Source organism: Podarcis filfolensis (assembly GCF_964270895.1).
Source record: "Podarcis filfolensis genome assembly, chromosome: 6".
NCBI lineage: Eukaryota > Metazoa > Chordata > Lepidosauria > Squamata > Lacertidae > Podarcis > Podarcis filfolensis.
In genome coordinates this window covers 18,288,510-18,360,598 of record NC_139609.1, presented here as the reverse complement: position 1 = coordinate 18,360,598, position 72,089 = coordinate 18,288,510, and the positions used below count along the sequence as shown (strand labels likewise).

Genomic DNA, 72,089 nt, shown 5'->3' with positions numbered 1-72,089 from the left:
AAATCCTGTAAATAGTTATTCTGAGTCTAGCTGACTAGTCATTTCCACCTCAACTAGCTTCTTCGCTGTGCAGGAAAACTCTGCTATGTTTGGGCTAAAGCCATTAGAGCTATGCCTGACACTTCAAAGTTCCATGAGTTTCGACCGCCAAACCTCTCAGGGGATCATTGGCAACCGTTTGGCACTTTTTTTGAGTGAATTGCCGAAAGTCAGATTTTTGATGAAATTGTGACCCAGGGGCTTTGCGATTTTTTCAAAAAAATCTTTTTCTGCCAGTTAAGTTGTTGAGGTCTGATTTCTTGTCCTGTGAAAAAAAGCCTTCTGTTTCAACCGCCAAACCTCTCAGGGGAGCATTTGCAACCGTTTGGCACCATTTTTGAGTGAATAGCCGAAAGTCAGATTTTTGATGAAATTTTGACCCCGGGGCTTAGCGATTTTTTCAAAGAAAAAATTCTGCCGGTTGAGTTGTTCAGGGCTGATTTCTTGTCCTGTTATAACCGTTTGGCACCATTTTTGAGTGCATTGCCGAAAGTCAGATTTTTGATGAAATCTTCTTCTGCCGGTGAAGTTGTCGAGGGCTGATTTATTTTCCTGCGATAAAAACCCTCTGTTTCGAACGCCAAACCTCTCAGGGAAGGTTTACAACTAGTTTACACCTAGTTTACTCCTACTTTACACCCTTTTGTTTCCACTGCCAAAACTTTCAGGGGAGCATTTGCAACCGTTTGGCACCATTTTTGAGTGAATTGCCGAAAGTCAGATTTTTGATGAAATTGTGACCCCGGGGCTTAGCGATTTTTTTCAAAAAAATCTTTTTCTGCCGGTTAAGTTGTCGAGGTCTGATTTTTTGTCCTATGATGAAAACCCTTCTGTTTCCACTGCCAAAACTCTCAGGGGAGCATTTGCAACCGTTTGGCACCATTTTTGAGTGAATTGCCGAAAGTCAGACTTTTAATGAAATTGTGACCCCGGGGCTTAGCGATTTTTTCAAAAAAATGATTTTCTGGCGGTTAAGTTGTTGAGGTCTGTTTTCTTGTCCTATGATGAAAACCCTTCTGTTTCGACCGCCAAACCTTTCAGGGGAGCATTTGCAACCGTTTGGCACCATTTTTGAGTGAATTGCCGAAAGTCAGATTTTTGATGAAATCTTTTTCTCCTGGTGAAGTTGTCGAGGGCTGATTTCCTGTCCTACGATAAAAACCCTTCTGTTTCGACCGCCAAACCTTTCAGGGGAGCATTTGCAACCGTTTGGCACCATTTTTGAGTGAATTGCCGAAAGTCAGATTTTTGATGAAATCTTCTTCTGCCGGTGAAGTTGTCGAGGGCTGATTTATTTTCCTGCGATAAAAACACTCTGTTTCAAACGACAAACCTCTCAGGGAAGGTTTACAACTAGTTTACACCTAGTTTACTCCTACTTTACACCCTTTTGTTTCCACTGCCAAAACTTTCAGGGGAGCATTTGCAACCGTTTGGCACCATTTTTGAGTGAATTGCCGAAAGTCAGATTTTTGATGAAATTGTGACCCCGGGGCTTAGGGATTTTTTCAAAAAAATGATTTTCTGGCAGTTAAGTTGTCAAGGGCTGATTTCTTTTCCTCTGATAAAAAGCCTTCTGTTTCGACCGCCAAACCTTTCAGGGGAGCATTTGCAACCGTTTGGCATCTTTTTTGAGTGAATTGCCGAAAGTCAGATTTTTTATGAAATCTTCTTCTGCCGGTGAAGTTGTCGAGGGCTGATTTCCTGTCCTGCGATAAAAAGCCTTCTGTTTCGACCGCCAAACCTCTCAGGGGATCATTTGCAACTAGTTTACTCCTAGTTTACACATACTTTACACCTAGTTTACACCTAGTTTACTCCTAGTTTACACCTACTTCACTCCTAGTTTACTCCTACTCTACACCTACTTTACTCCTAGTTTACACCTAGTTTACTCCTACTTTACTCCTAGTTTACACCTAGTTTACTCCTGGTTTACACCCACTTTACTCCTACTTTGCACATACTTTACATCCACTGTGCTCCTAGTTTACACCTACTGTACTCCTGGTTTGCACCTAGTTTACTCCTACTTTACACCTTGTTTACTCCTACTTTACTCCTAGTTTACACCTAGTTTACTCCTAGTTTAGTCCTAGTTTATGTGTGCTTTTATTTAAAATGCATCTCTGGGTTACTTGTGGGGAATAGGAATTTGTTCATTTTTTTCTTACACCACATGGTCTCAGGGACAGTGAACTAGGAGCATTAGCGATTTTTTCAAAAAGATCTTTTTCTGCCGGTTAAGTTGTTGAGGTCTGATTTCTTGACCTATGATGAAAACCCTTCTGTATCCACTGCCAAACCTTTCGGGGGAGCATTGGCAAGAGTTTGGCACCATTTTTGAGTGAATTGCCGACAGTCAGATTTTTAATAAAATTGTGACCCCGGGGCTTAGCGATTTATTTTAAAAAAATTCTGCCGGTTGAGTTGTTGAGGGCTGATTTCTTGTCCTATGATGAAAACCCTTCTGTTTCCACTGCCAAAACTCTCAGGGGAGCATTTGCAACCGTTTGGCATCATTTTTGAGTGAATTGCCGAAAGTCAGATTTTTGAGGAAATCTTCTTCTGCCGGTGAAGTTGTCGAGGGCTGATTTCTTTTCCTGCGATAAAAAGCCTTCTGTTTTGACAGCCAAACCTCTCAGGGTGGCATTTGCAACCGTTTGGCAATTTTTTTGAGTGAATTGCCGAAAGTCAGATTTTTGATGAAATTGTGACCCCGGGGCTTAGCGATCTTTTTTTTAAAAAAAATTCTCCCGGTTAAGCTGTTGAGGGCTGATTACTTGTCCTGTTGTAAAAATCCTTCTTTTTCGACCGCCAAACCTCTCAGGGGATCATTTGCAACTGTTTGGCACCATTTTTGAGTGAATTGCCGAAAGTCAGATTTTTAATCAAATTGTGACCCCGGGGCTTAGGGATTTTTTCAAAAAAATCTTTTTCTGCCGGTTAAGTTGTCGAGGGCTGATTTCTTTTGCTTTGATAAAAAGCCTTCTGTTTCAACCGCCAAACCTTTCAGGGGAGCATTTGCAACCGTTTGGCACCATTTTTGAGTGAATTGTCGAAAGTCAGATTTTTTATGAAATTGTGACCCCGGGGCTTAGCGATTTTTTTTTAAAATTATCCCGGTTAAGTTGTGGAGGGCTGATTTCTTGTTCTGTGATAAAAACCCTTCTGTTTCCAATGCCAAAACTCTCAGGGGAGCATTTGCAACCGTTTGGCACCATTTGTGAGTGAATTGCAGAACATCAGATTTTTGCTGAAATTGTGACCGCGCCCTAATATAAATTAGTCAACAACATTTTGTATAAAATCATTCGAAATATTGTCGTATTTATCCAAGCAGTCTATGTTTGTAAGCAGTCCATTCACAGGTTGCAAGTGTTACCATATTATCAATCCACCGATTAAAGGAGATCATCTCTTTGCTCTTCCAGTTTATCAATATCAGCCTCTCAGCTACCATTAGAGTGTGTACAATCCATTTCTGTTGTCCAGTTGTTAACTTCCATATAGTAGGCATATAGTTTCATGTTTTATTGTATATTATTTTATCCTGCAAGCTGCTGAGCGTGGCTGGCACGACCCAGTCAGATGGGTGGGGTATAAATAATAAAACTATTATTATTATTTATTTATTATTGAATAGGACATCCCTTTTTTCATCTTCTTCTGCCGGTGAAGTTGTCGAGGGCTGATTTCTTTTCCTGCGATAAAAAGCCTTCTGTTTTGACAGCCAAACCTCTCAGGGGGGCATTTGCAACCGTCTGGCACTTTTTTTGAGTGAATTGCTGAAAGTCAGATTTTTGATGAAATTGTGACCCCGGGGCTTAGTTTACACCTCGTTTACACCGCATTTACACCTAGTTTACACCTAGTTTACTCCTAGTTTACTCCTTTTTTACACCTACTTTACTTCTACTTTACACATACTTTACATCCACTTTACTCCTAGTTTACACCTACTTTACACCTACTTTACTCCTAATTTACACCTACTTTACTCCTAGTTTACACCTAGTTTACTCCTACTTTACTCCTACTTTACACATACTTTACACCCACTTTACTCCTAGTTTACACCTACTTTACTCCTAATTTACACCTACTTTACTCCTAGTTTACACCTAGTTTACTCCTAGTTTACTCCTACTTTACTCCTACTTTACACCTACTTTACTCCTAGTTTACACCTAGTTTACTCCTAGTTTAGTCCTAGTTTACTCCTAATTTACTCCTACTTTATGTGTGCTTTTATTTAAAATGCATCTCTGGGTTACTTGTGGGGCATTGGGATTTGTTCATTTTTTCTTACACCACATGGTCTCAGGGACAGTGAACAGGCGGTGGACAACCTCTCAACGGAGCATTAGCGATTTTTTCAAAAAGATCTTTTTCTGCCGGTTAAGTTGTCGAGGACTGATTTCTTGACCTATGATGAAAACCCTTCTGTTTCCACTGCCAAACCTTTCAGGGGAGCATTGGCAAGAGTTTGGCACCATTTTTGAGTGAATTGCCGACAGTCAGATTTTTAATAAAATTGTGACCCCGGGGCTTAGCGATTTATTTTAAAAAAATTCTGCCGGTTGAGTTGTTGAGGGCTGATTTCTTGTCCTATGATGAAAACCCTTCTGTTTCGACCGCCAAACCTCTCAGGGGATCATTTGCAACTGTTTGGCACCATTTTTGAGTGAATTGCCGAAAGTCAGATTTTTAATCAAATTGTGACCCCAGGGCTTAAGGATTTTTTCAAAAAAATCTTTTTCTGCCGGTTAAGTTGTCGAGGGCTGATTTCTTTTGCTCTGATAAAAAGCCTTCTGTTTCGACCGCCAAACCTTTCAGGGGAGCATTTGCAACCTTTTGGCACCATTTTTGAATGAATTGCCGAAAGTCAGATTTTTGATGAAATCTTCTTCTGCCGGTGAAGTTGTCGAGGGCTGATTTCTTTTCCTGCAATAAAAAACCTTCTGTTTTGACAGCCAAACCTCTCAGGTAGGCATATAGTTAAAAAAAGTTTCAAGTTTTATTGTATATTATTTTATCCTGCAAGCTGCTGAGCGTGGCTGGCACGACCCAGTCAGATGGGTGGGGGTACTCCTAGTTTACACCTCGTTTACACCTTGTTTACACCTCGTTTACACCTAGTTTACTCCTACTTCACACCTAGTTTACACCTACTTTACTCCTAGTTTACACATAATTTACTCCTACTTTACACCCACTTTACTCCTAGTTTACACCTAGTTTACTCCTACTTTACTACTAGTTTACACCTAGTTTACTCCTAGTTTACAACTAGTTTACTCCTAGTTTACAACTAGTTTACTCCTAGTTTACTCCTAGTTTACTCCTACTTTATGTGTGCTTTTATTTAAAATGCATCTCTGGGTTACTTGTGGGGCATAGGAATTTGTTCATTTTTTTCTTACACCACATGTTCTCAGGGAAAGTGAACAGGCGGTGCACAACCTCTCAGGGGAGCATTAGTGATTTTTTCAAAAAAATCTTTTTCTGCCGGTTAAGTTGTCGAGGGCTGATTTCTTGTCCTGTGATAAAAACCCTTCTGTTTCGACTGCCAAACCTCTCAGGGGAGCATTTGCAAGAGTTTGGCACCATTTTTGAGTGAGTTGCAGAACGTCAGATTTTTGCTGAAATTGTGACCGCGCGCCTTAGTGATTTTTTCAAAAAAATCTTTTTCTGCCGGTTAAGTTGTTGAGGGCTGATTTCTTTTCCTCTGATAAAAAGCCTTCTGTTTCGACCGCCAAACCTTTCAGGGGAGCATTTGCAACCGTTTGGCATCTTTTTTGAGTGAATTGCCGAAAGTCAGATTTTTTATGAAATCTTTTTCTGCTGGTGAAGTTGTCGAGGGCTGATTTCCTGTCCTGCGATAAAAAGATTTCTGTTTTGACTGAAAAACCTCTCAGGCGATCATTTGCAAGAGTTTGGCACCATTTGTGAGTGAATTGCAGAACATCAGATTTTGGCTGAAATTGTGACCGCGCTCTAATATAAATTAGTCAACTACATTTTGTATAAATTCATTCGAAATACTGTCGTATTTTTTTATATATATTTAAATTTTTATTGATTTACAAATAAAAGATAAACAAAAAATAAGAAGAAAATAAAAAGAAAAAAAAATACACTTTACATATTTCACATCAGAAATTTCACATTTCCATCTCTTATAAGACTTCCTTCAGCTTGTCCGTAAATCATTCGTGGTAATAATTAAAATTACGCATTTCCTAGCTTATATTGACAATATATATCTCTCTCTCTTCTATTCCCTTTAGTCAATAACTCTACGTCTTTCACAATGCTTCTTTAAATCCCCTTAACGTTGTTTGTCCCTCACTTATATATTCCAGGTAATCTACATATTTTCCCCAATCCTTAATGAACTTTTGGTCTCTTAAATATCTAATCTTTCCTGTCAATTTATCCAACTCCGCGTAGTCTAATAATTTTGCTCTCCACTCATCCACCGTTGGTATTTCCTGCTGTTTCCACTTCTGGGCTAGCGTTACCCTTGCTGCTGTAACCGCGTAGTACACAAATTTACAATCCTTCTTTTGTATCTCGTTCCCTAGTATCCCCAATAGGAAGATTTCTGGTTTCTTTAAAAACGTATATTTTAGGATCTTCTTGAGTTCAATATATATTTTTTCCCAGAATTCTTTCACTTTTCTACACTCCCACCACATGTGGTAAAAGGAGCCTTCCTTGTCTTTGCATTTCCAGCACTTATTACAAACCTTGTACATTTTCGATAATTTTATAGGTGTTATATACCACCTATAAAACATCTTCATGACATTTTCTTTTATTGTCGTACATGCTGTAAAGTTTAATCCATCTTTCCACAGTTTTTCCCAATCTTCAAATTGTATACTATGGCCCACATCTCTAGCCCAGTGAATCATAACGGACTTGACTTCCTCATCTACTAAATTCCAATCTAACAACATCTTATACATTTTAGATAAAATTTTCACATCATTGTCTATAATTTCCGTCTGAAATTTAGAGTCTTTATCCACATATCCTCTTTCTTTGCTGTCTTTTTTAAACATTGCATTTATTTGGAAATACTGTAGCCAATCAAATACTAGTTCTTTAACCTGCCCATAAGGTTTCAATCTCCATTTCCCACCTTCTTTAATTAATAATTGGCTGTATGTTACCCAGTTACTTCTCATATTAATCTTTTTCACACTTAACACTTCAAGAGGTGATAACCAGTGTGGGACTTTAGGCTCCAACAGGTTTTTGTACCTTTCCCATATTTCAATTAGTGGACCTCGAAAGATGTGGTTTTCGAATCCCTTATGTACTTTCCTTTTTCCGTGCCACAAGTAGGTGTGCCAACCGAACCTGTTGTCGAAACCCTCCAGATCTAGCAATTCATTGTTCACTAACTTGACCCAGTCTTTCAGCCAGCAAAGACATGATGCCTCATAGTATAATTTCAAATCTGGCAGGGCAAAACCTCCTCTTTCTCTGATATCTGTTAACAATTTAAATTGAATTCTCGGTTTTTTGCCCTGCCAAATATATCTTGAGAGCACCCTTTGCCACTCCTTAAAGACTCCATTCCCCTTAATTATTGGAATGGTCTGAAATAGAAACAACAACCTTGGTAGCACATTCATCTTAATTGTGTTAATCCTTCCCCAAAATGACAGTTTTAGTCTTCCCCACACTTCTAGGTCCTTTCTGATTTCTTTCCACACTGTTTCATAATTGTTCTTATATAAGTCTATATTTTTAGGGGTTACCCAAATTCCAAGATATTTAACTTTTTTAACCACCTCTATCTGTGACTGTTGTTGAATTGTTTCTATTACCCTCTGATCCATATTTTTGGCTATCATTTTCGTTTTCTTCTTATTTAGTTTGAAGCCTGCCACATCTCCGAACATATCTATTTCCTTTAAGATTTCTTCAATTGTAGTTATGGGATCTTCAGTCATTATTACCAAGTCGTCTGCGAATGCTTTAATTTTGTACTCATTATGACCGATTGTTACTCCTTTTATTTTTTTGTTTTGCCTAATTGAATTCAGAAGGACTTCTAGCACCGTTATAAATAGAAGTGGGGAAAGTGGGCAACCCTGTCTCGTTCCTTTCTGTATCTTTATTTCTTCCGTTACTACATTATTTATGATCAATTTAGCTTTCTGCTCCCTATAAATTGCTTTTATCCCATTAAAAAAATCTTTGCCCACTTCCATATATTCCAAATTTTTCAACATAAAGTCCCATGCCACATTATCGAATGCTTTCTCTGCGTCCACAAACATCATTATAGCTTGTTTGTCGTACCTGGCAGACAGATATTCCAACATATTAATTATGTTCCTTATATTGTCTCTCATCTGCCTGCCAGGAAGAAAACCCGCTTGGTCTTTGTGGATAATTTCTGATAACAAAATCTTCATCCTCCTCGCCAGAACTCCTGCAAAGATTTTGTAATCTATATTCAGCAGTGAAATTGGTCTATAATTTTTGACTTGGGTTGGATCTGCATCTTGTTTTGGAATAAATGTAACATATGCCTCTTTCCATGTTTCCGGAATTTCTTCTTCTCTTAGGATGTTATTCATAACCTCCTTCAATGGGTTCACCAAGATAGATTTAATCTCTTTGTAATAACCCGCAGTGAATCCATCAGGTCCTGGGGCTTTTCCTCTCTTCAATTCTTTGATTACTTCTACTATCTCTTCTGTTTCAATAGGAGCGTTCAATTGTTGTTTTTTATCTGTTGGGATTTTCTGCACCCTTTTGTCCTTCAGAAATCTCTCTATTCTCCTCAAATTGTTTCTCTCCTTGTTTTTGTAAAGGCTTCTATAGTAGTCCAAGAATTCTTTCCTGATTCCTTTTGGATCGCTTATTTCTTCTCCCTCTACTGTAATTTTATTTATTGTGCTCTGTTCTTTCCTTTTTTTAATTTGCCACGCAAGCCACTTGCCTGGTTTGTTTGAGAATTCAAAGTTCCTTTGTCTTAATCTTTTAATATTCCATTCCACCTCTCTATTTATTATTGTGGCAAACTGGGCTTGTAAGATTTTGATCTTTTCTTTTATTTTCCGACAGTTAGGTTTCTTAATTAGTTTTTGTTCATTGTCCATTATCTGCTTTAAAATTTCCTCTTTTCCTCTCTCTCTATTCCTGTTTTTAATTGCATTCTGCTGGATGAAGTAACCTCTTATTACGGCCTTGCTCGCGTCCCAAACCACTTTACTCTTTGTTCCTTTATCACAATTATCAGCAAAATAATCTGTTAGCTTCTTCTGTGCATTTTCTACAATTTTTTGATCGTCTAAAAGATATTCTTTTAATCTCCATCTAAAAGTTCTTTTCTCAAAACTCTCCAGCTCAAATTCAATCGGATTATGGTCTGAAATTACTTTGGGTCTAATTTCTATTTGTTTGGTTCTTGGTGTCAATTCACTTGAAATCCAGACCTGATCTAACCGTGACATCGACTGATTTGGTTCCGAATAGAAAGTGAATTGTTTATCCAACGGGTGTCTAAACCGCCAGATATCTATCAGGTTACAATTTTTTACCATTAAAAAAAAAGATTTTGGTAATTTCCCTTCTTTGCTTGCTCCTTCTCTCCGTCTATCCATTTCTAAGGAAACCACCCCGTTCATATCACCCATTAAAATAATTTTCTGATCCATGTACTCGAGTAATTTCTCTTCTAGGTTTTCGAAGAATTCAGTTTTGTTACCATTTGGTGCATAGACCCCCACTACGACCAGATTTTCTCCTTGCCAATTGATTCGAATCGCAATCATCCTTCCCTCATCATCCTTAAAGATTTGTTTGGCTTCAATCTTATTTTTAACATACAGTACCACCCCTCTTTTCTTTTCTTTATCTGAAGATTCAAATTCATTCCCTAATCTTTTGTTAATTAGAATTTTTTTGTGTCTTCTAGCCACGTGCGTTTCTTGCAAACAAATAATATCCAAATTTTTCTTTTTCAAAAATTGTTCAATTTTATTCCTCTTTTTTTTATTATTCATCCCATTAATATTCCAGTTCCAAATTTTTAACCCCATGGTGCCCACCATTTGCGTGAGTTTCCTTTTCTTTATAAATTCGCCGAATCTCCTTCTTCCTCCTCTTCTTCCTCCTCCGTCTGTCTTCCACTCCTTTCTTCTTCTTCCTCCATTTTTGGTTCTCCTGGTGATCCTCCCTCCGCTCCCTTAGCTCCATTCACCTCTGATCTTAATTCCTTATATTTCCTCAAAAATTTCCCTGTTTCTTCTAAATTTGACAACCTGTGTCTCTTACTTCTATACACAAATTATATTCCTTCCGGGAACTCCCATCTAAATTCAATTTTGTTTTTCTTCAGTGTCTGTACCAGTGATTTATAAGAATCTCTTCGTTTAAGTAATCTAATTGGGATATCTTTAAAAATAATTATGTAGTTCCCATCTATGTTCAGCCTCTTTTCCCTGTTTTTTCCTAATATTCTGTTTCTCATTTCTTTATCCTTAAATGTAATCAGACAATCTCCTGTAAATTTCTTTGCTTTTGTTGTATTCACACGCATTCTAAATGCATTCTGCACATTTTTGGCCATTTCTTCTATTGGTATATCCATCCATTCCGCCAATTCTGCTATCAGCCTCTCTTTGATGTTTTCACCTTGTATCTCTGGCACAGCTCTGAGCCTCAAGTTCACTTCCCTCTGTCGGAGTTCATTCATCGCAATAACATCTTTCATCTCTTCCTGTGCTTTATTTAAGTCCATCATTTCTGCTTTGATCTTTTCTTCCTCCCGTTTAATATATTTTAATTCCATTCTTGTCTTTTTTAACCCTTCCTCTGCATGTTGAGTTCTCCTAAATACTTCTTTTATTTGACCTTTCAACTCACTAACTGTTTCATCCATTTTTTTATCCATTTTTTCAATTTTATTATCTACCTGCTCTAGTTTAGACTCTAAGTTTTTCTCACTCTGTTTAATTTCCGCAAACATCCTTAAGATATCTGCCTTAAAATCCGTCTCTTGTTTAGATCCTTTCCTCTCACCAGGAGTCCCTCCATTCGGTCCTTTCTTCACTGTATGAGACATCTTATACTCTTATAATTCCCCTTTCCCCGTGCAGTACCCTCCTCCTCTTCCCCCCCGCCAGAATTATTTGCTTTAACCCTCTTGAATTATACAGTTTCCGTTTTACAAATCCTCCAATTCTAGTTCTTTTGCATTACCCTTCTTATCTATATGTAATCATCAATAATAATATTTCTCCCCTTATATATATTTCAAACAGTCAGTACAAAGTTCTTATTGTAGAGTCTTCTTGCCTCCACACAAATTGCGCCACTGCAGGGGGTTCTTCTTGCCTCCAATCAGGCTAATCCACACAAATGGGTGGGGGGGGGGGACACAAAAATAGCGAAGATAAAAGGTAACAAAAAAAAGAAGGCGATGAGAAGGAAAGAAGGCTAAAAGCCAAGTTGTACAATCTCAGTCCCACCACTAGGTGTCACCAAGTCCCTTTAATATAGCATTGTTTCCAATAATGTAGCCGTGTCTTATTTCTCTGGCAACTTAGTTTCTCATACAAATCAAAAATTCCAAAAAGAAGAAGAAAGGAGGTAATATCTGCAGGAAATCCAACGTACAGCTAATTTCCACAGCCAGTATTAATGTAGTTAACCTTTTTTAAACTTTCCTCAACACGCCTCTATCCTCAGTTCTTAATGGCGTCGGAGCCTTCTCTTCCGGTTTCACTGTCCTTTACACTTTAAAGACAAGATGGAGAAGTACTCCTTTCTCACATTCAAACCCTCCGTTTCCTCAAGGACTCACAGTTCCAACCATTCGCCCCTGGTCCCCATTCTCTTCCACAATCCTCTTGGTATAAAGTATCTACATAAAAGGTTGCTTTTAAGGAAAATTCAGAAAGGGGAAACAGAGTATCGCTATGGCAACTCACTTTCACTTTCCCCAGCACTGGAGTAACGCTGCGTCAGAATTGATTTCGGATTCGGCTGAACCCCGGTTACTTCTCTTATTGCTCCATGACTTCCTTGTTGTTATAACCATAAAATTCCAAATTCTTTGAGGTCGGAGTCCTTTAATTTGGGAGCGCAGCGCTTTCTCGGCAAGCTCGGGGCTTCGCTACTTGAAGGTGGATAATGGCTTCCCTCGACCTGCTAATCTACTCCGCCGTTCTCTTCACTTCTTCTGAAGCTACCTGACGGCCGGGTTGATCGCTTCTGGTCGTGCCGGGAACCGGACCTTCTGGACACCCTCCAGAAGTGTTTTTTTGGGGGCCTCCACGCCCTGAAGCCCCCCTAATCCTTCAAAATAGCCCGGGATCTCCCTCTCGGTAAGATCCCCACTTGCTGTGAGATCGCGCTACGTCGGAAGTCCCTCGAAATACTGTCGTATTTATCCAAGCAGTCTATGTTTGTAAGCAGTCCGTTCACAGGTTGCAAGTGTTATCATATTATTAATCCACCGATTAAAGGAGATCATCTCTTTGCTCTTCCAGTTTATCAATATCAGCCTCTCAGCTACCATTAGCGTGTGTACAATCCATTTCTGTTGTCCAGTTGTTAACTTCCATATAGTAGGCATATAGTTAAAAAAAGTTTCATGTTTTATTGTATATTATTTTATCCTGCAAGCTGCTGAGCGTGGCTGGCACGACCCAGTCAGATGGGTGGGGTATAAATAATAAAACTATTATTATTATTTATTTAATATTGAATAAGACATCCCTTTTTTCATCAGAGAAGTGTTGGAGGGTTTGAGAATGAAATATACTCTGAGTCGAGAGTGGATTTCATGCTCTTTATTCAGCTCATAGTGGTGAGGAGGAATGGATGTTCCTTCAAAGTATCTGCTTTATATACATTATTTACACAATGGGCTGCATGTGATTGGCTAATTTACTCCTGCCTTACTCCTACTTTACGCCTACTTTACTCCTAGTTTACTCCTTGTTTACACCTAGTTTACTCCTACTTTACTCCTAGTTTACACCTAGTTTACTCCTACTTTACTCCTACTTTATGTGTGCTTTTATTTAAAATGCATCTCTGGGTTACTTGTGGGGCATAGGAATTTGTTCATTTTTTTTTTACACCACATGGTCTCAAGGACGGTGAACAGGCGGTGGACAACCTCTCAGGGGAGTATTAGCGATTTTTTCAAAAAAATCTTTTTCTGTCGGTTAAGTTGTCGAGGTCTGATTTCTTGTCCTATAATGAAAACCCTTCTGTTTCCACTGCCAAACCTTTCAGGGGAGCATTTGCAAGAGTTTGGCACCATTTTTGAGTGAATTGCCAACAGTCAGATTTTTAATGAAATTGTGACCCCGGGGCTTAGCGATTTTTTTTTAAAAAAAATTCTGCCGGTTGGGTTGTTGAGGGCTGATTTCTTGTCCTACGATAAAAAGCCTTCTGTTTCGACCGCCAAACCTCTCAGGGGGGCATTTGCAACCGTTTGGCACCATTTTTGAGTGAATTGCCGAAAGTCAGATTTTTTTATGAAATTGTGACCCCGGGGCTTTGCAATTTTTTTAAAATAAAAATTTCTACCGGTTAACTTGTCGAGGGCTGATTTCTTTTCCTCTGATAAAAAGCCTTCTGTTTCGACTGCCAAACCTCTCAGGGGAGCATTTGCAACCGTTTGGCGCCATTTTTGAGAGAATTGCCGAAAGTCAGATTTTTAATGAAATTGTGACCCCGGGGCTTAGCGATTTTTTCAAAGAAAAAATTCTGCCGGTTGAGATGTTGAGGGCTGATTACTTGTCCTGTTATAAAAAGCCTTCTATTTCGACCGCCAAACCTCTCAGGGGATCATTTGCAACCGTTTGGCACCATTTTTGAGTGAATTGCCGAAAGTCAGATTTTTAATGAAGTTGTGACCCCGGGGTTTAGCGATTTTTTCAAAAAAATTTTTTTCTGCCGGTTAAGTTGTCGAGGTCTGATTTCTTGTCCTATGATGAAAACCCTTCTGTTTCCACTGCCAAAACTCTCAGGGGAGCATTTGCAACCGTTTGGCACAATTTTTGAGTGAATTGCCAAAAGTCAGATTTTTGATGTAATTGTGACCCCGGAGCTTAGCGATTTTTTCAAAAAAATCTTTTTCTGCCGGTTAAGTTGTCGAGGGCTGATTTCTTTTCCTGTGATAGAAAGCCTTCTGTTTTGACCGCAAAACCTTACACGGGAGCATTTGCAACCGTTTGGCACCATTTTAGAGTGAATTGCTGAAAGATTTTTTATGAAATTTTTACCCTGGGGTTTGCGATGTTTTTTTTTAAAAAAAATTCTGCCGGTTCAGTTATTGAGAGCTGATTTCTTGTCCTGTCACAAAAAGCCTTCTGTAAGGACCGCCAAACCTCTCAGGGGAGCATTTGCGACCGTTTGACACCATTTTTGAGTGAACTGCCAAAAGTTAGATTTTTGATGAAATTGTGACCCCGGGGTTAGCGATTTTTTTTTAAAAAAAAATTTCTGCCGGTTCAGTTGTTGAGAGCTTATTTCTTGTCCTGTCACAAAAAGCCTTCTATTTCGACCGCCAAACCTCTCTGGGGAGCATTTGCAAGCGTTTGGCACCATTTTTGAATGAATTGCAGAAAGTAAGATTTTTGATGAAATTGTGACTCCGGGGCTTAGCGATTTTTTTCAAAAAAATTTTTTTCTCCTGGTTAAGCTGTTGAGGGCTGATTTCTCTCCTGTGATAAAAAGCCTTTTGTTTCGACCGCCAAACCTCTCAGGGGACCATTTGCAACCGTTTGACACCGTTTTTATGTGAATTGCCAAAAGTCAGATTTTTGATGAAATTGTGATCCTGGGTGTCAGGGAACTGACATCTGAGCGAGAGGCGAAGGGGAGGCTCTCAGATTCTGCTGGTGAAGGACCCAGCACCAGAAGGAGAAGCAGCCCGGTAGAGGGGGAAGGAAATCAGTGCAACACCAAGGATAAAGGGGGGGAGATGGGGGAAGCGGAGAGAGAGCTCCGGGACTCTTCACTGGAGATCAGTGAGGAGAGCACAGGTCCTCCACTACCCACGCCCTCCCTGCGCAGAAGACTCCCGCGCAGTGACAGGCGGAGGAGATTGGGAGTCAAACAGCTTCTATGCTGGAAGAGGTCTAAGAAACGCCCACAGACAGATTCTGCCAGCGACTGAGACAGCCACGCAGAGAGGGGCTGGGCAGTCAGAATGGTTCAACAAGGCAATTTAGCCTAGAGAGGCGACAGTTTACGCACGAGTAACTCATACCCATCACAGCAATCTGTCTGACCCTGTAAGTTGCTCTTGGGCGGCAGCAGGTGGACAGCATCATGAGCAAGACAGGAGAAGTGAAAGCCACGGAAGGGGCTGCTGGAGGGCAATCTCTGGTGGAGAGGAACCGAGAGTTGGAACAGCATGTGGTCCTTTTGACGGCGCGGCTGGAAGAAAGGCGGTCTCAAGATGCACAGGTCAGGCCAACCCCCATAGCAAGGAAGGTGCACAAGTTTGGAGGGAGGCCTCAGGATTATAGTGCTTTCCAAATGGAAATAGAATATGCGTTGGAACTGCAGCACAATGATTTTGCAGACGACGGGGCGCGGGTGGCTTATATTGTGGGTCACCTGGAGGATGGGGCCAGAGAGTGGGTCAGGGCCCTTATGGCAACGCAGAATGCCACCATGCAAGATCTGGGGAAATTCTTTCAGGCAATGGACGCAATGTTTTCCAGTGATGTACAACAAAGTTTGACAAAACGGGAACTGATGAACTGTAAACAGGGAAACCAGTCAGTTAAAGACTACTGGTCATGCTTTGCAATGATAGTTCACCGTCTCAGGTGGCAACTGGACTCTGCACCCATACAAATGTTATTTGAGGAGGGGTTGTCCCCAACGGTCAAAGATGAGCTTTTGCGCGCACCCTGCCCACAGTCCATGGATCAGCTGACCAAGGCTGTGCTCTCGATTGGAGTAAGGCAGGAAGCGCGGGCCCAGGAGAGGCGGGAAGGGAGAGAGCAGCGTTGCCATGACTACTGCATTCCTGACATACCAAGGCAGCCTTCACCGCCAGTGGAGCCAATGGAAATAGATGGGGCTCGAGCGTGGGAAATTTCAAGTTGCAGCGAAGGTCGCAAAAAGGAGGGAAAGGATTGGAAAACCACCAAGAAGTGTTTCCTTTGCCAGCGGCCAGGACATTTTGCCAGGGCCTGTCTTCAAAGAAAGGCATGGCAAGGAATGGTGGGAGCCGCAGGGGGTGAGGCGGAGGTGGAAAAGGCACAGGAACAGGGAAACGGGAACGCTTGGCTGCCACTCAGTGGGCACAGCAGCCAGGCCAGCAACCAGTAGAAGTGCCCAAACCAGACCCCTCTAAGGCAGCTATAGCCATCGAAGTGGTGCTAGAACTCCCGAATGGGCACCCAGTCAAGGTGAAAGGGATGCTGGATTCAGGCAGCTCCTGTAATTTCTTCAGCAAAGACTGCATTAGAGCATGAGCTCCACTTATTGCCTTTGGATTTCCCTTTGCAAGTAACCACCATTGAAGGCAGGGAGCTTCTAGGAGGGGAAGTGACACACCAGACCCCACCCATGAGAATGAGGGTGTCCAGGCACTCAGAAACCATCGCCTGATTCCTTGTCCTGTTATAAAAAGCCTTCTGTTTCGACTGCCAAACCTCTCAGGGGAGCATTTGCAACCGTTTGGCACCATTTTTGAGAGAATTGCCAAAAGTCAGATTTTTGATGAAATTGTGACCCCGGGGCTTAGGGATTTTTTCAAAAAAATGTTTTTCTGTCAATTAAGTTGTCAAGGGCTGATTTCTTGTCCTGTGATAAAAAGCCTTCTGTTTCAACCACCAAACCTCTCAGGGCAGCATTTGCAACCGTTTGGCACCATTTTTGAGTGAATTGCCGAAAGTCAGATTTTTTCTGAAATTGTGACCCCTAGGCTTAGGGATTTTTTCAAAAAAATGTTTTTCTGCCGGTTACGTTGTCGAGGGCTAATTCTTTTTCTGATGATAAAAATACTTCTGTTTCCACCGAAAAAGCTTTTGGGGAGCATTTGCAACCGTTTGGCACCATTTTTCAGTCAATTTGAGAACGTCAGATTTTTTCTGAAATTGTGACCCCTAGGCTTAGGGATTTTTTTAAAAAAATCTTTTTCTGCCGGTTAAGTTGTCGAGGGCTGATTTCTTTTCCTGTGATAAGAAGCCTTCTGTTTCTACCGAAAAACCTCTCAGGGGATCATTTGCAACAGTTTGGCACCATTTTTGAGTGAATTGCAGAACGTCAGATTTTGCTGAAATTTATTTAAAGGACTATGTTGTTGGACATGTATCACTGTTGGTCTAAGTATGGGAAATGTAACCGATATGCTTTTGTGCCTAATTGAACCATTACGTGTAGTGCTGTATATAAGGAATCCATTACGATTGTAACTAACGCCTTATCTCGGTGGGGAGGGGTGTTATGTACTGAAGTTCTCACCCTGGGCCAGCAGGGGGATACTGTAAATAGTTTTCACTCAGGTCCACGTTAGGCGGGAAACCCTGGGTTGTTGTTGCTACAATGTTGACAGCTGGCTGCCTATAAAAGCAGGCCGGCTGAGCTGTTTGCTGTTCAGTTCTGTCCAGCTTACAAATAAAGAGCTGCTCTGGAGAAATCGCTGTGTCGTTTACTATGTTCGCCCACAACCTAACACTTAGGGCTAACTAACGGCTTAGGGATTTAAATATTTTTTGCAAGTACAGTTGTCGTGGGCTAATTCTTTTCCCCATGATAAAAACCCTTCTGTTTCCACCAAAAAACCTCTCAGGGGAGCATTTGCAAGAGTTTGGCACCATTTTTGATTGAATTGCAGAACGTCAGATTTTTCTGAAATTGTGACCGCGCACTTAAGGGATTTTTTTCAAAAAAATGTTTTCCGCAAGTTCAGTCGTCAAGGGCTAATTCTTTTTCTGATGATAAAAACCCTTCTGTTTCCACCGAAAAACCTTACAGGGGAGTATTTCCAACAGCTGGATCCTATTTTTGAGTGAATTGCAGAACATCAGATTTTTGCTGAAATTGTGACCGCGTGGCTTAGGGATTTTTCCCCCAAAAAGTTTTTGCGCAAGTTCAGTCGTCGAGGGCTCATTCTTTTTCTGATGATAAAAAGCCTTCTGTTTCAACCGAAAAACCTTTCAGGGGAGCATTTCCAACAGCTGGATCCTATTTTTGAGTGAATTGCAGAACGTCAGATTTTTGCTGAAATTGTGACCGCGCGGCTGAGGGATTTTTTTTAAAAAAAGTTTTTCTGCATGTTCAGTCGTCGAGGGCTAATTCTTTTTCTGATGATAAAAACCCTTCTGTTTCCACCGAAAAAGCTTTCAGGGGACCATTTGCAACAACTGGGCACCATTTTTGAGTGAATAGCAGTACGTCAGATTTTTGCTGAAATTGCGACCCCACGGCTTAGGGATTTTATTTTTTAAAAAAATTCCGCAAGTTCAGTCGTTGAGGGCTAATTCTTTTTCTGATGATAAAAACCCTTCAGTTTCCACCAACAGCTGTGCACGATTTTTGAGTGAATTGCAGAACGTCAGATTTTTGCTGAAATTGTGACCGCGCGGCTTAGGGATTTTTTTTCAAAAAATAGCTTTTCCGCAAGTTCAGTTGTTGAGGGCTAATTCTTTTTCCAATGATAAAAACCCATCTTTTCCCACCGAAAACCCTTCACGGGAGCATTTGCAGCAGCTGGGCCCCATTTTTGAGTGAATTGCAGAACGTCAGGTTTTTACTGAAATTGTGAATTAGGGATTTATTCAAAAAAAGTTTTCCGCAAGTTCAGTCGTCGAGGGCTAATTTTTTTCCCAATGATAAAAACCTGTTTCCATTGAAAAACTTTTCAGGGGACCATTTGCAACAGCTGGGCCCCATTTTTTGAGTGAATTGCGGAACGTCAGATTTTTACTAAAATTGTAGGGGTTTTTTCAAAAAAAAGTTTTTCCGAAGCTTTAGTTGTGGAGGGCTCATTTCTTTTCCTGTGTTAAAATGACTTCTGTTTCGACCGCCAAACCTTTCAGGGCAGTATTTGCAACCGTTTGGCACCATTTTTGAGTGAATTGTAGAACGGCAGATTTTTGCTGAAATTGTGACCCCGGGCATCAGAATTTCACAAAAAAATCTGACGTTATGCAATTCACTCAAAAATGGTGCCATACTGTTCCAAACGCTCCCCTGAAAGGTTTGGGGGTGAAAACAGAAGGGTTTTTATCCTAGGCTTAGAAATCAGGACTTGACGCCTTAAGCTGCTGCCAATCTTTTTTTGCAAAAATCCCTAACCTAAATCCCTAAGAAATCAGGCCTCAACTCCGGATGCTGCTGAAAATCTTTTTTTGAAAAAATCCTTAACCCGCAGGGTGAGAATTTTCCCCAAAATACTGACGTCATCCAAATAACTCAAAAATTGTGCCAAACTGTTGAAACTGCTCCCCTGAAAGGTTTGGCAGGGGAAAATGAACGGTTTTTATGCTAGGCTAATTAATCAAGCGTCGATAACCTCACCTGCGGAAAATATTTTTTGGGAAAAATCCCTAATCGGGGGTCAGAATTTCACTAAAATTCTGACATTATCCAATTCACTCAAAAATCCTGCCAGACTGTTGCAATGCTCCCCTGAAAGCTTTGGCTTTGGAAACAGAAGGGTTTTTATGCTAGGCTTAGAAATCAGGACTTGACGCCTTAAGCTGCTGCCAATCTTTTTTTGCAAAAATCCTTAACCCGCGGAGTCAGAATTTCACCAAAATTCTGACATCATCCAATTCACTCAAAAATGGTGCCAAACTGTTGAAAACGCTCCCCTGAAAGGTTTGGCGGGGGAAATAAAAAGTTTTTTATGCTAGGCTTAGAAATCAGGCCTCAATGTCTCACGCTGCGGAAATTTATTTTTTTAAAAAAATCCCAAACAATTTCAGCAAGAACCTGATGTTACCCCATTCAGTCAAAAATGGTGCCAAACCATTTTAAATTCTCCCCTGAGAGGTGTGGCAGTGGAAACAGAACGGTTTTTATCATAGGCCATGAAATATGCCCTCAACGCTTTCACATTCGGAAAAACATTTTTTTGAAAAAACCCTTAACCCGCTGGGGGTCACAATTTCAAAAATCTGACATTATCAAATTCACTCAAATATGGTGCCAAACTGTTGCACATGCTCCCCTGAATGGTTTGGTGATGCAAAAATCACGTTTTATCATATACCAAAAAAATCAGCCCTCAGTACTTTAACCTGTGGAAAAATGTCAGTATTTTGGCGAAGACCGTGACCCCTCGTTCTGGGCGCCGTGGGCTCATTTTTCAGCTTACCTGGAAATGCGGCGTTTGCACCAAAAAGCCTTGCAGGGGGCAATTTGCAGGTTTTTGGCATCATTTTTGAGTGAATTGCACACTTTTGGGATTTTGGCGAAATCCGTGACCTTGTTTCACTGATGGTTTTTAATTGTTTTACTGTTTTACTGATGGTTTGTTAATTATTTTATTTGTTTTATGTTGTAATTTTGATGTTCCATTCTGTTATTGTTATTTATTGTTTGTAAGATGCTTTGTGACTTGTGTGAGTGAAAAGTGGCTTTGGAATGTATGAAATGAGCTGTAGTCATTCTTCTGTCTATGGGTGATCAACATTCCTCTGCCAAACTGATAGGCACGGGGTCACCAAGTTCATTATTAGGAAAAAGGAGACTTGAAATACACTGGCAAATTTTGGATGCAAAATGGTTTGTTTAGCATGAACAGTTTTTTTCATTTTCAAAAAATGTGAAATGGTGTGGACAAGGACTGATATCCTATACTAGCGGTGGCAAACCTATGGCATGAGTCATTGTGCCAGCAGTGCTGTTGTTTGGGGTATTCAAATTGGGCAGCCACTTCCCCCCACATTTCCTCGTGCGTAAACCGATCCCTCAAGTGAGCGGCTCCCACAGCAGCTTAGAGACAGTTTATTGGCCGCCAAGCAGGTGTTTTCCTGCCTCCCCCCCCAGCGATTGGTGGGATTTTTTGCAGTGAGCAGGAGATAGTCAGCGGCTGTAGTTCGTGTGATTGGTTGCTGCCTGTGATTGTTGCGATTATGTGTTGGGTCTGCTCCGTGTGCTACAGGAAGTATTTGTAATGGATGTGAGTGTTCCGCCCCCCCAAAAAAACAACATTGATCCAAGCCCCCACAAAAGCTCTGCAAGTCTTTGCATCCCCCCCAAAATTTCTGGGCAATGACCCCCAAAAGCTCAACAACACAGGACAGCCCCCCCCAAAGGCTCATTTTTAACATTTTATTAAATATTGTTGTTTAGTCATTTAGTCTTGTCCGACTCTTCGTGACCCCCTGGACCAGAACACGCCAGGCACTTCTGTCTTCTACTGCCTCTCGCAGTTTGGTCAGACTCATGTTAGTAGCTTCGAGAACACTGTCCAACCATCTCATCCTCTGTCGTCCCCTTCTCCTTGTGCCCTCCATCTTTCCCAGTATCAGGGTCTTTTCCAGGGAGTCTTCTCTTCTCATGAGATGGCCAAAGTATTGGAGCCTCGGCTTCAGGATCTGTCCTTCCAATGAGCACTCAGGAATGGTTTCCTTCAGAATGGATAGGTTTGATCTTCTTGCAGTCCATGGTACTCTCAAAAGTCTCCTCCAGCACTATAATTGAAAAGCATCAATTCTTCGGCGATCAGCCTTCTTTATGGTCCAGCTCTCACTTCCATACATCACTACTGGGAAAACCATAGCTTTAACTATATGGACCTTTGTCGGCAAGCTGATGTCTCTGCTTTTTAAGATGCTGTCTAGGTTTGTCATGTTAAATTGCTGTGTTGGCACATAAATTAGTCGGTTTTAGGTTGCAGTTTGGGCACTCTGTCTCCGAAAGGTTCGCCACCACTGTCCTGTACCCTTTCAAAATGTGGGGTTTTTTTGGGGGGGGTTATTGGGTTATTTTTTTCATTTTTATTATTATTTATTATTCATTTATAAAACAGCAAAATATATAAAGGGAGCAAGAGAACTTAAGATTGGGAAACAGAGAAGCAAAAGAAACAAAATCTATCCCTAGTTAGGGAACATGCACAAGATAATATTATTGCATTTTGTGTGTACCAGAGGTATATGATTGCTTACTGTGGAAAACAGGACTAGAAAGGCTGATCTGACAAATACTTTCATGGTTTGTTAATATTGGGATTTAAGGACGTAAGAAACAGATCTTTACTTCCAAATTCCAGTAGCCACCAATGCAGCCACATATCTCATCTGTGGGGCTGTTAATATGCCAAAGGGTCAATACGCTTGTCTGAGCATATTCAAAAGCAATGGTAATAGTCAGGGACATAATTTGGTCTTTCAGATTTCAGCAGTGTCCTATGTGGGGCCCAAATTCAGCAACCCCCCTTCTGTTCTGTTCAATTCACCATGTCATAGTTGCGATGCCCTGTGATGCCCCAGGCTCAGTGCCCAGTGCGGCAGAACCAGTCACACTAATCTAAATCCGCCTCTGTAATATTACAATCCTATAAACGTTAACCCAGAAGTAAGTTTCAATTTACTCAATGGGGTTTCCTCCCACAGGTCTGTAAGTTTGCTACTAGTACATTAAAAAACCAATAATTTGTATGCTATGCATTTTTATTATATACTAACAAGGGACACAATTTTTTTAAAACAAGTGCTTTTATTTTTATTTTTTAATGAACATAATAGCCCTACAAGCTTACAAAAATTCACTGCAGTTTTACACAACTAGTGTATTATTTACAGCTGCTAGGCCTCACTGAGAATTCAAAAGTCCAGAGCTGGAAATGTTTATACAAAACTCTTGGGTTATTGTCTCCTGGTGTATTTCTTTCCTTCCTATAACATTTTCCACGATGCTTTAAAGTAGAATTTATTGTAAGTGAACCAGGCCTACATCTATACTCATTGTATCAATCCTTAAAAGTTACAAGTGTGTCTTCAAGGAAGTAGGCTTCCAATTTTAGGCCCATGATCCTTTGTGAGCAGCTGCATATAATCCATGGGGAAATCTATTGGTGTTTGTGAAGAAGTAGCTTGATTTGATAATATTAAAAATAAATCATCAATGAATTTTGAAGATCAGGTGCTGGTTAAAAATGTCTTCTGTATGCTTCTTCCAATTACTTTTGTTGTCTCTGTTAAATAGAAAGTAAGCAATGAAAATGTAAGGTTACATACATACATAATTATCCTTTGTGTAGATACCTACTAAGAGTCTTTGATTAATTTATTATATTAAACTGGTTCCATATGCAAGTAACACTATGTAATAATTATAAGATGGTTTCATATTTTTTTTTGTCTAGAGTCACTCAACAGACACTGATAACCCCATTGCACAATCATTGCTGCCATTATTACTTTCCAAATTATCTGTGTTACAATAAAAGGTCAAACATCATTTTCTGTGAGTGATGGCATTAAAAATCACATTCCACATGTACAAAATATGCCTTGTTAGGCAAACATTTTTGATATTGATAGGTGAACTTTAAGACCAATTTAAAGGATTGGACTCACCCCAAGTTAAAAAAAAAAGGTAAAGGTCCCCTGACAGTTAAGACCAGTCATGGATGACTCTGGGGTTGGAGTGCTCATCTTGTTCTATAGGCCGAGGGAGCTGGCGTTTGTCTGCAGACAGTTTTTCTGGGTCATGTGGCCAGCATGACTAAGCCACTTCTGGCAAACCAGAGCAGCGCATGGAAACGTCATTTACCTTCCTGCTGGAGCGGTACCTATTTATCTACTTGCACTTTGACGTGCTTTCGAACTGCTAGATTGGCAGGAGCAGGGACCGAGCAACGGGAGCTCACCCCGTTGCGGGGACTTGAAAAACCAATCTGAAATCAGGTGCTAATACAGACTCAGTGTTGCACCGCAAAGAAGAAGAAGAAGAAGAGGAGGAGGAGGAGGAGTTGTAGTTTGGATTTGATATCTCACTTTATCACTACCTGATGGAGTCTCAAAGCGGCTAACATTCTCCTTTCCCTTCCTCCTCCACAACAAACACTCTGTGAGGTGATTGAGGCTGAGAGACTTCAGAGAAGTGTGACTGGCCCAAGGTCACCCAGCAGCTGCATGTGGAGGAGCAGAGACACAGACCCGGTTCACCAGATTATTATGAGTCTACTGCTCTTAACCACTACACCACACTGCTGCTGTATATATGAGACCAGCTGAGATTTGGGGGGGGGTGTGAATTATGGAACTATCCTGGGGAATATTATGAATCCTTTCATGAATCCAGAGTGAAAGAGCAACAAGAGATGCTTACTCCACAATGTGACGATTCTGATGCTTAGGAGCACTGAAGTTTAAATGGTCCTGGTGAATTTATTCTAAAGGCTGAGTAAGGAAGCGCTTACACACTTGTGGCATTTCATACCCAAAGTAGATTGTGTCATGGCTTAATTTGGGCTTTACTTGTGGCAGTAGAACTACTTTTTTCTCATTTTAATTCTGTCTAGGACTTTGAGAGAGAAAGGAGCAAACAATGAAAGAAAGGGAAGGTGAGAGGAGAGAATAAAGAAGAAGAAGAGTAACTCTGGGAGGAGATGAGAAAAACGGGTATAGATGGGGGGGGGGGGGAATCGAAAATCTGCTGTAGACCAAGAAAATTTCAAAGGCATTTTTTTTGTAATGCACATTGCTTTCTATAGCTAAACAAAAATCACAGATTTTTCTGTTATTATGCTTTAACTGCAATGTACCTACAGGTATACATCTTGGGTAGTCCAACTTGCCCTCTCTACATGGGACTCTGAAGGGAGGCGAGGATGGATCTGGCTGAAAGCCCCTTTTGCAGGCAAACTCTGTCTTGTCTCCAGATGCAGAATAGATTTTATTAGCGGATTTCCACCTCAGCTGTATATTGTTTTGATTCATATCTTCTTCGGTTGCTGTACAAGGAACTGTAGAAAGGCACAAATCATGTCATCTAAGAGATTAATTTGACAACGAGGAATTCACTTGACCAAAACGAGAAACGAAAACCAACAACCCTGTGGATTGTGTCCAAAGTTAGTCATACTAAGTCAAACCCACTGAAATAAATTGAGATTGATAATGTGGTCCCATCAGTGGGTCTCCTCTGAGGAAAAATAAGTAAAGCTTCTGTCAAGTGAATAAATAAATAAATAAATAAATAAATAAATAAATAAATAAATAGCAATTTGAATATTTTCCCCATTAAAACCAATTGGGAGTCACAAGTTTTAGATTTTCTGAGTTGAGATTCAGCCAATGTGAAGAAACCATCAGTAGCAGTCCACATTTAATTGGGTGCTTTCTGAATTGGGGTCTGATACCAATATTATTATACATTATATAGCAGTATGTGCCTGTTGTCATGATAGAAGAAGAGGAGTTTGGATTTGATATCCCGCTTTATCACTACCCGAAGGAGTCTCAAAGCGGCTAACATTCTCCTTTCCCTTCCTCCCCCACAACAAACACTCTGTGAGGTGAGTGGGGCTGAGAGACTTCAGAGAAGTGTGACCGGCCCAAGGTCACCCAGCAGCTGCATGTGGAGAAGCGGAGATGCGAACCCTGTTCCCTAGACTATGAGACTACCGCTCTTAACCACTACACCACACTCGTAGCTATGAGGTCCTTGAGTCAGCCTACACTATGCAGCCTCAGCATGTAAATGAAGTGTCCAAGCACAAATATCGCAAGGGCTGTCACATGGGAGAGGGAACAAGCTAGTTTTTTCCTGCTCTGGCTCAAACCAATGGCTTCAAGTTACAAGAAAGGAGATTCTGACTAAACACCAGAAAAAACTTTCTGACAGTAAGAGCTGTTCCACCTCCCTCGGGAGATTGTGGACTCTGCTTCCTTGAGGTTTTGAAGCAGAGGTTGGATAGCCATCTGCCATGGATGCTGAGATTCCTGCATTGGAGGGCTTAGACTAGATGACCCTTGGGGTCCCTTTCAACTCTACGATTCTATGAAGTGCTTGGGGATTCTCCAGTACAACTCCCCTGATCATCTCCACTAGCTTAAACAGAGAGGCTGGTGAACATCAGATCGAACAGTACACCAACAGGACCCCTGTTTTGTGTCTCTGGCCCAACAGCAGGAACAACTCAACCCTGGCTCCCAGGTGGATTGGCTTCCTGGAGAGGAAGATAGCAGGTCAGCCCCCTCATCCCCGATCAAGTCATGGAGGAATGTTTTGTTGTGGCCTATCAGGGCATTCAGTAACAGCAGAACAAGATGTGAGGGTTGCCTGTAATGACGGCCCAAATTTTGTCAGAAGATGCAACAACCGTAAGATATCTCCTGTCCCTTCGCCTTATCTGGGGTAAAGAACAATATGGTCTCCACAAGTGGTTATTGTTAATGTTCTTCTTAAACTATTGATTTTTGTCCAAAACATTACAACGTGAAGTTTGAAGGCTCATTATAGATGTGATTAACCTTAAGGCCCATCTAATAGTTTGTTGATGCAGCTGTTTGCAGGAAGAGGCACTGAGGGGAATTTGAATTCACTGCTGCGAGGAAAGTGGAAAGTCAGTGTCTGAGAGGAAAACCTTGCAAAGGGAAAGACCCACATGGCTGCCTATTATCAGTAAAGGCACCCAAAGTTTGGTGGGTGGCTCAATTTGCTTTATGAGAGAACTACCTGTAGTTCGTGGGAGGAGCTGGGATGGAGGGTAACTAAAAGCAAAAACACAGATAGAACAATGCCAACTGCTGACACCACACTGGTGCCACTAGGTCACAGGTTTTTGAATTTTTGAATATCCTTCAATAGAACAGAAAAAGCAAAGATTTAGAGAAATTTCCTGTACCTATGCATGTTGGTGTATCTGTCCAATGCCCGTTGACACATTGTACATATTCATCTCCTTGCATATTGTAGAGAGCTTGGCACTTATACTGTACATATGCCCCTGGCATATATTCCGAAGTTGATCTGCCCAGAAAGTCTCCATTTTCAATAGGAGGTGGAGGACCACATTTTCCTGCAGCATCTGTGGTGATGCATTGAAACAGAAAAAGGAATCTATTACATGGCACTTATTAGGATTACACATATGGCTGTGCACACAAGCATTTCGATAATTCAGCTTCTACATCAGGAAAAAAGAAAAGTATCATGCAAAGATTTAATTAAAAAAGGAAGAAAAGTTTTAATATACGTTTTATTGAGCTATGTATATCTGCTGAGTGAAATAATCAGTGAACAAATTGTCTTTCTAATGTCTCTTCAAGTGTGGCTGACATTCCATCAGCACCTCCTTAGTTGGTCAAATAGACCAATCATTAAAACAACTAGAACCTATTTTGACATGGATGGGATCTCATTGGGGGGGGGGGAGGAGCCGGCTGTCCTCTGAATTTTGCTCAGCTCTTCACTATCAAAATTTATCATATTCTGCTGTTTTTGAAAATCTCTTTCAGTGTCTTGCAAGTGTCTATTTGTAAAAATTGATTCTGCAGAAGCATAAAAGGTAAAGGTAAAGGGACCCCTGACCATTAGGTACAGCCGTGACCGACTCTGGGGTTGCGGCGCTCATCTCGCTTTATTGGCCAAGGGAGCAGGCGTACAGCTTCCGGGTCATGTGGCCAGCATGACTAAGCCGCTTCTGGCGAACAAGAGCAGCGCACGGAAACGCCATTTACCTTCCCGCCAGAGCGGTACCTATTTATCTACTTGCACTTTGACGTGCTTTTGAACTACTAGGTTGGCAGGAGCAGGGACCGAGCAACGGGAGCTCACCCCATTGCGAGGATTCAAACCGTCGACCTTGTGATCAGCAAGTCCTAGGCTCTGTGGTTTAACCCACAGCGCCACCCGTGTCTCCTGCAGAAGCATAGAAGTTTATAAAATGCTGGTGCCTGAATATCTTGTGCTTCCATAAACATCTCTGTTAGTTTTCTCCTTTCTGCCTATGATGTCTGGAATTCCTGCCCCAAACATGGAACTTGGGGGTAGCCAGTGTGATGCTATCTAGATATTGCTGGACTACAACTCCAGTCAGTCCCAGAATGGCAAATGGTCAGGGGAGTTACAGTCCATCAACATCTTGAAGCACTAAGTTTGCTGCAGTTGAATTCGGGTAATTCCACTGGTTCTAAAACCACCTTTGCCATGAAGTGTTTGGCTTTCTGCTTAGCAATGTCTGAAGTGGGATGGGATGAGGCAGGGTGCACCCCATCATTTTGGGCAGACATATTTGAATATGACCTATTCACCTCTCTCTTTCTTGCCTTGTCGCCGTCCAGATTTTGTCCTCCATGTGGGTTTTCCAAAGCTATCCTGTTAGGTACTGTGCAAAGCACAGTAGATGAACCTTTAGTCTCATCCAGTATTGTGTTTATGTTCCTACCTCTCCAGTCTACTAAAGTTCAGTTTGTAAGCTCTTTCAGGAACGGACCTGTTCTTATTTTTCTGCATGGTCCCCCCTCCACCCCCACTCTTATGCTTTAAAGCACCTTATGCATTGATGGTGTAAAAAACCATAATGTTATTCTTACTTATGAGGTTATAAGGGTTAGCCAAATGATGGAACGAATGTCTAAATGATCCACAACACATATAACAACACAACCCTCACCACCTCAAATGGCATACTTCAAGGTACACAGGTAGCTCCCAGTCATCTAGAGCTGAGTAATCCAGCTGAACAATTGACTCAACAATTTCCTAGAGAACAAGAGGGCACGTGTGTGTCTTGAGAATGCATCAAGTACTATAAATTCTACTTGAATTTATTATAGAAAGGTTGAGATATCTCAGTTCTTCTGTACTTATTACAGCTCAAGGGACACTGGCTACTAGTGCTGGAAGAGACAAAAATACTTCTAGTCTATCCTTTGCTATGGATCACAGTCATCTGGGAGGGAGACAGGAAACAGATCGGCATAGACAGTCTAGATCAACATGTGCCACAAACAGATGATTACATCGCAAATAGCTCAAATTGATTTAAATAAGAATCGCAAGCCACCTTGTGCTGTGGAAGACCAATTTGGTCTGCATGGATTTCATCCCAATCACATTCGGGATGATTGGTCAGTGAAGGAAAACTACCACCTCCAAGTACTGAGTGATCCCATAGGAATCTCCATCAGGCCCATTCTAGATGAAGATTGTTGGTTTTCCCATAGTATACAGTTCAGTCTTGACTCCCTCTGGTATATTCCTCATAACCCAGAGATTAGCAGAAGGTAAATAATAAATGGCAGTCCAAGACTATGCAAGAATCCGCACAGTGCAAAATTTAACATACAACTTTATTTTTTTTAAAGGAAGAATGTTATATTCCTCTCTTTTAGACTATTAAAAAAATTGGACATCAAATACCTATGCATCTTGGTGATGCTGTCCATTCTCTGTTCACACACTTTGCTGTAAAAGCTCCAAAAAGGCTGTATCCTGGATGACAGCGATAGCGCACCTTCTCAAGAGGCAAGTACCTTTGCTTGAGATCAGTCGTAATTCGACCATTAGAAACCCGGGGTGGGGGAGGGCATGTTACATCTGAAAAGATAGATAAAACTTCAGTCCTTGAAAATGCATTCTATTCCCACAAAATAGCACCTACCAGTTTGTTCCAACATTCTGAGAGTGGACAAAAGATGTCATAAGAGAGGTTACTGTCCTAACTGTGAGAATTGCTGGTCTCCAACCCCCATCGAGGGTATAGGCTCCTATCTACCCAGCTGTAACCATAAACACATGGACTTAGGAAAGAGCCCTGTTTGACGCAGAGTAAACCTGCACAGGATGAAACTGAGAAAAAAAAGGCACATGCTTGTGGGATTGCAACCTCAAGCCACGAGCCTGCTATTTGCAACCCCAGTGCTGTCATTCTTAGCTATACAAGTTAGAGGTCAAAAGTGTGTGCTTTCTGTTGTGTATTCAGTGGTCTGTGTTTACCTGAGCTTGAGTCTGGACTAAGAATTCTGAGCCCCTATGTTCTGATTCGATACATGATATCCAATCACAGAACATTTCAGGATTTGGGCCTCTGCCATTGGCCCTTAAACTCTGAGTCATAATTCGCAGCTTGGAAGTTTAGGCAGCCAATCACGTTGGGAGTGGGAGTGGCCCAGGCCTTCAGAAATGTACGTAAGCAGTTCCTTTACCCCTGTTGTCCAGTTCCGTTAGTTCAATAAAGGTTCTTGTTGTTATCACTGTGTCTTGCCTCGTGGGAAACCACCTACACTACACTTTTGTAAATGAGTCCAGGAAGAAAAGTCCCTGAAAATGGCAGCTGTATTGGGTCATTTAAGGGTAAGTCAAGGTGCATATGGCAACTCTTCTTCCCTGCTGCCTGGAACACAAAAAGCACTGAGGTCCACCTAGATCAATTTTATCTGTGTCAGGGATCCTGTGGCCCTCCAGATGTTGTTGGACTACATCTCCCATCATCCCCAGCCAGCAAGGTTGATGGTCAGAGATGATGGGAAGTGCAACAACATCGGGGGGGGGGCACAAGTTCCCCATCCCTGGTCCATATGGATTGGTAGAGGCTCTCCAGGAGTTCAGGCAGGGGTTTGTCCTAGCCTCCACCTGGAGATGCCAGTGATTGAACGTGGTGCATTGTGCATACAAAACCCGTCTTCGATCCCTGCTAGTACTTTACAATATTGAAATTCTCCTATACAATTCAAGTCTTCTTTGAGCCCAAAATGCACAGTCTGAGAGGCAGTTTCCATGCTCTATTGCTGCCCTTCCCCATCTGAGGCTGACTGGAAAGAGGCATGTCTTAACACTGGGATACCATTTTTTCATGCAGTATTTCCCAGTGAAGAGGCAGAATTGCCAGCCTTCAGAGGAGGGCACACGGAAAACAGGGACTCTCACAGGGGGATAGTTCTCCTTGTTAGGACTTTAAAAATAAACTTCTTTGGCTGTAACAGTAAAGCACACCTCCAGTTTTAACTCAGAAATAAAATATTCTGAGTTGGCCACCAAACATTTTGGAATCTCTTTCCAGTTTCTTCCACTTCCTTTTTCACATTTATATTTGGCACACAGAAGGAAGATCAGGAACCCAGTATACCTGAAGGAGCGTCTCCACGCCCATCGTTCTGCTCAGACACTGAGGTCCAGCTCCGAGGGCCTTGTGGCAATTCCCTCACTGCGAGATGTGAGGTTACAGGGAACCAAGCAGAGGGCCTTCTCAGTCATGGCACCCACCCTGTGGAATGCCCTCCCATTAGATGTCAAGGAAATAAACAACTATCCAACTTTTAGAAACATCTGAAGACAGCCCTGTTTAGGGAAGTTTTTAAGGATTGATGCTTTTATTTTGTTTTTAGATATCTTGTAAGCCGCCCAGAGTAGCTGGGGAAATCCAGCCAGATAGGTGAGGTATAAATAATAAAAAATATCATCATCATCATCATCACCTGCAATGCCAGGTCTTACCTACACATGTCGGTGGTTCTGACCACTCTTTATTTTGACATGTTACATTAGGAGATCCAGAGATTTCAAAACCTTCATGGCACTGATAATGCACCTCATGGTCAGGCAGGTAGACCTCTGCTGTCCCCGCCACAATTTCAGCACTGGCAACTGCAGGGGGCTCTCCGCATGTTGCATCTAAATGGGGAGAGGAAACCAACAAATAAACTTTTCCTCCACAAATTGTGCTTTCTGCATAATAGATACCCATCATTCTTTTTTAAAAAAAGAATACCAGAACCTAATGTGAACAAACACAAAGATAAGAGTGCAAGAGCTTAATGCAAGCAAACCTTGCTTACAGACAGAGTTGCCAACTTCTCAAAACCATTGCAGGGGCCTGATGCAACGCCCTGACGTCACATGTGCAACATCACAGAGAGCCGAGCGGTGGAGCCAAATGCGGCTGCAGCATGGCCCCAGCAGCAGGTGGACCCCATCCTCCCCAGCTGGCTGCCATGCAAGGGAAAGAGGTAAAGGGACCCCTGACTGTTAGGTCCAGTCGCGGACGACTCTGGGGTTGTGGCACTCATCTCGCTTTACTGGCCGAGGGAGCCAGTGTACAGCTTCCGGGTCATGTGGCCAGCATTGACTAAGCTGCTTCTGGTGAACCAGACCAGCACACAGAAATGCCATTTACCTTCCCACCGGAGTGGTACCTATTTATCTACTTGCACTTTTTGGCATGCTTTCGAACTGCTAGGTTGGCAGGAGCAGAGACAGAGCAGCAGGAGCTCACCCCATTGTGGGGATTTGAACCGCTGACTTTCCAATCGGCAAGCCCTAGGCTCAGTGGTTTAACCCACAGCGCCACCCGCATCCCTGTGCAAGGGAAAGAAGTCCCCCCCAAATGTCTCGGCCCCTAGGAGTTGGTGCCTATGTTTACAGATCATGGTTAAGGAGGACCAAGCTTACCTGCAATCCTGCTATCCAATGCCTAACTAAAGCCAAACATTGGTTTACTACCACACCTGCATGCAAAGACCAACAGTGGGTCCAACAGTTAAGAAGGCAGTTTCTGCAAATGCTGTGAGGGGCAGATGGGGCTCACCAACTATGTAGCCCATCTAGGAGAAGGAAAGCTCTGATCCTGAACCTTGAGGGATATCTTTAGGAGAAGGAAAGTAAACCCTACACAAATCCAGAGCAGAGTCCCTAAGAAGCATCCATTCCATCCATCCAAAAATGCAATGTCATGATCCCCACTTTCCAATTCCTTCATAAAACAAATTGGAAATTAATATTGGCAGAGCAGGGATCTACATTCCTCTCTGCAATGCTTTGAGATTGGAGATGGAGGAGGAGTCAGGAGGTTGCCCTCTGGGGAATGATAGTAAGTTGGAGTAATCACTGCTGTTTGCCCTCTCTGTTTGTGAGGCATTGGGAGGGAAGCAGAGAAGGAGCTGTTGCCCCCACCATCACTTGCAGGGAGGATTTGCCAGAATGCATCTTGCCAATGAACTAGTGCTGGCAGTAAGAGCCTTCACCCAAAAAGTTACTGTTTTCAGTTTTTTAACGTTATATAGATTTCCCAGCAAAATTCCAACCCGAGAAGAGGTTATGTGTGTGCTGTGGGCCCATTTCTTCCTGGGTTGATAAGGGAGGTACAGTATGATGGGACACACTGCTTGCAGGGACTGCTCAGGTGCTGATACAAATAAAAGGGTACCCCAGGGCAGCAGGAAGGCTGCACTAGAAGGACCTGTGATGTTGATCAGAAGCTCTCTTTTCTCTAAGCGTAGGAGTGGCTGACCACTTCTCTGATTTGTCAGAGAACATTCTGCATCTAGTAGCATTCACATATATTGGAAGCTGTCTTTTCCCACAAATACCCATTCATTGCTGAACTGGAGCAAACAGCAATCCACAGAAAAGCTCTCAGATATGGAGCTTTAAAGCTTGGAGCCCTGCCTAGAAAGTGCAGGATGAAAGGTCAGTGTGGGTGAGCCCAGATTATTGCCTGATCAAGCACACTACAGTGGTACCTTGATTTAAGAACAGCTTAGTTTATGAACAAATTTGAAATAGAACACTTCAAACCCAGAAGTAGGTGTTTTGGTTTATGAACTTTGCCTTGGAAGCGGAACATGTTCCGCTTCCTGTTGAGTGTGTTCTGTTTGTAAATTGAGTCCCCCACTGCTAATCAGAGGCTTCCTGTTGAGTCCTGAGCACCCACACAATACAGAGGTGACATTTGGAGCTTTTGTTTTTGCTATATTTTTGTGTTTTTGTTTATGTGGCTTTTACATTTTTTTGACTGTGACTTGTTCTTCATTTTATGGGACTGACTTGTGACTGTGGCTTGTGCCTTTGTTTTTGTGACTGTGGCTTGTGCCTTAGTTTTTGTGACTGTGTGGAACCCAGTACAGCTTGTGTGGATTGTGTGACTGCAGAAATGGATAAAAGCCCCCCATCCAAACAATGACTATCATCAGTGTACATAAGAGAAAAAAATAATTTTAATTTCTATCATCTACAATACTGTCTTATTTTATAGTACAGTAAATTGATTGTTGCCTTCATTTTATGGATCAATGGTCTCGTTAGATAGTAAAATCCATGTTAAATTGCTGTTTTAGGGGTTGTTTTTCATCGTCTGGAACGAATTAATCCATTTTCCATTACATTCTATGGGAAGGCACGCCTTGGTTTAAGAACACTTTGGTTTAAGAACGGACTTCCAGAACGGATTAAGTTTGTAAACCGATGTAGCACTGTATTGCCAATGCTGATCAGCAGAAACTCTCCAAGGTATCACCAGAGTTCATTCCAAGCCTTTCTACCCCGGATCATTTTAACTGGAGATGTAAAGGATTTAAGCAGAATCACATTTGTGAGCCTAAACATCTACAGAGATGAACTTGCTTGTTCACTATGCCCCTTGCTGTTCAAACCAGTGCTTGAATTGCTCTGTTCCCAGAAGCAAACTACCTTTAGAATTGTTACCCAGGCAAAACATGCAACATACCTTCACAGGTTGAAGCTTCCGACCATTTTCCTTTGTGGCATGTAATATTCCGTGGTCCTTCTGTAGCATAACCTGGTGCACATTTGAAAGGTATCAGGTCCCCAGGCTCATAGCGATTTTTTATTACTCCTTCATATGCAGCATCAATGAGTCTGGGGGGCTCCCCACACGACTTTTCTGAGAAGATAATACAAATGAAAATATGATTCTCAAAAAATGTCACCACACCTGTGTCTGGATTTCCCTACTAAAATACTGAACAAAGCTGCATTTCAAAGGCTGAGGGGAGTTGTGTGTTGTCGGTTGTTTCCCCCCCAAGAGTGAGATATGAAGGCAGGCAGAAAGTGAGCAGAGGGATCAGTAATCAGAGAAGTTCACAATGGGTTAAATGCTGAAGAACATAAATATTACCGGGAAAGAAAACAGATGGTTTAGTAATTTAATATGTCTGCTATGGCCAATCCACAGAATTTAGATACATGTTTAAGTCTGGCCAGGTCCTTAGTCCAGAGGTTTTCAAACTTTTATACCACCTTCCTAATTGCCTGCTCTCAAGTTTCAATTTGACTCCCAAAGAAATCCAAAATATTGAGGGATTCTGGAGTCACAACCTAAAGCACATTCTCAGTTTAAGCAGGGCAGTGGCTATACCCAGTGCTTTTTTTCCTGGGGTACCCATACCCCTAAACATTTTGTGAATCTTTGTACTTTTGTCCATTTACTCTATTCCCCCCAATTTGAACTATAAAATGGTGATTTTCTTGAGTCAAAATGAGAGTACCCCTAAACATTTTCTTAGAAAATAAGCACTGGCTATACCTGTTGGGTTTTGCCACTGCCCCATATAATCTTACAGTGCAGCCCATAATACACATTATGCCTTTTGCTGCTGTGCATTACAGGGGAAAACCAGTAAATGTGGATCAGGTTCTATCGATCAAGTTTTCTTTCCCAGAAGCTTGTCTGTTCTGACTAGGGATGGTAAGCCAGTAAACCAGCGTCTCACTGAGGAGCCCTGAAAAGTTTCTGAGACATTCAAGTGCTGCCCCAAACCAAAAGCAAGGTCATGGTTGAAATATTAAAGCAACAAAATGTTGGACTGCAAGTTGAATTACCCTCAATTCTGTATGAGGGAGAATATTTCAAAACTCTGAATGTTTGCTGTTGGCAGGACACTTCAAGTGAGGCAGTGTCACAATTTCTATACACAATTTCTATATACAATTTCAAAGATGAGTTGTGAATGCTAGCAGAGATAAGAGTCCGGGAATCCAGCCATATTTACAGAGATTTATTGGTTGCTTCAAAGTATTTACAAGAGTTCAAAAGAACGACACCATCACAATCAGCCAGTTGCCGCGAATGGCTCTTTCCGCTTCCCCCCCCAGCAGATCCACCTCCTAAGCCCAGCCCCCCTTCTTCCTCTGCTCTGAGAGTGGCTAGATCCCGGAAATGGCTCCCCCCTCTCAGTTTCATTGTCTCCCGACAGCCCTTTGTCTCCTTCCTCGTCCGAGGAGGAGCAACTGCTAATTAAAGGCACAGGATCTCTGTAAGTGCCCATTCTCTCCCCCTTCTCCTCCTTCTCTGCCTCCAATTCCCTGACAGTTGGGCAAAATGTCTTCCATGCATACTCTTGATGGAACAAGACTGAAGTCTCATTGAAAGCTCTTCATTGGCTATATAGTTACCCCTCCACTTTTGAATGGAAGCTGAGGTCCACCTCTGAGGTTCTAGGAAATAAACAACTATCTGACTTTTAGAAGACATCTGAAGGCAGCTCTGTTTAGGGAAGTTTTTAATGTTTGAGGTTTTTTTTTGTTTTTAATATCCCGTTGAGAGCCGCCCAGAGTGGCTGGGGAAACACAACCAGATGGGTGGACTGTAAATAATAAATTATTATTATATCAAAAGAATATTTTCTTACCTCTGCAAGTTGGCGGTGGGGACCACTCCCTATTTTCGCATGTTGAAGTACTTGATTCCCCAAGTTCAAAACCTTCATGGCAATGATACTCCACACTTTCACCAGAAAGATACTTTCTCTGGGAACTATTATTTACCTCACCATGGGCAATTGCAGGGGGATCTCCACATCTTGTATCTGGAAAGGGAGTTATATAGCATGCAGTCTTCATGAATACAATTAAATGGCATAAAAACATTTCCAGAGTGTGTGTTTGTTTGTTTATTTATTTATTTATTTTCCTTTCTAATCTCTTCGCAGAGCACTTGGAGATGCTTTGTGGAGCACCGAGTGCTCCATGGAGCACAGTTTGGGAACCACTGATCTATTGAATAAACATCTTTATCACCTCACAAGTGCATTACTATTTATAAAAAAAGGTAAAGGACCCCTGGATGGGTTGCGGCGCTCATCTCGCTTTCAGGCTGAGGGAGCCAGTGTTTGTCCACAGACAGCTTTCCGGGTCATGTGACCAGCATGATTAAACCGCTTCTGGCACAATGGAACACCATAATGGAAACACCGTTTACCTTCCCGCCACAGCAGTACCCATTTATCTACTTGCACTGGCATGCTTTTGAACTGCTAGGTTGGCAGGAGCTGGGCAGAGCAACGGGAGCTTATCCCATTGCAGCAAGCCCAATAGGTTCAGTGGTTTAGACCACAGCAGCACCCACATCCCTGGTTTGAATCCCCATTATTAAATAAGAAGAACATAAGAAGAGCCTGGTGGGTCAATGGCCCTTCTAGGCCAGCGTTCTGTCCTCAAGTGGGCAGCCAAATGTCTGTTGGAGACCCACAAGCCTGATCTGACCGTAAGAGCAATCTCCCTTCCTGTGATTTGTAGCAACTGGTATATGCAAAGCATAGGCATCAATGGCCTTCTCCATGAATTTCTCCAGTCCTCTTTTCAAGCCATCTAACTTGGTAGCTGTCACTGTCTTCTGTCTGAGTAGGTTCCAAAATTTCACTGTGTCCTTAGAATAATTTGAGAGAGGAATTGCCATTTTTAGGCCACATTGTCATTTATATTTTCTAGTTTCTTTTCGTTTTTTAAAAAGGTTATGCTTCTTTAGTTTATAAATCACACACCACCGCCCTCAATTCTCTGACTTCTTGAAAACAAAAAAGGGAAATATGAAAGGAAGATCATACTAACCTAAACAGCGTGGTGGGGTTTGCCACTTTCCATTGTCACATTTTATTTTTTGTGGCCCTTGAAGAAAGAAGTTCTCCTGACATCTGAAGCTTATCTCCTCACCACTCTTATAGTTTCTCGTATCAGTTATGTCAATGGCATTGGGAAGCTGAGGTGGCGGTGGACAGAATGCTTTAATAAATAAATAAAAGTCCATTAGAATTCAATGATATAGAGTTATGCAAGGAAACGATGAAAGAGAAGAGCATTTAAGAATCTATGAAAAGTGAGCATCTAGTCAAACCTCCTTATCCCTTGAATGGATTCAATGTTGCAATGAGTTAGTTGCATTGGTCTTGAACCAAAGAGCTGCCTGGTAAAACCTGCAAGAGAAGCAGAACTTCTCCAGTTTAGTTCCAGTGAGATCCCCATGTTGCCTCATCAGGCTCTCCAAAACTCAGTGCAGGTGAGGTGTCTGTCTTCAGAAGTGTGGAGAGTTGCTGTCGCTCCTGAAATATTTGCATGCTAACCTTCCTCTATTGCAGTGTTTTAACCTGCGTATGGTTCAGTTCAGCTTTGCACGCTTCTTGTGGTATACCAAAAAGGTTCTTGCTGGCAACCTAAATCTGACATGTGAACTCAACCCAGATTTTACTATTATAAAGCTACCGGAAGGTCACTGTTGAGAAAGTAGCAAGATACGCCACCCAATCCAGTTTTATGTGTTTCTGAATCCTGGGCATCACAGTTGAGTTGACCTCCAGGGATGGTGCTCTCAGACAGGGATGCAGAAGGGAAAATGCACTCTGTGCCTCTATTTGCAAGAACCAACAGCCTGTAGTGACTGCTTTGCAAGCTGCTAATTCTGTCCTTGGGTCGAATGATTGCCTTTCCCATGTGGCAGCAATGCTTCTGCTCCTGAAGTGGATAAACTAATATCCTGATCTCACACCAGCCGAGTACATAAGGCATGCAGAATTCATGCAATCTTAAAGGAAGCTTTATGTGATCTTTCCAAAGGAGCTGAGTCTAGCCTACCCAGGAAGGCACTCCTGAACAGGTCTGTCCCACTCTTGCTTCCAGTGGCCACATCTGTCACTCAAGTTGAGAAACCATGCATTTGTATATAGCATGCAAAACTGTACCTGTGCATTCTGGCTCAGGTGACCATTTTCCATTAACACATTTTGTTTTATGTTGATTGGAACCACAGATGTAGGTTGCAACGTTGTTGTGCATAAAACTTTTCTCCAGAGAAGCAAATGGTACAAACTCTGCATTCTGTGGACGTGTACATTTTGCTGCAACATCTAACAATTCAAATATTGTTCAAGTAAAGTTGTTTGTTAGCAAATCACAATCAAATGGAGTTAATCAACTAGAAAATCTCACTGGTATTTTTCATGCACATCTATTTTCCAATACGCCTTTCAGTCTTTATTGCAGTCAATCCTTGCAGCAGTTTTGGAGGAGAAACCATAATTATTGCCATTTTTTATAGGGCAGCTGAGGTGAAGAAGTAGTAACAGACTTGATGAAGACCACAAAGTATGTCTGTGGCAGAAGTCTCCTGGCAGTAGGTCTAATTTCCCGTCCAATGGATCACAAGCATATAATTGCTTATGTTAATAAATGGCAATTAAATATGAAAGGTGTCTATATAAATATGAGTTGCATTTATTTGTAATTTGTAATTTGCTTGACACTCAGCTCTATTTCTCCTTTACATCTCCAGGTGAGGCAGTGGAAGTGTTGGACCAGTGCCTTGCCTTGGAAATGGACTGGATGAGAACCAACAAACTGAAGCTCAATCCAGATAAGACTGAGCTACTGTTAGTGGGTGGTTTCCTAGACCAGATAGGTGGGAGGTCGCCTGCTCTTGATGGGGTTACACTTCCTCTGAAGGAGCAGGGTCGTAGCTTGGGGATACTCCTGGATCCTTTGCTGTCGCTTGAGGCTCAGGTAGCCCAGAGTGCTTTCCATCAGCTTCGGCTGGTGGCCCAGCTACTCCCCTATCTGGACAGGGATAGCCTAACTGCTCTTGCCTATGCTCTGGTAACCTCAAGGTTAGATTATGGCAATGCGTTATATGTAGGGCTGCCTCTGAAGACAGTTTGGAAACATCAGCTGGTGCAGAATTCAGTGGCCAGGCTGGAGCAAGGCTGTTTGAGCATATTACACTGATCCTGGTCCGACTGCACTGGCTACCAATTAGTTTCCGGGCTCGATTCAAAGTGCTTGTTTTGACCTATAAAGCCTTAAACTGCTCAGGACCACAATACCTCAAGGACCGCCTCTTTCCCTATGAACCTACCCATACCCTGAGATCATCTTCTGAGGCCCTCCTTTATGTGCCTCCTCCTCAAGAGGTCCAGAGGGTGACAACACGACAATGGGCCTTCTCTGCAGTGGCTCCCTGTCTGTGGAATGCTCTGCCAGGGAAGTTTGCCTGGCGCCTTAATTATACACTGTTAAGGCGCCAGGCAAAAACTTTCCTTTTTAACCAGGCCTTTGGTTGATCTGATTTACCCTTCTGTTTTTTTTTGGGGGGGGGGCTATTGGCTTGTTGTTTCTGTTTTTATTATGTATTTTGTGGTTTTATATCTTGGTTTTATTCTGGGAACTGCCCTGAGACCCCTGGGTGTAGGGCAGTATATAAATTCAATAAACAATAATAATAGCTTACCAACACATGATGGTAACTCCCACTGTCCATGCACACACACAGCTTCTTTAGTTCCAACAATGAAAAAACCTCCATTACATTCATATGCCACAGTTTCGCCATGCAGATATCTATCTGAGTCAACACTGACAGGGCGTCCATTTCTAATATTTGGAGGTACTTCACAAGCTCTGGTTTCCTCTGTTGAAAACAGAAGGAAATGATGTGAAACAAAATATGAGTTTTTATTTTCTTAAAACTATAATCTCAGTCCCCAGTTGTTTTGGCTGCTCATTCTCTTCAGCCTCTCCTACACACCAGATAAAAAATGCCTAGGGCAGCCCTTCATTTTTCAGCTCATCAGTATATATTGCAGAAGTAGAATGAAGAGGCAGACTTTGCTATTATTATGGCTTGTATGATTTTAACTTCATTCTTAAGAACTGAGCATTGATTTGTTGTTATTTTTCTCTGTTCCGTTTTGATCTTATTTCCAGTCCCAAGCATTGGAAACTTAAGACTGGAATTTAGAAATGGATTCTTTTATTCCACATTTGGGTAAACATAGCATTTCAATGATAAAACTAAGCATGAAGACACTTAAGATGGTCTGTTTCTGCTTCATATGGAGACATCAAATGTTACGCTCCACTTTCCCTTCGGCAGACCTTTTTCTTCTCCTGCAACTTGGGAAACTTCTGGGACAGAATTCCCAGCATGTAAATAGAAAAGAAATCCTAGTGGAATATATGCACATGGTGGACTTTGCTGAGTTAACAAAAACAGTTTTATCTGCACATAGCATTTGCTCTGTGAGCATGCCTTAGTTGCATCTGTAATTTACCTTTGCAGAGTGGTAAAGATGTCCACTGTCCATCCAAACACTCAGTCAACTTTGATCCAGTCATTGCAAATCCGAAATTACACTTGTATTCCACCTTTTCTCCATGTTCATATTCTTCCCGAAGGTCACCGCTAATACTGCCATCCGAAATGCTGGGGGGTGGCTGACAAGGATCGACTTGTGCTGGAAGTAAGAGAGCATCACTTCAGTCTTGTATCTGTTGACTCAAAATAAGTCTAGACAGCACACCCTTCCACATAAAACTTTCACAATTATGAAATGATGTTGGATGTGCTGAGTTCCAGCCAGTTGTGTGGAATGAATGGTGTCATTTATGTGGGAAAGACTCAAATGATCAGCACTACTCATGTAGCTCCTAGTTTCACCCATTACCCACAACTGCGTAGAGGAAGCCAGGGGGAAATGGTTGCCATGTTGCTGAATGAACCCCCCCCCCCCAGCTACAAATAGGTAGGGATGCTCACACAGGGCCATTCTGGGGTTACTCCTGCTTTACATAATTTTGCTTATGGTAGCAAGGAATGTAACCCCAGCATATGATGAAATTTACCTGTATCAAATGGAACTATATAACGGAGTATATTGCATGTATAACATACCATATTTTCCCATATAATTTTGTGTTTCATTTCATTTCATTTCAGGCATTTTCTTTCTCTTTCAAAACTCAGCAATGCAGAGACAGCTTGGACATAACTGGCTGGTAGATGCAATATGCAGGCAATGTGAGCAAATCTCAATCAGGTTGGAACCAGCAAATTCCCTACATAAATCTGTTAAAAACAGATTCTTCCTCCATTGCTATACATGGAGCTGCCTTTATTTATATGTAATCCAAACTCCAGCAGCTAACTTGCTCACCCCATTGTGCAGATTCGAACCCCCGACCTTCCAATTAGCAAGCCCAAGAGGCTTAGTGGTTGAGACCACAGCGCCATCGGCGTCACCTCCTTCCCATACTCCATTGACCACACAACACTAAACAAAATGTATATATGTATACATTAGCCAGTGAAATCTTCCCCAGTAAGACTTGGGAGAAACATTACTAAAAAAGGCTGCCAGGAAATTTTTAAGTGTAACAAGCGCACTGATATTTACTTTTTGTATAAGCTATGAAAAAAAATGCATACCTTTACATGTTGGGGGCTGTGGAGACCATCCAAAATGATAACACTGGGCAGAATCAGGCCCAACTCTTTTGTTGTTTCCGCTGCAATAAAATTTCACCACGTCTCTGTGCTGATATTGGTTCTTTCTAGGGTCAAGTTGCCCATTCTCCAGAAGGAAACCATCACAATGTATTGCTAAAGGAAATGTTGAGCAAAGCAGATTGCATTTCAAAACAAACATGTCTGAAATTAAACTGCTGAGCAAAATGTTTGCAAATGTTCATCAAACTTATTGCAGGCTTGCATAACCTCTGACCCCCTGGGAGTGGAGGCCAATAAATCTTTAACAAGACAGCATGCCATGTTTCTCAGCTATTGGGTGAGTCCACCTTCCTCATACCTTCAAAATTTCCATGCCTGAAAATCTCTCTAGAAGAAGTCAAATTCTGTTTATTCACAACAACAACAACTGGCACACTCAGGTGAGTTGCTGGTGCTACTCTTAATCTAGAAGATGGTGTGAATTCTTTGAACAACCAGAGCTTTGATATATTCCATTAACTTTTTGCTTTCCTGTTGTTTTTTCTTCATTCTTTACATTCCAGGTGAAGGATTCTTATCAGTCTGCCTGGATGGAGGAACCACTGCAAAAAGGTGCTTCAGTTGGGGTATTTTATTCTCAGATGTTTTCTATGAACTCTGAGCAAGCCAAACACATTGTTAAACACAGAGCAAGTTGCCTGACTCCTATATGTAGCAATTTCATCTACAGAATCAGATTGCTAAAAATCCAGCTTCATATCTTACTTTATTACATCCCAGATGAGTACATATATTCTTACTGATCATTATTAATGGAAGTGTTAGATCACCCATTTATGCCAACTTGAGGTTTTTTTAGTTATGTAAAATCATTAGGAATCACTGGGAGAAAATTACTTGAAGAAAATAAAGGATATTGCTGGTTATAGCAATATCAGAAGAGAAACCAGAGTATTGCTGGTTATGACATATTAGATAATCCTAAAGTCTATATCTAGGATAATTGGAGGCCTTGCTTCTGAAAGATTATAAACTAGTGGCCTGTATATGTAACCGCATAGAAAACATCAGTGAAACAAACCTTGTTTGATTGACAAAGAATGTGTTATATAATTATATCAAGGCTGTGTTGTATACTGGTAATTAAACAATGGTATTTTATAACTTACGTAGACATTCAGGATTTTGACTCCATCCATTCTCTGTGCATACTACATGGTCACCTGTGGCCTTTTTAATAGTTTCAAACCCATCTTTACATTTGTAGTGAAGTATTTCTTCAAACAAGAAAACCGATTGACTTGTGTTAAAGATTACATTATTTTGAGTTGGTACTTGGCATGTCTCTGAGGAAATAAAGAATGAATTATATTTATGATTGGTTTTATAGCATCAGTTTACATGTTCTAAAATCTTGCTAGTTGAGACTCCATGAACACACGTGTGAAATTAAGATTTTTTTTGCCCCAAAATGCATCACTTTACAGTTGTTTAAATTGAATTGCCTTTGCCATTCTACCATCAATTCACTCAGTTTGGAGAGTCCCTTTTGGGGCTCTTCACTGTCTCTTTTTGTTACAATGACCATGAACAATTTAGTATCACCAGCTTCCTTGGCCATTTCACTGCTCACCTCTAACTCTAGATTGTCTATGAGCTAGTTAAAAGGAACAGGTCCCATTACTGATTCTTAGGGACTTCACTTTCTGAATCCCTTCATTCAGAGAACTGTCCATTTCTTTCTTCCTGCTGGTTAACCAATTCCTGGTTCATAAAGGAGCTTCACCTCTTATTTCATGACTGCTAAGCTTATTTAGGAGTCTTTGGTGAGATACCTTGTCAAAAGCTTTTTCAAAGTCCAAGGGGTCAACCAGATCACCACCATTCATATGTGCCTACTAACACACTCAAAGAACTCTACTAGGTGGGTGAGACAGGATTTGCCCTTACAGCAGCCAGGCTGTTTCTACTTCAGCAAGATTTCTTTTTCTATGTGGTTGGTTATTTTATTTTTCACAATACTTTCCTCAAATTTCCCCAGAACAGGCATTAAGCAAGCAGAATAAAAATTAAGCAACTGTAACCTTGTACCTACAGGACCGCCTCTCCTGGTATGCCCCGCGGAGGACCCTAAGGTCCACAAATAACAACACTTTGGAGGTCCCAAGCCGCAAGATGGTTAGATTGGTCTCAACTAGGGCCAGGGCCTTTTCAGTACTGGCCCCGACTTGGTGGAACGCTCTGTCACAAGATACTAGGGCCCTGCGGGACTTGACATCTTTCCGCAGGGCCTGCAAGACAGAGACAGTCTGACCCTTATGTTTCCCTCTCCTTGTGTTTTCAGTTTATAGGCTACTATTAAAATGAGGTTGCATTTTAAACTGTATTTTAACCTGTATTTTAATGAACTTGTTTTTTGTTTATTTGTGTGCCCCCCCCATTATGTTTTATTGTAATCTTATTGATGTTAGCAAAAAATGTATTATTATATCATTATTATTAATAATATAACTTCCAGGCTCTCCCTGGATCCCATTTTAAAAACTGGAGATACATTGGCTATTTTCCAGACCTCATTATGAAGGCTAATCTGAGGGACAAGTTACATAGTGTAGCTAAATGGACAGCAATTTCACATTTGAGTTCTTTGACTACTCTAGGATGGATTTGCCAGTTTGCATTTCATCAATGAGGCCTAGAACTTTGTCTCTCATCAATTGATTGGCAAGAAAACAACTTCTTGTTGTTAGTTTGAGTTTCCTGCTGTAATATGTTCCTCAATATTTTGCTTTCGAAATTACCGTATTTTTTGCCCTATAGGACACACTTTTTTCCCTCCAAAAATGAAGTGAAAATGTGTGTGTGTCCTATGGAGCGAATGCAGGCTTTCGCTGAAGCCTGGAGAGCGAGAGGGGTCGGTGTGCACCGACCCCTCTCGCTCTCCAGGCTTCGCGCAGCTCTCCGCAAGCGGTGGGAGCCACGGCAAGCCGGAGAGCTGCCTGTTCTGGGGGCTTCCCCCGCCCCAACCCCGCGCCTGGGGAAAAAAATAATTCCCCCCCTTTATTTCCCCCCCCAAAAAACTAGGTGCGCCTTATGGGCCAGTGCGTCCTATGGGGCGAAAAGTACGGTACTACCACTGAAAGAAGATGGAGGAAACAGACAGAAGAAGTCCATATTGTGTAGAGTTTAGCCAGGTTGCACATGGTTATCAGAGCAGACTGCTTTTTAAGCTTAAGTTAATGACTTTTCCAATGTGTGGTCTAAACCAACCCATTTTTCATGATTCTTTAAACTGCTTACTGATACACTTTGGTTCAGGCTTCCACCCTTCTTCATGGCATTGTATATCTCCCCTTTCAAGTCCTTGCGGAGTTGTGAAGCCAGGCTGACAGCGATATGATGTTTTGTCATTCAAATTATATTGGTTTCTTCTTTCAGTGAAAAAGCCATTTGGTGGTTTCGCGGGTCGACATATTTCTAATGAGGAAAAGGAACATATTAGATACATGAACCCATAAATTATGGTGAGCTTTGTTAGCTAAGAATCAGCTTCTTGTGAAGTCCACTACAATGTTTCATAAATTTCTCAACTGAGATCTAGTCTGGTTAAGTTATATAGCTCAGGTTTTAGAGAGACTTTAAGGTTCATTCCACAGCCTGTCAGAAGTCCCACCCCTTGAGTACAAATATTAAACAAGTTATTCCAGGTTCAGCTCCATCTACCACATGTTTGGCAAGTACCAAGACTGCTTGTGATTGCTTCACCCAGTGAAGGGGAGATGTTCAGAAGAGATAGGTGCTGCAAAGGCCTCTTTTCCTCTGCTACTCATTACAAATCAACATGAGATTTGCAAACATGCACATCCTTAAGCTTTCCAATAACTGTGAGAAGTCCAAGAAAATAATATAATGTACTGGTTGTTCACAGCAGGACAGGGCAGGCTCCAGGTTCTCAGGTTCTATATTGTCAAATTGGATTCCATAAATAACACTTACTTTTTACATTACAACGTGGAGTAGGTGACCAGCCATTTTTGGTGCACACGGCCTTAGCTTGTTGATTTATAGGATCATATCCAACCTCACAAGAATACGAAATTTCATCACCTTCTATGAACTTCTGCCAAGTATGGGCATTGAATGTACCATGTGCAAGCTGTCTAGGAATATCACATTTTTCTAAAAGGAAAAAAAGAAGAAGCTTACATCATTGATTGACATATATTTTGGCAAAGACTCTCCTCCTGCAAAGAGGGGAGTGGTTGTGGTCGGGGCCAGACTCCGCCTCAAGCAGGGGGCGTTAGCCCCCTGCCTCCCACTCACCTGGCTGGCGCCCACGCCCACGGGCAGGCACCCAACCAGGTGCCTTCGAGGGGGCGTGTACGGCAGCGCAAATTGCTGCCGCACCAGCCTCCTGGCCTCTCTCTTCGTTGGACCGCTGTGAGTCACCCACCCTCCACTCCCTTAGAGCTCAGGGTCTCAGCTTTCTTTTGGCCTTGCTATGGACCTTAGGTTTGTCACCCTGGTTGTCCAGGGGGCCTGGTAGGAATTTTTCCATTTGGCATTAGGCTTTTTGGTTTTTCGCCTACCTCGTAGCAATCGTCACAACTTTCGTGGTATTGGTGGGTAGGTTAGGCATTGGAATAATGTGTTGTGGTGTGTGGAAGGGCTAAGTGTGGCCATCGCCTATGCCTTCAATTTTGGGTATTCCGTTAAAGGAATCCGGCGGTCGTGTATTCTGTCCGATGCCTGCGTGGCGGGAGGCCATGGCACGACCCTCGGTGACATCAGGGGAGAGCTTATAGTTGGATTAGCATCAACAGGCTCCACCTACTGGTGAATAAACCCCCCTGTTTTAGACTCACCCCTCTCCGAGTGGGTAGAGTCAGATGACGTAATCCAATGCCTAAGCCAATACCTTTTCACTTGCTGTAATCAATAAAGTTGTGGCCTTTTCTTGCCCATTAACCTTATATCACGTGTCCTTGTGTTTTCATTCCACTATGCGGGGATCGGGTCCTCGAACCACAATTGAAATATTATTTTCAAGATAGATGGTGCATTACTCGAGAGACTTGGTTTCAAGTTTTCCTATATGCTTTTGCAACATATATATGTAGAAAATAGACACACAATGTGATTTATAAAATAGGTCTTTTATGGACCCCTTCATGTGTTGAAATAATCTTTAGGTGTCATAGTGTCACACCACTTTTTTCTCTTTTAACAACCTTTCCTAGCTGCTTAAATATGAATTGATCCGATTCATATTTGAAGGTGAATCTGTATTTGAACGTGAATGTTATTTGCCTTCGCAAAACAATTCAGAAACCAAAACACAGACATCCTTCGAAATTCTCACTGCTCTGAATTTTGCAATGCAGTTCTCTGTTCAACTGATGTGTACAAAGGTGCATATGCTAGGGTACTGTGTGGATTAAAATACATACATATTTGGAAAGTAGCATACAAAAATGCATTGTGTAGAGGGAAATGGCTTTGCAAAAATGTGTATGTTAGGCAAACTGCCATACAATGTTAGCCAGCATTTACTGACAATTTGTCACTACACACACACACACACACACACACACACACACCACACACTCAAACCAATAAACTGATGTGGAAATGTGGAGAAATGAACTTAAGATTGGAAAAATTAGAAACCCAAAGAAACTAAAACTAACAGATTTATCCATCACTGACAAGAGGCCCCTGGAAGCGGGGGGACGGGACACATTGTGATGTGTGACATATAGAGAAAAAGAGAGGTGACTCCATAGGTATCGGAGGGCAACCATTTTTCCCTCCATACAATTACCCAGGAAGGGGTGTCACATCATAAAGCACTATGGCCACCAGGTACTTATTACACCAAACTTGAGCAGTTAGATTTTTTGTTAAAGGAAAAAGTGTACCATGGACCCCCTTCAAATACCATTATAACTATTATTTTTTATACTTAAAGAATAGGCGTATATTTAGGATTTTGTCTTAAAATATTACACAGGCATTTGACAGAAGGGACTTACAATGTACTTGTGTGACAATCACAAGGATGAGAGATTAAGATGATCCAACCCACCCCTACGTCCATAGCCACCTGCCCAAATGCCAAGATCTTCCACTGATACAAGGGGGCGGTGATCACACAGAAAGCCTTTCCATCAGGCCCCCCCCCCACATATGGAACACAATCACCAATACCAAATGGGTCAACCTGGTACTCAGCTTATTATATTTTTGGTGCCATATGAAGACATTTTCATATTAAATTTTAAAGTTTTCCACTCTGATTACTCACTGTTTAACCACGTTACACATTTTCCTTCCACATCTTTCGGAAGAGGCATATTTTGTCGTTTCCATTTCTCATCAAAGTTGAGAATGCAAGGGAAATGTTAACTTACTGAAGCATTTTGGTTCTGGATTCCAGCCGAATTTGGTGCATGAACTTCTACCCCATGTTTCTTTATTTCTTGGTAGAAAACCATCACGGCAACGATAGTCAACTGTTTGTCCCACCCTTCTTGGAAAATAGTAGTCTTTCCAGTTTTCAAAGGCATCAGATAGTTGTCCATTCTCAATCCGAATATAGTCACAGTTCTTTGCTTTGGAGAAGATGAGAAAAAGGTTAAGCCAAACATAAATAAACAGGATGTTCCACTTGCTATTTTCCTTGGTCTGGCTGGTTTAATGGAGGATGCACATTTGGCTCAAGTGTATCAGTGTCTGAATATTATCTGGGTTTCCCTCTTTGGTCTGTGTATGAAAACAGAAATAGATGACTGTGGCAGAAGATGCAGGTGGTCCCCAGACCCACGTTTGCTGCCAGGAACAGTCAGAGCTGGGGAAAGACAGTTTGCTGGGGCTTGAAGACCACAGTCTTCTCCAGCCCAGAGATAAGCTTTTGACCCTTAGAACAAGGACATAGGGTAATGGTGCGGGGAACTCCAATATTTTAGCAAGCATTGAAATCAAATCTTTGCAAAAAGCTTGAGCCTATGCAGACATTCAGTCGGATGTGCCTGCATCCCTATTTCTGTATACCTGAAGGAGCGTCTCCACCCCCATTGTTCAGCCCGGACACTGAGATCCAGCTCCGAGGGCCTTCTGGTGGTTCCCTCATTGTGAGAAGTAAGGTTACAGGGAAGCAGACAGAATGCCTTCTCGGTAGTGGCGCCCACCCTGTGGAACACCCTCCCTTCAGATGTGAAGGAAATAAGTAGCTATCCTATCTTTAAAAGACATCTGAAGGCAGCCCTGTTCAGGGAAGTTTTTAATATTTAACGCTGTATTGTTTTTAATACTTGATTGGGAGCCGCCCAGAGTGGCTGGGGAAACTCAGCCAGATGGGCGGGTGTAAATAATAAATTATTATCATTATTTCGTCCGATATATTTGTGAATGATGGCAATAAAACTTTGTACTTGGGAACAGCATTTCAGTGGGCAAAAATCTGAGCCCTTACTCTGACTGTGAATAACCCAGCCTCCATCCAAGGGACCCCATGTGCCTCCATGCACAGCCCCTCACCTCCAGTAATAGAGCAATAGGTAGAGGTTCTTGGCTCTTCCTTCACACACACCTCAACTATCATCGTGATGGGCATATAATTCATAAACTACAAAGTTAGATGCATTGAATGCTAGTTGTTCATGTTTTGAAACTGCAAAGAGAAGGCTACTTACGAATACATATCGGAGGAGGAGACCACCCCGTCTCTGTACACATGGAAGGGGATTGGCGGTTCTGAAGCTGATAGCCAGGCTCACATTGTGTTTCGATTGTGTCTTGATAGTCATAGTGACTCTGCTTAGGATGGAAGTCGCCATTTTCTACTTGGGGTGGGGAGCAGACAATTTCTATGGAGGAATACAAGGAGGACACTTGGTCAACAACAGATCAAGCAACAAACTCTTTCCCTGGCTAGATATAATTCAGTACATCAGTATGAGAATGTATTTATTATTTGTTAAAAACAAACTTCAAAGTGATTTATGAAATATTAATAAATTTTTCAATAAGATAGAAAAGCAATAATTTCAAAGACCAAAGTCTTAATAAGGAAAGGGGGAAATTTATATCTTAAAAACTATTGTAAACACCTAAAATTGTTAGTCAGGTTGCAATAACACTTGCTGTTTAATGGTGAATTTTGGACATAATGGAGATGCAAAAGATCTGGATTATTATAAAAGATGCAGGAGGAAAGGACTAGCAATAGGACCCACAAAGGAGATGAGGGAAGTCCAGGAGATTCTATGGAATCTTGTTTCTATATTGTATGTTGATATGCTATTGTAAAATTTAATTTGAAAAACCCAAATAAATTTACAAAAAAAGAAAGTAAACAATAATAATAATAACTTTCAAAAAGATAAAATAACAGTAGAATAAGAACAGATTAAAATTCACATCTAAACATCTTAGCAAAAGATTGCAAAACCAGAATCAGCGGAACTTGCTAAAGAAAATTTACTTGATTAGCAATATGTATTTTGTTGAAAAGGAACAAAAGTTGAAATGGAACAAAAGCACATGTATTCTGCTCTTGGATCACCGAATTATTAGTCCCTTTAAAATAATATAGGCACAGTGTTGCAACATGCCACTGCCATTCTAGATGTTCCTCTCTTCCCTTTCTGCTGTCATAGATCTTTTTTGTGAACCACCCTGAAACCTCTGGATTATTGGGTGGTATATTATTATTATTATTATTATTATTATTATTAATAATAATAATAATAATAATAGGTGCCTTTCCGGACACCACTGTGGAAGCATTCCCTCCTATATGCAAGATGTAAGTGAGGAATAAATAAATACCGGTATAAAACACAAAATGGCATAGTTTTAAAGGTGTAAAAATCATTGTCCCGATTCAACAAGGACAACGTTCTGATCTATTTTAAATTATCTAATCCAATCCACTTGACTAAAATTGCAGTCTTGTGCACAATTCCCTCAGAGAGTTACACTGAAACAACGACAGCTCTAGGAACTGGAAACATACAAACCTATGCACGCAAGTCTTGAACTCCACCCATTCCGAGTGCATGTAGCATCCGATCTCTCAGCATGCTTGTACCCATTAGAACATGAGAAGTGCACTCGGTCCCCCTCTTTGTAAAGTTTCTTTGGGTTTAGTATATATCCATGATCAATGTTTTCTTCTTGGCAAGTAATTTCTATTGCAAAATACAAACAAAATTTCCGTATTAGGAAACGAGGTGTTAACTTGTAACAAAAAGAAATGTAATTCAATGTTTCTAAAAAGTTTCTTTCATGAACAATTCACTGTATTCCCATTTCTAAGGTGCCAGAACTCAGAAGGAGTCACGTAATCATGCCCGAGAGCAGGCTAAATGCAGAACTGAAGCCATTATTCTCATTCAGGAGTGAACTAGATTCAAGTCCAGTGACATAAAATATTCTCAACAGCTTCCATATGTTTCCTAGGTGTTGAAAGAATCTTTAGGAGTCACAGTGTCACACCACTTTTTTTTCTTTTAACAACCTTTCCTAGCGGCTTAAATATGAATTGATCCGATTCATATTTGAAGGTGAATCTGTATTTGAACGTGAATGTTATTTGCCTTCGCAAAACAATTCAGAAACCAAAACACAGACATCCTTCGAAATTCTCACTGCTCTGAATTTTGCAATGCAGTTCTCTGGCCAACTGATGTGTAGAAAGGTGCATATGCTAGGGTACTGTTTGGATTAAAATACATACATATTTGGAAAATAGCATACAAAAATGCATTGTGTAGGGGGAAATGGCTTTGCAAAAATGTGTATGTTAGGCAAATTGCCATACAATATTAGCCAACATTTGCTGACGATTTGTCACTATATATATATATATATATATATATATATATATATATATATATATATTCACTCTCTCTCTCTCTCACACACACACACAGAGAGAGAGAGAGAGAGAGTTGTGGCTGGCTGGCTGGCTGGCTGGCTGGTGTGGGTGGTTTGGCACTGCTCACCTGGGCTACCCAACATTGTACATTGCTGCCAACTACCAAGAGTAGGGGGCAAGGCAGTGGGGAGTTGCGACACAGGTGCAGTGGCAGAGTCAATTCAGCACTGTCACTGTCACTGCCACTGCACTGTGCTGAGCTCCTCACTGCCTTGACCTTCCCCTTTCTCTAACTGGCAGTGATGCCAGGAGAGTAATGCTCCCCTACCAGCCACTGCAACAAGGCTTACTGCCTCCCTATCATGCTGAGCATTTCCCTTGAGCATCTTGACTCGTTTCCTCGAAAAGTGAATGCCTATGTCATAGAAGCGCAATGAAGGAAGTGAGCTGTGGTGACCTTGCCTCTCCTCCCTTGCTGGAATTGTGCTTGGCCTCATTGCCTAAGGATTCTGGATGCGTGAAAATGCCTTGCTCTACACTGGATTGCTTCTGTGCCTGGCCACAATCCAATATTTGGCCATTCATTAGCCCTGGTGAGAACAAAAATGGCCTTTCCAAAAACACTATCTCTACAAGCTGGCATCTGGAAAGGCTAGTTGCCCAGGTTTGAACATATTTTGGATGGCAGAGGTACTCTATCCAATTTGCACAAAGTACTCATCTCTTACTTTTTCATTCAGCACCAATGGCTGAGAACGATGTGCTCAAGTAGCTTCTTAAACTACCTGTGACAGGAAGCTTAAAATACCCTGCCTCATTTTTGTAGATGGCTTGCCTGTTGTGTCAAGTAACATCCCCCCACCTTTTAAGGAAATAAAGCATTTAAGAGTGCCCCCATTGTTCAATCTTCATTCAGTCTTTATGGGACCTCATCAAGATTGCTCCAGCCTGGTTCAGCTTTCCCCTCACCTCTTTCTCTACCTTTTACCCTTGCCTCTCCTCCATCTTTGTCATTTACTTCCATTCTAGTCAGGTACCTAGAGAGGACAGGAAGCCTCACACCTCCCCTTTAAAGCTATTTTTCAATGAACTGAGAAGGTTCAGGAGAATCCAAGTTGCTTGCTTTGGAAACCACACCGTGTCAGGCTCAAAGGAACCTATGCATGTACAAAATCCTTTTAATTTACATGTCAGGGTTGTTCTATGAAATCTAGGCCTCTATTACAGTGTGCCAGATTCCTAGCAACCTCTTCTTGCTTTATAACATGACAGTAGCTTTCCCCACCTCCCTCTCTTTCTCTTCAGGTTCCACTCCGTGGTCATAGTTATAGGCAGTTGCACATTTAGTGCTAATTCTTCTGTGATAAATATGTACAAGCCTTGGTTTTGTACCTCTACTGCTGATTTCCCCCTGTTACTCTAAAAAAGAAAATGTCCCCATGGTGAACCATCTTCTGACCCCCAAGTATTGGAAGACATGCTTCCATTGATGGCACATGTACACATGAACATCACATGTGATAAGGGACACATGTTAACACACCATCAATAAATTCAAAGATTCATTAAATTGTTGATTTAGTTAGGTAAAGCTAAGGGGAACTGCAGACCCTATTTCCCAGGGATGTTCCTATTTTCCAGGGATGTCCCTGATTTAGAGAAGCTGTCCTGGTGTCTGAGTTGATCCTGGAATGTCCCACTTTTCCTTAGGATGTCCTTATATTCATCAGAGAAATGTTGGAGGGTATGGAGTTATCTGACCCCCGAGCCATCTTTAGGTAATCCTTTATAGTTTAAAAAATGTTATTATGTTTTTATATATGTTGGAAGCTTCCCAGCATGTCTGGGGCAACCCAATTAGATATGTGGGGGGTATAAATAGTAAAATTAACATTATGCAATGGAACATCCCTATTTTCATCAGAGAAATGTTGGAGGGTATGGAATTGATGGATCTAATTTTAAATGAACAGCCCTATTATTTTATACAAACTCTCTGGTGATAATTTTTGGCATGCAAAAGGGGCTTTAAGCCCTGAGCTTTAACATATCTTCTGCTGCTTTTGATTGTTTGTTTTATCCCCTCCTCCCAACTAACCTACACATCTTGGTACATCATCACTCCAGTTTCCATGAGCTGTGCAAAAGATTTGTTCGGACCCCTGGATTTTGAAACTTCCGGAGCATTCAAATCGTAACACTTGGCCAAACAGAAATTCCTGGTCTAAGTCTTGTACTCCAGTCATAAGGATTCTTCCATTTTCTGGTGCTTTTACTGGGAAACACTTCGTCACTATAAAACAAATAACAACGTCATGCAAAGTTTAGCAAGATATTTTTTGAAGGTGATCAAGAAAAACAGTAGAAAATGTGTAGCATAATTACTCCAGCCATAATACAGTTGTACCTTGGAAGTTGAACAGGATCCATTCCAAAAGTCCATTCAACTTCCAAAACATTCAGAAACCAAATTGCACCTTCTGAGTGGCTGCAGGAACTTCCTGCAGCCAATCAGAAGCCACGGAAGCCATGTCAGACGTTCAGGTTCCAAAATAACGTTCACAAACTGGAACAAACACTTCTGGGTTTGTGGTGTTCGGAAGTGTTCCAGGGCATTTGGGATCCAAGGTACAAATGTACTCAACAGAAGACATTCAAGTGTACTATTTATCAACAGAAGAGGAATGCAGAAAATGCAATTCCTCCATCATTTTCTGATTATTTCCGTCTGTCTCTTTCCACTGTGTTGGGAGAGGCATCTATCCCTTGGCACACAGGAAACAGGAAGCCTGGCCCAGACTGAATTATTGAGCAGATCTATCAAAATTAAACCTGGCTGTGTGTGGATTTAATACACACAAGATTTTCTGTTCAGTTTTTCTTATCTTTGCCATTGGCCATAACATACAATCTATAGCCTAAAGCGTTGGCTATCACAGCAGCCAAACATTCCTTTTAAAACCAGTAAATCTTCAATATCTACAGTATGAATCGCTAGCTATATCAATGTTTCCATTAGCAAAGAAGAAACTATTCCTCCACAAAAAAGTAGACCAATATTAATAGATTCTCAAAATTTGGAATGAGACACAGGGGTGACTGCGCTGTTTTGTGATACATGGTTTATTTACACATACATAGAACTTGAGTCTATGATGGAGGGATTCACAGCATCAACACCCAAATGGGCCTTGCGTCTCCCATAGACCCAACTTTGGTTTCAAACAGGCATCAAATATTGTGCTCTTCCTCCTGCTCTTCTGCTTCTCTGTCACATAACACCTAACTCTAACCTTTCTAACCTAAGCTCTGTGGCTTTATCTTTGAGGGAGAGGCCCCAACCATTTGCCATCTCACAATGAGTTCCCTTAACCTTTGTTGTCTTAATGGCCCATCTCAACACAGGAGGCTAGCTGAATTTAACTAGCCTTGAACACTTGCTGATTCCAGGGGATTAGAAGTGCCTAGCATACAGCCTAATACACATGGGTCTGGCACCCAGTTTCAACATCCCAAGCCTTCATTGAATTCTAACACTTGCTCAGCTTGGAGATTATGGTGGTCTGGCACCCACAAACTGATAACACTATGGAATCCTGGGAGCTGTGCGAACAAAAGAGAAATGCTTCTTGCTTCAAGTAAAACAATTAAAGGACAAAGGCTCAGAATCAGTCCCCCTGCACACATAGAAAAAACATCCAGATATACACAGAGGATTGCAGCACCCTGGAAAGCTCCTCTGAGTTCCCCAGCCTTCAAAACAAAGGAGAAAGGAAATAAAAGAATTGGTGGAAGCTACCTTAGAGAACGGGGACGCGGGTGGCACTGTGGGTTAAACCACAGAGCCTAGGACTTTCTGATCAGAAGGTTGGCGGTTTGAATCTCCGCGACGGGGTGAGCTCCCGTTGCTCGGTCCCTGCTCCTGCCCACCTAGCAGTTCGAAAGCACGTCAAAGTGCAAGTAGATAAATAGGTACCGCTCCAGCGGGAAGGTAAATGGCATTTCCGTGCGGTGCTCTGGTTCGCCAGAAGTGGCTTAGTCATGCTGGCCACATGACCCAGAAGCTGTACGCCGGCTCCCTCGGCCAATAAAGTGAGATGAGCGCCGCAACCCCAGAGTCGGTCACGACTGGACCTAATGGTCAGGGGTCCCTTTACCTTTTTACCTTATAGAACCTTAGACAATTCCGATGTACTCTGAATTTCAGTCAAGATCTCTGAAGGTCCACTCACCTTCACAATGAGGGACATCATTGCTCCATCCATCTGCACGGCAATCACGGTAATTTGTATGACTGAGCATCTTGTACCTGGAAGATTTTTTTTAAAATAAACTGAATTTTTTTAAAACTATAGAATTACATGAGTGGATCAGCTTCTGTAATAGTACTTCGAAACATGACGAGGCTTTTGAAAAAGAAAGAACATTTTCTAGTTGTTTCTAGGGATGACACGAATATTCAGGAACAGCTGTAGCTTGCACACCAGGCAAAGTTGACAAAACTAATTTGCAGCCACTTGTTTTCTTCTGACTGAAATACTTTGCGGTGAAATGGGTGCCTTAGCCCAAGAGCAGTCAGTCAGGCACCCCAGCACTACCCAAGTACAACCACCCATTTAAGCATATACGGTAATATACACCTGATGTTCTATTTTTTTAAAAAATGAGTTTTTTTAAATCAGTAGAGTTTTTAATCATAAAGCACCTGTCCTTAAAATAATACCATGATTAAATATCTGAAGGAGGGGGGGTAACTTACCCATCATCACATCGATACACAACACGAGCACCAAAGACAAATTCATTTTCATTAACAATATCAAAAGAGCCAGACTGAATATCTCCAGGATGTCCGCATGGCTTTTCTGGAAATTAAAAAAAAAAAATGAAATGTAATGCATTATAACACTTCTGGTTAGAAAAACATGGCATTTGAGAACCATGCAATGTTAGGAGGAATATATGAGGTTGTGAAGAACAGCCTTGCATCTCCTTGTCTCTCCATGAAGAAATAGAAGACATGCAACATCACTGAGCTCAAAATTCCCCCACTCCTGCTCTGATTCACCAGGTGCCTCTTGTAGAAAAATTGGGGTGGAAATCTTAAGTTGCTTCAAGCACCTTCTTTTAGAAGTCATAACCAGGGAGATACGGAGCTGTTTGTGGTGGCAAACAACTTTTCTTCATAACATTGTATTTGGCCCTCAGCTTCCGTGTGTGTCCGTGTTTGTGTGTGCAATGATTCTTCAACATCAACTTTGTTGGACTGGTCATGTTGTGCAGATACCTGATTATCGTCTTCCAAAGCAACTACTCTATTCCAAACTTAAAAATGGAAAGTGTAATGCTGGTGGTCAACAAAAGACGTTCAAAGACTCTCTCAAGGCAAATCTTAAAAAATGTAGTATAAACACCGACAGCTGGGAAACACTGGCCTGCAAGCGCTCCAATTGGAGAACAGCCTTTCCCAAAGGTGTCATTGGCTTTGAAGACACTCAAACTCAGGACGAAAGAGTGAAACGCACTAAGAGGAAGGCACGCTTGGCAAACCCTCACTGTGATCAACTCCCACCCGGAAACCTATGTCCCCACTCTGGAAGGACATGTGGACCCAGAATTTATGGAAGACAATCTTACTTGGCTATGAGTGATCACCAAAGGAGAAGGAGAAGAGAAGTAGTGTAGGCAGTATTCAGCTTTCAGTTAAAAAGGAAAATGATAATATTTCTCCACCTCTCTGAGTGGAAACAAATAATGGAATCCAAATGTCAAACAAAAAAAAGGAGATAGTGCCTACAAACTGAACTAGAACCTTGTGGTCTCTGTTAGAATGCTAAAAAAAATGAGTCATCCCAATGATTATCACAAAGAGAAAAAAATTAACTGCTCAAAATATTTCAATTGCCTGTGATTCTGAATTCTGCAAAGTTATGCTTTTACTTACTTCTGCATTCTACATGTGGTACAGATTGCACCCATTCTCCATCATTACACTGAAATCTAAGGCGCCCAAGTTTTATATATCCAGGCCGGCAGTTGTAGATTACTTCTTCCCCATGGGAATAGGATGGTTTGCCTGGTAATTTTGCAAGTTCTTCACGGTCTCTTCTTGGGGGTGGTCCACAGTCATTTCCACCTAGATACGTGTGAGGGGGGGAAAGTATCAATCAAGCATGACTTCCAGGTCCTGTACACTAACATTTAAAGTATCTGAAGAAAAAAGAGCAAGAACTGAGGATTCCATTGAATTAAGCAATTAAAACGCTGGCTTCGTAACTGTGATTGCTACCTAACCTCCCTTCATTGTACTATAAGTCAGGTTTGAACAGAAAGTATGTTGCTGTCCATCAGTGGAAAGTGTTCAGAATACCCCGTTGCTGGGATTCTCACAAAATACTGGTCTTGAATACCTTACCTGGGAAGGTGACAGTGATAATGGGCTAATATTGATCAAGATAATTTGAGTCTAAAAAGGTTGTTCCAGGAGTGTTCTTCAGAGATGCTTAGTGAAGAATTAAGTTTCTTAGACCTACACCCCACCCAGTTAGATGCAATGCAATAGACAAGAGTTTATTTTCTTCTTCTAGTTTAGGCCTAACCAGCTGGGATTCAAGTTCAATACATTCTCTTTAATGACTTGATGAATAGTAAACTTTATGGAATTAATACATTAGTGAATTAACATTGGGTTAACGATGACAGGTGGAAGGAGGAGGTCTGTGCTCATGAAGTATACTGGTGTTATTTTAAAGGGGGTGGCCCATGTACAGTCAGACGGTTGTTGGCATCCGTCTGTCTCGAGAGACAATGGAGTCTGCTTCTGGGGGGTGAAATCAGACTGCTACATTAGCAGCACTGAAGTGACCTCTGTGGTGTGCAAGCCTGGGCTGCTGAGATGACAAGCCATGCTGATGTGGTCCAAAGGAAAACAAAGCAATACGTCTGGCACCAACTTGGCTGCAGGAGTTGGCAGAAGGAGGTGTACAAGGTGCCATTCAACCAAATTAGGGACTCTACTCCGGATTTGTGTAGTTTTTACTGCTTAGCTTTTTCCTCTTCTGAAGATATCCCACAAGGCAACGGAGATTTAGGATCAGAGACTTCCTTCTCCTAGACCAGCGGTTCTCAACCTGTGGGTCCCCAGATGTTGTTGGACCACAACTCCCATCATCCCTGAGCTCTGGCCTTGCTAGCTTATGGAAGATGGGAGTTGTAGTCCAACAACATCTGGGGACCCACAGGTTGAGAAGCGCTGTCCTAGACAAACTTCATTGCCCCTCACTTCTTTCTACAGCATGTGAAGAAATCACCTTCATGAGCATTGGGCCCACTGTTCGGCTCATCCACTCAACCCATTAGAACTTGTCTTATTCTAGGAGCCACAGGCGAGAGCTGAGCGCAGTGTGGAGACCAACTATGGTCAAACTACCCCAGAACAGGCACGATTGCCCCCTACCAGAGGTACTCTTCCTCCCCTAACATCCCATGCAAAACCAGACTAGTGCAAGGCAATTCAACTCTGCCAATCAATTAACTGAACAGCATGATCCTACACAAGGCTACTGGAGCTCAGTGGTTTAGTAATGAAACTGATTCATCTGACTTAATACTACATTTGTAGTCACTAGAGCATAGCCTCAGACTATTATTGAAAAAAGATTCAGCTCTCTCTTTTTCAAGTGTGCAGTTGGATTTTATATAGTACTTTTCCTCCCACCAGAGGGTGCAGTCATACTATCCAAAGGATGCACTGTCTGATTAAAGACTATGAAAGACCTATTCAAACTTGTTTTCTTCTACTTATTTTTCAAGATTTGTTTTTTTTGTTTGATATGAGGATATTTCTCTGTAAAAAAAAAGTCTCCAACTTTTTCATGTTTTGAGAAATCATGTGAGTAATTATTTTTTGCAAATTGTCCTGGCCGATAGCATCATCATCACCATTTTGCCTCCAACCTCACTATTTACAGGTCCACCTCTCCCCAACAAACCATGCAACTCAATGACACTTCATGAATTTGATGGACTTCAGTCTGCAAAGGTACATGGCATTATAAATGCTATACTTTAAGTTAGAGTCATAGAATAGTAGTGGTGGAAGGGACTCTGAGGATCATCCGGTCCAACCCTCTGCAATGCCAGAATATGCAGCTGTCCCATATGGGGACCGAACCTGCAACCTTGGTGTGACCAGCACCATGCTCTAACCAACTGAGCTATCCAGTCACCAGAAGACTCTTTGCTGTTTTTGCTGCAAGAGACTAACACCGCTACACCTCCGGGCACGATCTGAGAATGCCCAAATTCCATTCTGCAGGCAATCAATAGCGTTTAAAGTGCAAGGCAGATGGGAATCTTTCCTATGGGGCTGTTTGCACGAATGCATTGTATCCAACAGCAGCCAGTGATATCCCACTGAAAGCTCACAAGCAGCATGTGAAGGAATGCGTTGTGTAGGGGAGGAACCTGTGGATCCCCCAAAGACCTACTGCGACCAACTGGCTGCACACTTGGAGGATTAAGTCACTCAGCTTTGGAGTGATCTTGACTCTGCACTTGCTGAAGCTCCAGTTGAAATATCATATTGGCCCAAATATAAGCCACACTTTTTGTTTCCAAATTCCGACTGTGAAAAGTTAAAGTGTGGCTTATATTCGGAACTGAGTGCGCCTGCCTCCTAGCACTGCCACCCTGAAGCGGGTCTTATATTCGGGCCAATACAGTATGCAGTGCTGTTATCGAGGATGCTTTGCAGGGTCAGTTTCACCTTATGCAATCAGCTGATGTAGTCAAGGCAATGTGTCCGACCACGTGCCCCCTAGACCCCTGTCCATAGAACCATAGAACTGTAGAGTTTGAAGGGACCCCAGAGTCATCTAGTCTAATCCCCTGCAATGCAGTTGGCCCATCATCATCATCATCATCATCATTTTTAATTTGTATACCGTCTTTCTATCTTACAATACTCAAGGCGGTTTACAAGCTGAAGAAACAAAAAAATGTGCATCTTATAACAATCTAATGCAATACAAAAATGTGATAATAAAACAACTTTAAAATAGGCAACCTACATCAAAAAAGTAACATTCAACAATCTTTAGAATAGTATAAAAATAATAATATCAACATATAAAAGTTAAGCAGAAATCCACTCAGCAGTTACAATAAATATCTAAAGTATAATCAGTAAAACAATGGCAAGCCACACTACATAAAATAATACAATACACATTGAGAAGCAGAGACTAGAGGGTAGAGCAAGGCAGGTGGAAGGAGGCCCTCACAGCTCTTCCTTCAGGGACAGCTCCTTCATGAGGAGTCCCAGGAACAGGGGGTGGGGCAAGGCAGGTGGGGGCAGGGGGTGTGGCAACCAACTACCACAAGCCCCTTTTAGGGCTGGGGGTGGAGAGGACCGTGGTGGGGCAGCCCCAAGCATTCTTGGAGGACAAAGATTATTTAGATCCATTCCAATCTGGGTTCAGACCTGGCCACCGTTTTGGTCAAACTGATGAATGACCTTTTTGCAGAGAGTGGGACAAGGGGATTATGACCTTGTTCCAGCTTCTGGATCAGTCATCCGTGTTTGAGACCATAGACCATGACATCCTCTTGAACCAACTCTGGGGAATGGGAATTGGGGTATGACAGTACTTCCAATACTACCTTTAGGACCAAGTCTAGAGTGTAGCATAGCTTTTGGGCCCCTGGTGGCTACTTTATGGGGTGCCGCAGGGGATATTATTATTATTATTATTATTATTATTATTATTATTATTATTTATTACTTATATGGCTCCCAACAGATTATTAAAAACACAATAACACATCAAACATAAAAAACTTCCCTAAACAGGACTGCCTTCAGATGTCTTCTAAAAGTCAGATAGTTGTTTGTTTCCTTGATATCTGAAGGGAGGGCGTTCCACAGGGAGGGTGCCACCACGGAGAAGGCCCTCTGCCTGGTTCCCTGTGACCTCACATCTCGCAGTGAGGGAACCGCCAGAAGGCCCTCAGCGCTGGACCTCAGTGTCTGGGCTGAACGATGGCGGTGGAGACACCCCTTCAGGTATACTGGGCCAAGGCTATTTAGGGCTTTAAAGGTCAGCACCAACACTTTGAATTGTGCTTGGAACCGTACTGAGAGCCAATGTAGGTCTTTCAGGACCGGTGTTATATGGAACTATTACACTCCAGTGCTATTTAATATTTACATGAAGCCATTGGGAGCAGTCATTAGGAGTATTGGGGTTAGATGCCCTCAGTATGCAGATGCCACTCAGTTCTATTTCTCCGTAACATCTGAATCAGGAGAGGCTGCAAAGTCCCTGGACCACTGCCGGGACGCAGTGGTGAAATGGATGCGGGAAAACAAGCTGAGCTTGAATCCTGGCACTGTGGGTGAGTCGTTCCTATGTCTGAGAAATTGGTCGGTTGCCTACCTTGAATGGGGTCACACTCCCTGTGAAGGGACTTGCAGTTTGTGGGGGGTGCTTCTGCATCCAGTTCTGCCACTAGAGGCTCAGGTAGCCTTGGGGGCTAGAAATGCCTTTTTACCAACAGCAGCTGGTTCAACAGCTCTCTCCAACTCCTCTCAGGGCAAACACTTCCTTTGCCTACAGCAGCTCTTAAGAGCCAAAGGGACTGGGCTTCGGGGCATGTACACATGAGAAGTGTTCCCATACTTGCACCACAGCCTTAATGATGTGATAGCAGGGGAGTAGTGGAGAGAAGGAAGAGGCAATTTTATACAGTGACATAGAGAGAGAGAGAGAGAGAGAGAGAGAGAGAGAGAGAGAGAGAGACCTAGTTTACTGGGCCTCACAGGCTCACATTATAATTTAGAGCCCTGTACAAATTGTCTCTTGGAATTCTCCACTTCAGTTGTGGCTGAAGAAGACGGAAGGGCCACTTCAGCAAATTTAATCACAGGGAGAAGACATTTTCCAACAGGAGTCAGCTCTAACAGGAGTGAGACTCACTGTTAGCAGTAGCACAATGTTTTCCTTCCTTTCTATCTTAGGCTTCTCATTGTGGTCACTTTAAACCACAGAGGTGCAGGTTAATTCTGTGTCCAGGGTGGCTGTCTACCAGCTCCACTTGGTAAGCAGGCTAAGACTCTACCTGCCCGCAGACTGTCTCGCCAGAGTGGTGCATGCTCTAGTTATCTCCCGCTTGGACTACTGCAATGCGCTCTACGTGGGGCTACCTTTGAAGGTGACCCAGAAACTGCAATTAATCCAGAATGCGGCAGCTAGACTGGTGACTGGGACTGGCTGCGAGGACCACATAACACCGGTCCTGAGAGATCTGCATTGGCTCCCAGTATGTTTCCGAGCAGAATTCAAAGTGTTGGTGCTGACCTTTAAAGCCCTAAACGGCCTCAGTCCTTTATACCTGAAGGAGCGTCTCCACCCCCATCGTTCAGCCCGGACACTGAGATCCAGCGCGAGGGCCTTCTGGCGGTTCCCTCATTGCGAGAAGTGAGGTTACAGGGAACCAGACAGAGGGCCTTCTCAGTAGTGGCGCCCACCCTGTGGAACACCCTCCCTTCAGATGTGAAGGAAATAAGCAGCTATCCTAACTTTAAAAGACATCTGAAGGCAGCCCTGTTCAGGGAAGTTTTTAATATTTAATGCTCTACTGTTTTAAACATTTGATTGGGAGCCTCCCAGAGTGGCTGGGGAAACTCAGCCAGATGGGCGGGGTATAAATAATAAATTATTATTATTAAACAGGAGCAGAGGCAATGGTGTCGACAAACCACCCACTATTTTTGCCTTCTCCACAATGCCCAGTGCCATGCCAGAGCTTTGGGTTGGGGGGAGGTGTGAAAGCTGCCACAAAAATAGGGTGAAGAATATTCAGAGGAAATTTGGTTGTGGGGGTGCCTTCTTTTTCTGCCGGGAGTTGAGGAGGGGAAAGGGGGGCGGATCTCAGAAATTTCTCTCAGAAAAAAGTGTCCTAAGGAATTTCAGCTTAGCTCCTGCTAAGTGCTCTTGCATAGCATGCAGCCCTGCTGGCTAATAGCATTAGAAGCATAACAGCCATGGGCTTTCAGCTTCTTTTCAGATTTTAAATGTATGAATTTTGCTTTTCAAAAAGATCCCCAAACATGGATGCCTTCCTTTGCCTTTATATAATGGAAACATTTCAGAACATGTTAGAAAACATTCTGGGTGAAGAATGATTTTCAAAACAGTTATCAGCAACAACTCTTTGTGATTTGACAGCATGGAAAAGATTGCTGTTCCTGGTTATTTTAATCTAAACAGGAATCCTGATCAACACTGCAGATGAAGAATTCTTATCTCAGAAATACTCACTTATTTCCCCATTACCACCCACAAGAATATCCGATGAGCAACGGATATAAACGGAAGTCTACAATATTATTTGTTCTATTATACCTGGGAGCACAGCATGAAAAATTGGACTTGAGCACTAACAAAAAGGAGCGGAGCCTGACTCTCTCGTAACTAATGATTAACTACATTCTTGCCCAATGTCGACTTCCAATCGAGGTTTGCAGTTCATGGCAATATAAGGGTATTTACAAGGCAAGATCTGAATAATCTAGCTGGTGGTTTGTGTGTGTGTGTGTGTGTGTGAGAGAGAGAGAGAGAGAGAGAGAGAGAGAGAGAGGTTGGAGGCAGAGTGCACAAATTAGGACTGGTTCACACATTACAGTTGCCATGGGAATGCTGTCAAAAATGGCTACCCAGTGATGCTCACTTTCTATTTGGCTCATAAGGTTTCAAGCATTGACTATGCAACAGCCACATAATACTTGCAAAAGTGGCCCTCTATGCCCACAGTAACCACCGTTGTCCGGCACAGTGTGCTGGCTAATACTGGGCACGATGAAAAGGTAGCAAATGGTTAGTTATTTAATTTATTGTTGTTCCATTTTCCTTCCCAGAGTAGAGGAGAGTGTTTATGGGTTTTTTTCTATGTAAGATGCTAAAATAACTTTACTGGCCTTAGGTACTATGGAGAGATGCCATTTTCTGCTGTACCTCAGGCAATAACTTGAGTGGGCCCCAACTGTGGGGGCAGTGAAAAACCTCAGTGTAGTGTGTGTGTGTGGGGGGGGTCACATTGTATGAGAAATACTTCCAAACATTAGTGACCAGCTGGAATTTGCTTGCCAAAACAATATTTTTTCTAAGGTTATCCCCCATCCTAACCATATCCCCTGCTTTGGGACATACATGTTCATTGCATAGTGCATAATACCACCATACATACATTATAGGCTGCTGATGTTAAGCCACATTTCCAACATGTTGTAGCATTTGCTTCTCCACCCTTCAGCAAATGCAGTCCCCAACCATAACAAGCTACACCTACAAGCTACACCTACCTTCTTTGATACAACCTATACAGACGAAACCTCAGCAATGACATCAAATGCACCTCTTCTTCTTCTTTTTTGCAAAGCAAATGAATATGCAAAACCCTCTCCCCTTCTATGTTTATGCAAAATTTCTTGGATCCATATACCTGCTTTTAGCCTCCTTGTTTTCTATTCACACTTCAGTTGTGCATAACAACACACACTCTCAAAGTTCAGTGAGATGGAAAATTGGTTTCTACGTAATACGGAGTATTTTCAGCTGGGTGGTTCTACCATTTCGTACATACTAACAATGTAGAATTTGCAGTCTACTCAGAAGTTGCAGCTGCAATCCAGAGTGTTCAATGGAACTTACTCCTAACTGGTTTACAGCTGAGGCTCAAGCATCACCACGCATGCACACAAAAGTGCCTCTTAATATGGTCCAAGTCTTCATTTCTGATGCTCTGGAGGCAGGTTGGGTTACAATGCTAGTAGAACTCCCACCTTGATAAGATGGTAAGAACAATTACATGAGAGAAAAACCCATTGAAATTAGCGGGACATACTTCTGAATAAACGTGTTTAGGGTCACACTGCACAGCTCTCTTCTCAAGCATCCCTGAAACTACAGCTGAGTCAAACCACTCACATCTTTAACTGCACAATGGAAATCTGAAAGGAATGACTCTGGAACTTGTACAACTCTTATAGCCAAATCCCAATGAATTAGGAGTATTTAGGTTAGGATTGCAGCCTTAGAGAAGTAAAGTACAGACATATCAACCACATCGTTCGAACACTGAGATCTATTTTCTGCATCAGTTTAAAATTCAACTACTTACCCTTCTGCGCAGAGCAACATATCCATAGCAGAAGCAGAGCAGTATAGCTCAGCAAATGTGGCATCATTGCTGAGCCTTGCAAAGGGTTGACACCCTTTGCAAACGGATTCTGCCTGGTTGCCTCTTAGTCTCTGCTACATCCACTTAGCCTCTCCTGATTGTGCCAAGGAATGACCTTGCTTAAGCTTTTTCTTCTCACTTCACCAATCACTTCCCCCTCTAACCCTGTTGCAACATGCACACAATCAGCCTTTTCTTTTGGCAGAGAATTATGCAAACGAAGTAGAAAATACTTCCCCAATTTCTCAACTGCCTCTGTCCTTCCTGCTCTGTTTGCTTTCACTCTTTCACGCTTCACATATGTGGCTATTTTCATTGGGAATTTCCCAGAAAACTCAAACAGAATTGCACTGGGCTACAAGCTGCCCAAAGGATTCCAGATTTCACAGAGGTTCCAGAATTTTACCATATGGGCTGCTAACATTTACACCTATTCCTTGCTCCCCACCAACACTAACCCCAAACATGATTCATTACATCTTATTCAGTTCTTCTGAAAATATTATTGGGGGAGGGGACCTGCATCGTTTACATAAGGTCAACAAGGTACAGTGGTACCTCGGGTTAAGTACTTAATTCATTCCAGAGGTCCGTTCTTAACCTGAAACTGTTCTTAACCTGAAGCACCACTTTAGCTAATGGGGCCTCCTGCTGCTGCTGTGCCGCCGGAGCACGATTTCTGTTCTCATCCTGAAGCAAAGTTCTTAACCCGAGGTACTATTTCTGGGTTAGCAGAGTCTGTAACCTGAAGCGCATGTAACCTGAAGCGTATGTAACCTGAAGTACCACTGTATTGGGTGCTGCACGTTAACGTACGGTACTTATTTATTTGAAACATTTCAACTCAAGGCAGCTGGCTGCAAGGATAAAAACGTGTATTTACAATTTAAAATGAAGTAATTTAAAATAAATCTTAAAGTATAGCACTAAAACAGTAAAGGAGCAGCAGAAAATTACAGAAGACAGCAGGTAGGAATGGGTAAATCTGTCAGTCTTTCAGTTTATAATTTCCCCACAAAAATTCAGTTCTCCACATTTACATATCAGTTTGCAACTTTCCTTTTTAAAAGTTCTCAGAAAGTTCATCAGAATGTTAGTGTGGATTTATTCCCCCCCAAAAATTTTTTTTGCCTAGTATACTTTTTTTTTGCAAAGCAGTTTTCCCTAATAAAATGTATTTTTGTATGCTATTTTCACTAATATATGAATGTTATGTACATTTTACACCAGTATATGTATTGTGTGCACACATGACTTGAATGGGCAATTGATTGCAAAATTCAGGGAGTGGTCTCAATATGTGGGAGAACAAAGTAGAGACCTTTGCAATAGAAAAGCAAGGTGAGGAGCCTGCTTTTATGGATGAACTATAATGGAAGTTGAATGTCTTTGGAAAAATTGGGTGCAATTCCACCTCTGACAGCATTTGGATGTCACAGCAAAGAATGGTTACAGTGCAATGATAAGCTATAAGACTATGCAAGCCTCAGTATAACACACACAGCCATGCAGAATGTCTGAGGATGAAATTACATTTTACTGACAGCAGTGTAGTGTTACATTTGAACTCAGACAAACTGTGGTTAGTTAGAACTATGGTTTACTAAAACAAGCCGATTTCAAACCATGGTTTATGAAGCTGGCTTGTTTCAGGAAACTTAATATTAACCACAGGTTTTTTTTGGGTTCAGATGTAATACTAAATTGGGGATAATTGAAAATAAAATTGTTGCCTAGGCTCATATCTGTAATTAAAAGCCACCGTTTACATTGTTCCCGAACACCTTTAAAAGTAACTGCGTTAAAGCAATCTAAACAAATCAATGGTGTAGGCTTCCTTGGAAAAATACATTGAAAAATAATCTCAATGAAGTGTGCACAAGATTGCAGCAACTACCTATTGCTAGGTGTGCTTATTCATAAATGAGTTCTACAGAATTCAGTAGGACTTATTTCCTGGTCAACAAACTTAACATTTAAGTCTTAGAGTCAATTGTTGCCCTTTGGTTCAGGCAGCAAAACGAACATCGTTGTGCTTTCAATTCGGCATGAAGGAACCCTGTACACACAGGGATGCACAAAAAGGCCTATAGAAGATATCCAGTTACTTCTCTTGCATCTCAGATTTTGATGTACCAACAGCTCAGAATTTGCCAAGGAATTCGACAAGGACTAGAACCCCCATGGTCAAAACAAAAAAAATGTTTTCCTTCCAGTAGCACCTTAAAGACCAACTAAGTTAGTTCTTGGTATGAGCTTTCGTGTGCATGCACACTTCTTCAGATACACCCCATGAACATTTTTATGTGATTTGGCATTCCTTTATGACATATACAGCGGAAGCATCATTTTCAAGACTAGCCTTCGTCATTCACAAGCCTGGTGAATCTGGGGCTATGTCTGATGATCTGAAAATGCTGATAATCTTTACCTGGACTTTATTTTAACCCATGAGGCAACTACTCATTCCGCGTGCCTATTTCATGGTTTCGTATTTCATCTTCCAATTTTTGTCTGTTATAATCGTTCTGTTTTATATACATTATAAAATGAAATAATAACTTTTACCCAACCCCCAAATCTGCCACCATCTATAGATGTTCTATATTTTCAGAATACTAAATTTGGTGTACAAAAGGGAGGCTCAGGATCACTCTTCTAATGAGAAGATTGAATTATCTGCTTTCCCCAAAATATTCCTACCATCTCTGTATGATTCTTTTGAGGGAAGAGAGATGCAAAGGTATAATACATCTCAATGAGAACAAATGAGAAAAATTTGGAATTCTGTTTTTTTTTTTAAGGCCTCTTAACAGCAACCCAGTCTTGAATAAGTTTACCCAAAGTTTGAGATCCATTAAACTGAATGGGTGCACTGGGTTGAAGTCTTAGAAGCTGAAATATCCCATTCTTTCCCCTTTGAAGTTTTTGAGTCTTCTGTCCTCTTACTCTGTTCTTTGCTCTCCCCTCCCCATTCAGTTCACTTTTCATCAATATCCAGCCCCTCATTCCAGCTGGCTTTATGGTTAACTTCTTCAGCCTCCTCTAAACTTTGGCCAGCCGAAATTAAGTTTATCGTTAGTTTTGGCCTAAGAATTATCCAAGGGAGTTCCTTCTCGGAACATGAAAACAAACAGTCCTTCTGCAATGTTTGCTAACTAGACATGTCAGCATGGTAGGGAGGCAGAAGATCAGACAGATATTTGTGGTACCATAAATGGCTGGGGAAATTGCTTTCTTAACCTTTTTTTACTTCCTTTAGTATGTTACTGTTGTTACAATGAAGATTTCTAAACCCAGATGTATTTCTTTAACAATGGGTAAAGGTAGAAATTTTAAGCCTAGAGTTTTCTGTTTAAATGTTTTGAGAAACCTGATGTTTGCACAGATCAACAAACAGAGTAAAAGAAAAACTTTAAAAAGGGGAAGAGAAAGAATAGCAGTCCATTTTAAGTTAATAGATATGTAACTATTTATAATTTTATTGTCAGTCCAAGCACTTGTGGGTTTTTCCCCCTAAATTGCTCAATTGCAATCTAGAACCATTGCATATTTTCTGAAACTGAAAAGTGCTTTTTGAGCAATGGGTTGCATTCTGAAAACAAAGGCTCATTGCAGATTGACTCTGCAGCACCCCACAGTATGTCCATTTGAAAACAGATGATAGCACAGGTAAGTGGACCTGGCAATGCGGGCTGCATCCGTACATCCCCGTTGACATGTGTGGCCAATGTACCACGATGTTATTTATTTATTAGGTACATTTCTATATCACCCTTCATCCAAAGATCACACAGTGGTTTACAATATAAAAACACAAAAAATAGCAAATAATAGCAAAACCAAGAAACCCTCCCATTACTAGTACAGGAATAATCATAAGTTCATTTATCATTGTTGACTTGCAGTCAACTGCACACAAAGCACAATCTCCACTTCCTTCTTCATTCACCCGAGGCATGTAATTCTTTGCATATATCATAGTATCTTTGGCCTTAACTGATGGACTTTACACCCAGTTCAAAAGAATGTAAGATAATATGGAGATAGCACAATATGGTTCAGAACAGAGTACACAGAAGTCTAGTGGGGCATCTAATGAAGTACTTCCAGCAGTTTAAGGATTTCTACTTGCACAATGGAATGTCCACTCCCTCTCCTTTACCCACGAGTCCTCTGTGCCCACCCCAAATTTGCCCAGAACTTATTTAGGTTAGCACATGGGGAGAGCAGAGGGAGGGATGCAAAACTTTCTTACACAGCAAAAGGTCACCACTGTACAGTGGTACCTCGGGTTACAGGCGCTTCAGGTTACAGACGCTTCAGGTTACAGACTCTGCTAACCCAGAAATAGTACCTCAGGTTAAGAACTTTGCTTCAGGATGAGAACAGAAATCATGCTGTGGCGGCAGCGGGAGGCCCCATTAGCTAAAGTGGTACCTCAGGTTACGAACAGTTTCAGGTTAAGAACGGACCTCCAGAACGAATTAAGTTCTTAACCCGAGGTACCACTGTACTAGACATACTTTGTGGGATGAAGCAACAGCCTAGTTTTTGACTGTGGTGCATGTTTAGTACTACTGATGACATCCACAACAGCAGAGGGAATAAAAATGGGAACACATGATGCGCTGTGTTTCCTGTTGCTCTCTTTGAGCGCCTGGAACATTTAAGGAACATCCTTGGCATTAAAATAAAGCATATCCTGCAGTTAATATAACAACCCACAATGTGCCTGCCTGTCGATCATTACATTTGCTTAGCCCTTTTTAAAATTAGATATCCAGTTCGTTGGGTTGCCAACCTGACCACAGCCAAGGTTGAACGATTCAACAGCTCAGCTGTGCCAGTTGTTCAAAACAAGTCCCTGGCTTACTGGTTTATTTACATTTCAAATCCTGCTGCTAGAAGATGTATGACGAACACTCTTGCAGAGACCCACAGGGATGTTTTAAACATTGGTTCTTATGGCAAAATGCATCTGTGGATTCAGTTTCTGAAGAATGGTTGCAGATAGTTCATTCCTGAATTTTGCAAATTTTATCCCATGCCTGAAATTCTCTGCTCCCAGGAGTTGAGTCCACCAAACTGTTTGCAGTGCCCGTTATTATCAATCTTCCTCCATCAGCATATATTTCTTACCCTGTCCTAACTAGAACAAGCTAAAACAATCTTTGTGCCATACATTATCTGTTCTCTTCCCTGCCCATTTAAATTTGTTGCTGTCATTTCATGATTTACCTGTATTGAAAGACAAGGCCAGCTTCTACAATGTTCAGTATTTGGTAGGTTATAACAACAAAGAAGGACAGTCTTAAATGTTTGTTTTAAATAACCTCCTCAGTGAACTTTTGGAACTAACATATTTCTTCTCCCCCTCCCCCCAAAATAGATATTTTAAATTTATTTTCCTGTTGATTGTCATGATTGTTTATAGTTAACAAAGCAATGCAAGTGAATTGCTTAAAATATGTTAATGCATCTATTCAGCTGCCTTCTTTTAAAGATATCTACTGAGAAGTCCCAGTGACTATAATGGGACATTTCTCATACGTATTCATGGGAAAGATAGCAGTCCTTCATTAATCTAATCTATTTATCACTTGTGTTAGACCACAGACTCCATGCAAGGTTATTCTTTTAAATTACATTGAGGTTTGAAGATGGCTCTTTTCAGGAGCACTATACAATACACACTAGCACATACCCAGATAACAA

The 72,089-nt window shown here is 41.7% G+C and overlaps 1 protein-coding gene across 6 annotated transcripts; it reads right to left on the bottom strand.

Moving 5' to 3' along the window:
- Window positions 1-22,705: 22,705 nt before the first annotated feature.
- Window positions 22,706-66,659, bottom strand: CFH (complement factor H). Of its 6 annotated transcripts, none has more exons than XM_083620241.1 (23): window positions 66,312-66,659; window positions 58,075-58,266; window positions 56,890-56,995; window positions 56,363-56,439; window positions 54,229-54,423; window positions 51,271-51,441; window positions 49,942-50,115; window positions 48,661-48,861; window positions 46,244-46,426; window positions 45,548-45,724; window positions 43,417-43,593; window positions 42,227-42,400; window positions 41,073-41,255; window positions 40,250-40,429; window positions 38,709-38,873; window positions 37,585-37,755; window positions 36,387-36,563; window positions 34,463-34,639; window positions 31,456-31,632; window positions 29,383-29,559; window positions 26,864-27,046; window positions 24,769-24,979; window positions 22,706-23,203 (listed from the first exon to the last, which is right to left on the bottom strand). In XM_083620241.1, exons 1-23 carry the CDS (start codon window positions 66,376-66,378, stop codon window positions 23,131-23,133), a joined length of 3,768 nt encoding a protein of 1,255 aa, XP_083476367.1. In that variant the 5' UTR covers window positions 66,379-66,659; the 3' UTR covers window positions 22,706-23,130. The 6 variants fall into 6 exon arrangements, with proteins under 6 accessions (XP_083476367.1, XP_083476368.1, XP_083476369.1 ...); XM_083620242.1 differs by having other exon boundaries at window positions 24,783-24,979; window positions 66,312-66,645; XM_083620243.1 differs by lacking the exon at window positions 38,709-38,873 and having other exon boundaries at window positions 66,312-66,641.
- Window positions 66,660-72,089: the final 5,430 nt, after the last annotated feature.

Bases quoted from the DNA above. Each gene is read 5' to 3' on its own strand.
- CFH (XM_083620241.1), bottom strand. From the start codon at position 66,378: ATGATGCCACATTTGCTGAGCTATACTGCTCTGCTTCTGCTATGGATA. The intron at 34,640-36,386 runs GTAAGAAAATAT...TTATCTTCTCAG, and splicing joins CCCACCGCCAACTTGCAGAG to AAAAGTCGTGTGGGGAGCCC. The intron at 27,047-29,382 runs GTATTTGATGTC...GCATCACCACAG, and splicing joins AGCATCACCAAGATGCATAG to ATGCTGCAGGAAAATGTGGT.